Here is a 72089-nt window from a genome sequence, read left to right as displayed (position 1 = left end):
GAATAGTCAGATACGACATGTGTCCAAGTGGACCTTGAAAGGTCTTGGATGATGATGTCAGTGAGCCATACCGGGCAACTTGTGACCCCTTATGTGGAGCACAACAGATTGCGGAGGTGATAGGGGAGGGAGTGGAGCCCAATCCTGAAACTTAGACAGGTGCTTAACAATTTATATGCGGCATCATAGATTTTACAAATAATATCAGGGGAAAGAAAAATCAGGCAAATGCAATTTCAGCATTCTTATTTTCAGGAAAGATAAGCTGCTGCCCAAATAGTCAGGCTTTCTCTGCATTGAAAACACATGAACCCAAAATAAAGCTGAGCACCCATGTGTATAGTTAGTCGGGAAAGATAGTCCTCTGCTGAACAAACAACTGGCCGAGCTGTCAGTTATTTAATGTGTATGACCAATTTTGGATGCCAGGTTTGGAGAGCGCATTGTTCATAATGGACCAACAAGAACAATCAATGCAGCTACTTCAAGCTCGTACACCCCCCAAAAAATTTATATGTATATATATATATTCACACACACACACTGTGTACACTACAAAAAGGAAGATGGTCATAACCTATTCATAGGTCCACTGGTGCTCCATGAAATTGGTGAGAGGGGAGGATTACCCCCAGTCTTAGTCCTGGGATTTCCATAATTTATAATGTAGAGAACGGCTCATCATATTTTGCTATTCTTCATATAAAAAATGGCAGTAAACCCAAATAGTAACCACTAATGCAAGTAAGTATGAACAGAGCATGTGCATAGAGGACACAGACGCTATACACAGATTGTACAACTGCAGCCGTGAGAACATTTCCAGCCACCGCGGAGACATTTCCTTCTATTTCGAGGCACATAAGAATGAATTCTATTTTCCAGGAACCAGACTTGGGTGTTAATGTGTCACCTCTGCTGTCAGACACTGAGTTAAATCCTCCTTTCTCCTGTCCGCTCTCACAGATGGATAAGCAGTTTTTTTGTTGTTTTTTTTTGGGTCTTTGAGTCTTTTGTCAAAACACTGGAATAAAAACAGGCCTGGGAGAGGTGTATGACAGGTCACAATTTGTCTTCTGTGGATTATGTGCAGTGACATTAAAGAAGAGTATGGAGGAAATGATTTCCCCAAATCTGTCACTCCATAGATAGCCTCAGTCTGCAAAGAAGAGCGGATTTTAATTCAGTGTCATTGTAAGCATCTGTGTAATTCTGCATCCCCACTGCACCGACGCGCGCCTTCATCCACCTCTTAATATTTAACATATGAAACGGTGGTAAATAGAAAAATCTCCTGATTACAAAGCGTTAATTCACTAGGGGGCACTGCTAAATGCCAGCCAAGTGCCGCTCCGTAACCTCCTGCCCGCTGCGGGTGTACATTATATAAATAGCAAGATTATATTGTTTCTTGCTTTAATTACTAATATGGACGGGGAACAGACCCAGAGCGCAAAAATTAATCTCAATACAATGCGGCATAAGAGGCTGAAGCACAAGATTAAAGGCTCAGTACAATGCAATGTGACACAGTGAATGTGTGGATTAATTTCCAGGCACAATGCAGCGTGATAGACGGGGACAGGGGGTTAACACCCAGATGCAGCATAGTGTCAGGGAATGGATTACTGCAATGACGTGGCCATGGTGGAATCCAGGAACGCGCTGGATTAGCGGCACATACAAAGCAGTGTGGCAGAGAGACTCACCGGAGGAATCACAGAGTGCACAATGCAGTGTGACCAAAACCATCTGTGCTTTATTATCTGGCACAAAATGTCTCCGAAAGACTCATCTTAATAGACAATCGCTGTTATAAATAAAAATAAAAAAAACATTAAAAGGTGAACGATTGCAGAGCAAAGCGCTTTTGGTCAATTATTATTAACGACCCTCCAGAGCAGGGATGTCAAACTCAAATACACAGAGGCCAAAAATTAAAAACTTGGACAAAGTCGCGGGCCATTATTTATTTAAAAAAAAAATGTCTACAATTGAAGAAGTTTTTCTTTATTATCAAATATAACGATGAACATTTTCGTATGGAAACAAACTTAAAGAGAGTGTGCCACGAACGAAGTACATTGTAATAGATCTAAGAATAAAATGTAAAGCGCCATGGAATAAATGGCACTATGACAATAAATAATAATAATAATAATAATAAAATAAACACAATCACAAATGAGGAATACTGTAATAATGTCATGGTTTGTAAGAGTAGTAAAAAGCATATGGCCCAATGGCCTAATTTAAATATGTAATAAGAAAGGATAAAGACAGAAATCATATAAGGACCTAATAAATTAAAAATTATCACCTTTAATTAAACACTTTTTTTAATGCCCTGTATGGTATTGTGACCTGAATACACACCACGCGAAGATCATACGCAAAAGTTAGAACAATAACGAATGTGTATGTATAACCCTATGCTCCTCTTGTGCTTAATGCCTGCCTACTAGTGGAGGTTGGCACCCGAGGGGAAGCGCTGAGGCACCCCTGTTCACCGACGGCTGACCCCCAGAGACCCCAATATCCCCTACGACCGGTAAAGTGTCCCCATCTATGATCAAGGAACCACTAGCACTATACTAATCACAATCCTGCAGCACTGAGGGAGTCAAATTCATAAGAGAAAGGATAAAGAACCTTAAATTAATAAATAACACTGATTATAAAATATGATGCCAACAAACGTGCCCACCAAAGGCAGTATGATATCCCTGGAGTTAATTCTTTCATAGTACTCTCCACATGCACAGTATGATGACCCCAGCTGTACCTCTGTACCTCCCCAGCAAAGTATGCTGACCCCAACGCAGTATAATGCCAAAACTGTGATCACCACGGAGCCCTCCACACAGTATAATGGGTCCCAGATAGTCCTACCTACAGTAACTTGGGCCCCACATAGTAGTACATATAGTACAATGGGCACCACATAGTGCTCCACACAGTACAATGGGCCCCAGATAGTTCTCCATGCAGTATCATGGGCCACATATTGTGCTTCATATAATTTAATAGGCCCCACATAGCCCTCCACACAATATAATTTATTTTATTCCTAATGTATAGGTTTATATAATAATAATAATAATAATAATAATTTTATTTATATAGCGCCAACATATTCCGCAGCGCTTTACAAATTATAGAGGGGACTTGTACAGACAATAGACATTACAGCATAACAGAAATACAGTTCAAAACAGATACCAGGAGGAGTGAGGGCCCTGCTCGCAAGCTTACAAACTATGGGGAAAAGGGGAGACACGAGAGGTGGATGGTAACAATTGCTTTAGTTATTCGGACCGGCCATAGTGTAAGGCTCGGGTGTTCATGTAAAGCTGCATGAACCAGTTACCTGCCTAAGTATGTAGCAGTACAGACACAGAGGGCTAATACTGCATAAAGTGTATGAGAACATGATGCGACGAACCTTTTTTTTTTTTTTTTTTTTTTTATTATAAATAGGCCACACAGGGATCGTTAGGTTAATGCATTGAGGCGGTAGGCCAGTCTGAACAAATGAGTTTTTAGGGCACGCTTAAAACTGTGGGGATTGGGGATTAATCGTATTAACCTAGGTAGTGCATTCCAAAGAATCGGCGCAGCACGTGTAAAGTCTTGGAGACGGGAGTGGGAGGTTCTGATTATTGAGGATGCTAACCTGAGGTCATTAGCGGAGCGGAGGGCACGGGTAGGGTGGTAGACTGATACCAGGGAGGAGATGTAGGGTGGTGCTGAGCCATGGAGTGCTTTGTGGATGAGGGTAGTAGTTTTGTACTGGATTCTGGAGTGGATGGGTAGCCAGTGTAATGACTGGCACAGGGTAGAGGCATCGGTGTAACGGTTGGTGAGGAATATGATCCTGGCTGCAGCATTCAGGACAGATTGGAGCGGGGAGAGTTTTGCAAGAGGGAGACCGATTAGTAGAGAGTTACAATAGTCCAGACGAGAATGAATAAGTGAAACAGTCAGAGTTTTTGCAGAGTCAAAAGTAAGAAAAGGGCGAATTCTAGAAATGTTTTTGAGATGCAGGTAAGAAGAGCGAGCCAGTGATCGGATGTAGGGGGTGAATGAAAGGTCAGAATCAAGGATGACCCCAAGGCAGCGGGCATGTTGCTTTGGAGTAATGGTGGAACCGCACACGGAGATGGCAATGTCAGGCAAAGGTAGGTTAGTAGAGGGAGAGAACACGAGGAGTTCAGTTTTTGACAGGTTTAGTTTCAGATAGAGGGAGGACATGATGTTAGAGACAGCGGTAAGACAATCACTGGTGTTTTCTAAAAAGGTCGGTGTGATATCGGGAGCAGAAGTGTATAATTGGGTGTCGTCAGCATAGAGATGGTACTGGAAACCAAATCTACTGATTGTTTGTCCAATAGGGGCAGTATACAACGAGAAGAGTAGGGGGCCTAGGACTGATCCTTGAGGAACCCCAACAGTAAGGGGAAGGTGAGAGGAGGAGGAACCAGCAAAACATACAGTGAAGGATCGGTCAGAGAGATAGGAGGAGAACCAGGAGAGAACGGTGTCCTTGAGGCCGATGGAGCGGAGCATAGTGAGGAGGAGCTGATGATCCACAGTGTCGAATGCTGCAGAGAGATCCAAGAGAATTAGCATGGAGTAGTGACCATTAGATTTAGCTGTTAGTAGGTCATTAGAGACTTTAATGAGGGCAGTTTCAGTAGAGTGTAAAGAGCGGAAGCCAGATTGAAGAGGGTCGAGAAGAGAGTTATCTGAGAGATAGCGGGTAAGACGGGAGTGGACCAGGCGTTCGAGGAGTTTAGAGATGAAGGGAAGATTAGAGACAGGTCTATAATTAGCGGCACAGTTTTGATCGAGGGATGGTTTTTTAAGTAATGGATGTATGATGGCATGCTTAAATGAGGAGGGAAAAATACCGGAAGTGAGGGAAAGGTTGAATATTTTTGTTAGGTGAGAGGTGATAGCCGGGGAAAGGGACTGGAGGAGATGTGACGGAATGGGGTCACTGGTGCAAGTGGTCGGGCGAGAAGATGCAAGGAGCCTGCTTACTTCTTCTTCTGTAACTGCTTCAAAGTCAGAGAGTGAACTAGATGCAGTGGGGGAGGGAGGACAGTGCATGGTATGAAGAGATTGGGAGATGATTTCCTGTCGAATGTGGTCAATTTTTTCTTTGAAGTAATTGGCCAGATCGTCAGCACGGAGATCCGTGGTTGGGGCCTGCTCTCTTGGGTTGAGTAGGGACTGGAACGTGTCAAAGAGACGTTTAGGGTTATTGGACAGGGAGGTGATGAGGGTGTTGAAGTAGGTTTGTTTGGAGAGGTGAAGGGCAGAATTGTATGTCTTTAGCATGAACTTATAATGGATGAAATCTTCGGGTAGATTAGATTTTCTCCACAGACGTTCTGCGCACCTGGAGCACCGCTGCAGGAAACGTGTTTGCAGCGTGTGCCACGGTTGTTGCCGTCTGTGCCGAGTTGTTTTATGTATAGGAGGAGCAGCTTCATCCAGAGCACTTTGCAGGGTTTCATTGTAATGCTTCAATGCAGAATCAGGACATGAGATGGAGGAAATAGGGGCCAATGAGGACTGCAAGTTCTTCATAAGTTTCTGGGTGTTAATGGCCTGTATGTTTCTATAGGTGTGGAAAGTGGGGGTGACCTGAGCGGGATGGCAGTTCTTGATAGAGAATGAAAGAAGGTTGTGGTCAGAGAGCGGGAGAGGGGAGTTTGTGAAGTCATCCACTGAGCAAAGTCGGGAGAAGACCAAGTCAAGGGAGTTTCCATCTTCATGTGTTGGAGAGTTAGTATGCTGCGAGAGGCCAAAAGAGGAGGATAGAGATAAAAGGTGAGAAGCAGATGGGGAGAGGGGAGAGGCAATGGGGATGTTGAAATCACCCATGATAAGGGTGGGGGTGTCACAGGAGAGAAAGTGTGGAAGCCAGGTGGCAAAGTGATCCAGGAACTGATGAGAGGGGCCGGGAGGACGATACACCACCGCCACTCGCATGGAGAAGGGGACATAGAGTCTGACCACATGGACCTCAAAGGAAGGGAAGACAAGTGAGGGTACTTGGGGGATAACTTGGAAAGTACATTTGGGTGAAAGGAGCAGACCAACGCCTCCACCTGCTCTGTTGTCTGATCTTGGGGTATGAGAAAAGTGTAGTCCACCATATGAAAGAGCAGCAGCAGCGGTGGTGTCTGACTGCTGGATCCAGGTTTACTATTCTTTTAAAAGGAATATGCTAATAGCATGACCCCATTCCCAAACTATGTATATGGCCATACAGGTCAGTAAATGCTAAATCCGTCAACACCTTTATATCTTCTATCTGTTGCTGCATTCCTGAGAAATCAGCATTTTAATTTACATTCAAATGGAACCTGACATCACACAGACACTGAGCTATCAAGCAAGCTACATAGGCTTTTTGCTGAGCAAGGAAAAAACCTTTAGATGCTCTGTCACGCCTAGAGCACTTAGTGATTAATTTGCATATGAAAATAATGTTTTCTTGTGAATGCAACAACAAATAGAAGATAAAAAGGTGTCCATGGATTTTTATTTCATAAACCTCCATAACCACATATACAATTTGGAGGGATTCATCTCACTGACAGATTCATTTTAAAGGGATATTCCACAAGAAGCAGACTGTAAGGCTCACCTGGTGGATCCATTAAGCCTTTAATATGGGTGAGCACACAGTCCCTGACCAGTGGTGCAACTTACTCAATGACACATGGGCTGCGACAGCATGCAATCACAGTAGCAGTAGGACAAATGACGTGAAATCCAACAGAGATGAATGGAAGTTAAAGCACAATAAACACAGATGGTGGCGCGCACCAAACATAGGACTGTGGAGTCAATCCTAAAGCACAGGTGTGTGTCCTAGTGGGCCTTAAATAGCACTAGGGAGACGCCGGGAAACCTGCAAAACCTGATGTGGAGCACAACAGAGAGCAGCGGATCGAGGTGAAGGAAGCAGAGCTGGAATACCCGGGACAGGTGTGTAGCACAGATACAATCTAGTGGAATCGTGGATAAATGATAGATCACAGGATAAGTGATAAATTAAAGGATCGACATGGAGCCGTGTCGAATGCCACTTTTTTTAAAACTCCTACTAGCAATTGCCTTGATGCTGGGAGAAACTAGACACCCGATTTTACAATTATGGCAGCCAATAAGGGTCCCAGTCGTCAAAACTTCTCCAATTGTGAATATATATAGATTTTAACTAGTATAAGTCTTTAGTGTTAACTACACAGATTTTCCTTCATAGCGACAACATATGGCTCATATTTGTGCATCTCTGCAAACATCTGCACAACTTTTCTGCCTCGAAGTAACCAGCGACGCATGGAAATTGATGGGCTCCGCGGAGCTTGGCGTGATCTTGGTGAGGATTGTACCCTGGCTCTTCCATCACACCCTCAGCACTGCTCTCTCCCCCCTGGATTTGCCTCCATCCCTCCATCAATCTCTCCGTCACGTTCTCTCCGTCTCACGTCCCCTCTCTCCAAAAGCATCATTATTATAGAGATCAGCTCCACACAAGACATAAGTCATTCTCGGCTCCCACGGTTTACGTTGTCACACTAGTAAATTAAATTTTTGCTCTCTGGCCCGGCATAAACAGAGCAATGAATCTCTATATTATTTACAAGATGCAGCCTCTCATCTTCCATTCTCCAGGGACAATCGCAGGGACGCGTCTTCGCTTCCCCTAAATGCAGATATCTTACGTTCTGTAAAATCTATCGAGATCAAAGCAATGGAAACATTTCTATGCTGTCTGCAGCTGTTGTTGTGAAGCATATCTTGGGCTACTTTCACACTAGCGTTTTTTTTTCAATACGTCGCAATGCGTCGTTTAGGGGAAAAAACGCATCCTGCAAAGTTGTCTGCAGGATGCGTTTTTTGCCCCATAGACTAACATTAGCGACGCATTGCAACGCATTGACACACGTCGCAACCCTCGTGCGATGGTTGCGCCGTGTTGTGGCGGACCGCCGGGAGCAAAAAACGTTACATGTAACGTTTTTTGCTCCCCCACCTCCCTGCACCTCACAATGGGGCAGCGGATGCGCTGGAAAAATGCATCCGCTGCGAAAGTAGCCTTAAACCGTTAGCCACGGTGATGGCTGTATATACGGCACAGTAGATGATATAAGTCTCTGCCTATAGATTGCCCTATAGAAAGGCTGCCGAATGGGACAATTGTAGGTGAGCGGGCAACCTGCCTAATGCCATGCCTGGCCACCACTCCATTCATTTTCTATGGAAGCATTGGTCAATCATGCGCAATACCGCCCCAATACAAGCCATGGAAGCGAGTGTAACAGTGGTCATGTTTATGCACAACTGCTTCATTCACATGTATGATCCATTTTTCATGGGATAACCCTTTAAAGAATTATCGGAAGAGAAGAACATTCTTTACAATGTCTTATTCCAAGCCTGACGTTTGCAAGAAATCGCTATCAAAATCGACAGAACTTTTGCAACTAAATTTAGTCTAAAAGGTTTGATGAAAAATCAGCAATAGAGAAGATGTACTCATCTTAGCTAACAGAGGAGAAAATTTGGAGTTCCTAAAGGCTCGATACATCATTAACGTTGTATGTGTTTTAATTATATTTCTTTTCTTGCCTTCTATTCATTGATTTTTTTTTTGCACCAAATTCTTGAAAATGGAGCACGTGGTTCGTGAATTTTTTTGCAAAAATAAATATAAAACTGTCTATTTGTTGTTATCTTTTTACCTTTTTTGCTCCTTTACAGAGCTAAAAGTTGCAAAATTGGCATTAAAAATTCAGACGTATAAAATCATTCCATGGTGTGTGTGTGGGGGGGGGGTAGGTTACTGGAGAACATTTGTGCAAAAATGTTGTGATGTTTTAAAAAGTTGCAATTGATGAATAGTCCGCAAACATCTAAAAAGTAAAAAAAAAAATAAAATCTATCCTAAATGGAGAAAATAAAAAAAGGCAAACACGGATAAAATACACATCAATTAATAAACAAATTTGTCAAAAAACATAAAAAACTAGACAATAAAAGGTCCAAGTGCAATAGTGAGTTGGAACCCTAGTACAAGAAAAGAAAACCAAGATTTTGGACATTCGAATGGAAATTTCAACTTTATTTCCATATGGATCCATCTGGAAAAAAAACAAACATTTTTTCCGCCGGACGCATGCTATAAAGGGAATGCTTGAATTTTTCAGAAAATGCTAAGAAGAAGATGTACGGCCATGTGGAAGAAGAATACATCAAAAATGTGTTCACCTTTTGGCAAAGGAGGCCATAAAGTGAAAAATGACCTAGAACATTATACGAGAAAAGCAGTCAGTTTTTTCATGACCTCTCCAAAAAAAAAAAACGGCAGCCGAGAAGAACGGAAGAACAAGAAGGGGAGAAAAGAAAGAATGAAAGAAGAATTAACAGTACAAACTGATTCTCGCAAAGGTTAAAGTCGTCGAGAGATTTGCTGGAAGGATAAAGAAAAATGTTTCCAAGAAGTGATTGATGAATGTGAGATTACGATTTCAGAAGATCTTTTAAGATTTTTTTTTGTTGAAAAGTGTAAGATTCCAGAAGATTTGTATCAAAAAGACGCTCCGGTGTCTAGTAAGGACCTGATAGAAGCCTTGATTTATTGTACTGCAAAAAAAAGGGTTGAGTCTGTCATGAAATAGAGAAGAAGATAAGACAGAAAATGGAACTCAAAAGTTTAGTTTGTGAGTTTTTGTTCATCTTTATTTCGCCAGTGCAAAGTTTTACCCAAGATTTTGGTTACTCATCATTTTTGAGTTGTGCTGATCCAAGCCAATTAAACAAAAAAATCTTCTCAAAGCACTTTAATTCCTTCCATGCGTATGTTCATATAGGTCGTATACGGTGCACAGGAAGTTTTTGTAGCAGTATCCAAAAAATCAGCAAAATAAAATGATTTTGTGAATATTTTGCCGATTTTGATGCAGCTGGTATGTTATATATGGACGTAACCGAAGAAATGACCCTTCACTCTAAGGGGGCAAAGGCTGTAACTGTATAATGAATACTATTTCTGTACTCGATTGTATGTTTTTGAGCTTCACAAACTAGGTAAAACATACTATGGGACCTCGGGCGAGTTCATACACCTGTTGAAGCACCTTGACCTTGGTTGATAACAAAGTTGTAAAAAAAAATCTTCTGAGACAGCACGCCGCCCCCCCCCCCCCCAGTGTCATAGGTGACAAAAGGCTCATATTACCACTATGGTCAGAGATAGTGAGTGTGTTAGTGTTCTCTAACACCCTAAGAGTAAAAGTGTGCACTCTAATCAACATGTCCATTTCTCTATTCTTTCTACAGGTACATTACCCAGCTTTTCCACATTGACTTTCTCATACCTCAGCCTCTTGCAATCAATTTGTTACGTTACCCAGCTTTTCCACATTGACTTTTCTTACTTCTGCTGCTAACATTCACTTGGTATGTGCTTCAACTAACCCTTGCTTTACCCCAGTGTTAATTATTTATTGTTTACTTTAGATTGATCATATGCATCTGGTCCATTCTTAATTGTGTGACCAAGATGAGCACAGACCACTCCCCACTGCTTCACACCTGAATGCACTTTGTTGCACATATATTGTATAGCACAAGTCTGCCAAGGCGTCAGTCTGCCCCAAGTGTCACATAAGTGTATCATAGAAGTGTAATGCTCAGAATTAATTCCAGAATTGAACCAGAAGGGAACTGAAGGTAACTGGATACATAGTCACTGTAAACAATGTTTCTGTTTTCAAACTCACCCCTATAATCCTTCACTTTCTGCTGATCTGAAGAAATACCTGATGGGCGCCGTCATGTTGAGGCGGAGCCATCGGGTCGAGACCTCCCAGAGGGCTCAGCGACGGAGGAGACGCGACCGCGCATGCGCAAAGAGACCGGACGCCGTGAGCCAGCGAAGGAGGAGGCAGAGCGGCGAGGGACAGGATCGAGAGTGCGCCGAGGGATGGAAGAAGCCAGGTAAGTATGTGCGGACGAGACAGCGGACGTAACACCGTCTTTGACCACTTCACCACCTGACTACTTAATTTCCTGTCCGCTGACATCCCTACTATCACCACAATAGCTGCAGCTCTTGAATCGATCGCCCCTCTCGCACAAGCTCTCAAAATCAACAGACAACCCTGGCACACCAGCCTGACCAAATAACTGAGGTGGGTTTCCAGGGTTGCTGAGCGGAGATGGAAAAGATCACACTCCAACGAGAACTTCACAGCATTCAAACAGTCCCTCACTAATTTCAAGTCCTGCAGCAAAACAAACGTACTTCTCATCTCTCATATCCTCTATGTCTCACAATCCTAAACAGCTATTCAACACCTTCAACTCTCTCCTCCATCCCCCAGCACCTCCTTCCTCTCCACTCATCTTAGCTGAAGACTTTGCTTCATTCTTCAAACAGAAGATTAATAACATCAGGGAAAGCTTTGGCCTACAACCCCCCACAACCCCTATTTCTAATTACCCAGCCCTTCTCCTCCAAAACCAACTTCTCCACTATTATAGAAGACCAACTTTCCACACTACTCTCAAGATCACATCTCACCACCTGTGCACTTGACCCGATCCTATCCCACTTCATCCCAAACCTCACCACAGTCTTCATCCCAACTCTACCCCATGTCTTCAACCTATCAATAACAACTGGTGTTTTCCCCTCATGCTTCAAACATGCCTCAATCACACCTATCCTCAAAAAGTCCTCTCTTGACCCATCCTCTGCATCTAGCTATCGCTCAATATCACTTCTCTCCTTTGCCTTAAAACTACTGGAACAACATGTCCATTTTGAACTGTCCTCCCACCTCTCTTCCTGCTCCCTCTTCGACCGCTTACAATCTGGCTTTTGGCCGCATCACTCTACTGAAACTGCCCTAACTAAAGACACCAATGACCTGCTGACTGCCAAAGCAAAGCGACACTACTCTGTCCTCCTTCTCCTGGACCTGTCCTCTGCCTTTGACACAGTGGACCACTCCCTATTACTACAGACACTCTCATCTCTTGGCATCACAGACTTGGCCCTATCCTGGATTGCATCATACCTAAAGGATTGGATTTTCAGTGTCTCCCACTTACACACCACCTCCTCACCTCGCCCCCTATCTGTCGGAGTCCCGCAAGGTTCAGTCCTAGGGCCCCTGCTGTTCTCCATTTACACCTTCAGACTGGGACAGTTGCTAGAATCTCATGGCTTGCAGTATCACCTCTATGCCGATGACACACAAATCTACCTTTCTGGACCAGATATCACCTCCCTACTAACCAAAATCCCACAATGTCTGTCTGCTATTTCATCCTTCTTCTCTGCTAGATTTCTAAAACTTAACATGGACAAAACAGAATTCATCATCTTTCAGCGCATCTCACTTGACTTTCTCAACAAACCTATCCATTAAAGTAAATGGCTGCCCACTCTCCCCAGTCCCACAAGCTCGCTGCCTCGGTGTAATCCTTGACACTGATCTCTCCTTCAAACCACATATCTAGGCCCTTTCCACCTCCTGCCGATTTCAATTCAAAAACATCTCCTGGATCCGTACATTCCTCAACCTAGAATCTTCAAAAACTATAGTATATGCCCTCATCATCTCGCGTCTTGACTACTGCAACCTCTTGCTGTGTGGCCTCCCCTCTAACACTCTCGCGCCCCTCCAATTTATCTTAAACTCTGCTGCCCGACTAATCCCCATATCCCCTCTCTATTTCCTAGCCTCTCCTCTCTGTCAATCCCTTTACTGGCTCCCCATTACCCAGAGACTCCAGTTCAAAACCCTAACCATGACATACAAAGCCATCCACAACCTGTCTCCTCCTTACATCTGTGACCTCGTCTCCCGGTACTTACAGGACGCAACCTCCGATCCTCACAAGATCTCCTACTCTTCTCCCCTCTTATCTCCTCTTCCCACAATCGCATACAAGATTTCTCTCGTGCTTCCCCCCTACTCTGGAACCCTCTACCACACCACATCAGACTCTCGCCTACCATGGAAACCTTCAAAAGGAACCTGAAGACCTAACTCTTCCGACAAGCCTACAACTTGCACTAACCACCCATCCACCAAACTGCTACATGACCAGCTCTGCCCTCACCTACTCTATCCTCAGTTCTGACTTGTATTGATTAAGATTATTGTACCGGTATTTTATTATGTATACCCCTCCTCACATGTAAAGCGCTATGGAATAAATGCCGCTATAATAATAAATAATAATAATAAATAATAATAATAAAATGAAGGAAAAAAAATATTTTAGCACCCAAGAAATCTGTATTCTTAAAATTTGAACCCCTTCATGACCTATGATGTATAGGTGGGTCAAAGGTCATGTCCCTGCCTTTGAAGTGGGCTCCGCCACTGAGCCCATATCTTTCCCAGCCGAACCAAGCTCCACTCGTGGACAGCAGCATTTAACAGGCGCCCATTGGCGCCCCTGTCACATGATGGATTGTCATGAAAGGTGGGGGCCTGCAGAAGCCCCCTGTGCCTGTCATTGTAAATCTCCTATGACTGTGGCTGGCATTCATAGGAGATCATGATTTTGCTGCACATGATTTTTGCTGAAGCACTGCTACATATAGCGCACAAGATCAGTTGATTGCAGCTTCAAGTTTCCTACAGGGACTATTTGAAGTCAGTAAAAATAAAAAAATAAAAAATGAATAAAAAAACACAAGTTCAAATCACCTGCCTTTTGACCCATTGAAAATAATAATAATAAAAAAATACACATATTTGGTATCGCTGCGTTCAGAAATATCCGATCTATCAAAATATAAAGTAAATTAATCCAATCAGTAAACTGTGTAACGAGAGAAAAAAATTGAGAAGCCAGAATGACGTTATTTTGGCCACCGCAACATTGCAATAAAATGTAGTAACAAAATATCAAAACATCGTATCAACCCCAAAATTATATCATTAAAAGCATTAGCTCCGGGCGTAATAAGTAGGCGCTCACGCAGCCCCAGATCATAAAAAATGGAGACGCTACGGATCTCCGAAAATGGTGACATAAGAAAATATTGCTTTTTTTCTTACAAATTTGGGATTTTTTTTCACTGCTTAAATAAAAAAGGAGCTATACATGTTTGCTATGTGCGTACCTGTACTGACCTGGGGAACCATATTGTCAGTTTTAGCATTTGGCGAAAATGGTAAATAAAAAAACCCACATTAAACAATTGTGGAATTGTCCATTTTTTGCAATTTCACCCTACTTGGAACTTTTTTTTAACTGTTTTCCAGTACATGATGTGGTAAAATCAATGGTGTCATTCAAAAGTACAACTCATTCTGCAAAAAAAAAAAAAAAGACAAGACCTCACGTGGCTATATTGAGGGAAAATTTTTAAAAAGTAACAGCTCTGGCAAGAAGGGGAGGAGAAAACGAAAGCGCAAAAACAGAAAATCGCAAGGCTGTGAAGGGGTTAAACTCCCAGATAATCCCTTTAAAGAGTGATCCCCAAAATATTAAGTGGAATTGGAGACATCTTAGTGATCGCTGGGATTTGACTGCTGGGACCCCCTTGGATCCGAAGACCGGGGTTGTGGAACTTGGGAACGGTGCTTTGTAGCCCCCATCTTGAATGTAGTGGTGATGCGCATGCTCGGCCTCTGCTCCGTTCATTGTCTTTGGGTCTGCGGGAAATAACCGAGCACAGCGCTCCATGTACGTAGGTGTGCAAGGTACTATTCTCTAAAAACGCATACTCGTCCTACGGCTTTTTATTGAGCTGATTTCCAACGCTGCCTCGGTGTAATCCTTGACTCTGATCTCTCCGCATTTACTGTTGTGGTCACACATCAGTACCAGGCGAGCAACTCTCTGTCTTTTAATTTCTTTTGTGTCATTGGGCAAGACCCTATTTGTACTAACTGTTTTTCCAGCATTTTCTACCATGTCAGACACCACTAGAGGGAGCTCACTACAAATCTAATGCAGTAGGCTCCCCCTAGTGGTGGCAGCAGGCAGCCAGAATGTTAGCATTTACCTATCACTGTATGTGAAGCTGTGACCGATGTAAAAACATAGAATAAAATGAATCAGCGCAGACTTTTGGACTTTGCTATTAATAGGTAACGTCTGTAGTTTGCTCTTCTACCATCTGGATGATGTAAGTAGATTTTGTGAAGGTCATTACCCCAAGGCCTCTGAATGCCTATAATAAAGCGACTTTCTTTCATATTTTGCAATGTGACATTTGGAATGTATTGTGGAGCGCTCTATACAAGGCAGACCTTGTGTGAACTGCTGTCATTCTGCCAAGCTCTTATTTCTTTAGTTTTCCCTTCTTTTTTTTATACTTTGTTTCTGCACCAGGTACAAAGAGACGAGTTGTGTAATAGCTTTTTCTTTCAATTTCTCGTGCATTAGTCAGAACTGATGTGATGAAAGCAAGATTTTAGCTGTCACCCCTGGCTGACCGTTATATTGACTTGGTCTTATGTAAATCAAGCTTACATATTAATGTAAATGTCTAATTTCTTTGCAATTCTTCACCATGCCCAGGACCTCCTGACCATTTTTGGATTGCTGAAAAAGAAGCAACAAGGCACTCGTACTAATATTAAAGATAGGTGCTCAAGCGGTATCCAGCCCCAAAATCCAAAATCAGAAAAAAATTGGCACTAAAGAAGAACTTTGGCGTAAAGAAGGAAATTCATTAATGTGCATCCAAAAAGACATAAGGCTACGTTCACATTTGCGTTGCGTCGGGCGCAGGTTCGGCGACGCATAGCGACGCATGCGTCATGCGCCCCTATATTTAACATGGGGGCGCATGGACATGCGTTGTCTTGCGTTTTGTGACGCATGCGTCATTTTTGGCGCAAGTGTCAGGGCGCAGAGGACGCTGCATGTTGCATTTTTTTTGCGTCCAAAATCAAGCCAAAAATGGACGCATGCCTCACAAAACAATGCGTTTTTGCATGCGTTTTGCATGCGTTGTGTGTTGCGTCGCCGACGCAACGCCCAACAACGCAAATGTGAACGTAGCCTAAGTTTGAACATTTTCAGTCCTCATCCGGACCTTCATCAGAACACTTTTACTGGTATGAAAAAGAATTGAAAAGATATACATGAATGAATCAACATACAATAAAAACGAAAAATAAAAAATCATAACATTTATGCACATATCAGTTCATAAAAAGAAACATAAAAAATAATAATAAACAGATGAAACGTAGCATGTCTCATTTAAAGGGTAGAGAAAATAGTCGCGAAAAAGCTCCCAAAGGCCAGTCTCACACGTCCAGATAATTCCGGTACCGGAAAAATCGGTACTGGAATTATCCGTGTGCTGGTGCGTTTCTGTGGCACATCAGTGTGCCGCCCGTGTGCCCACTGGGTACCACACGCACCGTGCAAGAGACAGCGCTAAAGTTTAGCGCTGTCCCCTGCATCTGGTGCTGAAGCCGCGATTCATATCTTCCCTGCAGCAGCGTTTGCTGTAGAGAAGATATGAATAATTGTGTTTAAAATAAATATCCCTGTCCCCACCCCCTCCCATCCCCTGTGCGCCCCCCCGCTGTTATTAAAATACTCACCCGGCTCCCTCGCTGGCGCTGCTTCCTGTCCTGGCCGCACCTTGTACTGTATGAGCGGTCATGTGGGGCCGCTCATTTTCAGTATTGAATATGCGGCTCCACCCCTATGGGAGGTGGAGCCGCATATTCATGATTGTAATGGGCGGCCCCACGTGACCGCTCATACAGTAGAAGGTGCGGCCAGGACAGGAAGCAGGGCCAGCCAGCGAGGGAGCCGGGTGAGTATTTTAATAACAGCGGGGGGGCGCACAGGGGATGGGAGCCAGGTGAGTATTTTAATAACAGCGCACAGGGGGCGGGAGGGGGGGTAGGCACATGGATATGTATTTTAAACACGATTATTCATATATTCTCTACAGCAAACGCTGCTGCAGGGAAGATATGAATCGCGGCTTCAGCACCAGGGGGGGGGCAGCGCTTACAGTAGCGCTGTCTCCTGCACGGCACTTTAATGGGTCCGTGTAATATGTGCGCTCCCACGAACACTGACATGTCTCCGTGTTTGGCACACGGAGACACGGTCCACAAAAAATCAATGACATCTGCACAGATGCATTGATTTCACTGTGTCTACATGTGTCAGTGGCTCCGGTATGTGAGGAAACTGTCACCTCACATACCGGAGCCACTGACTTGTGAAACCGGCCAAAGGCAGTGAGGAACAAGCAGTACTCAGTGTGCTGGAGGCTAGAGCTGGATTACCATCAAGGAAACAAAAATGTATATAAATAGAGTTACAAAGACGGAAGCAAACAATTAGTGCTATCGTGAAAAAAGGATACAGGTGATACGATGAATATACAAGAAAAGTAGTCCATAGAGACCTGGCATAATAGGTAAAGCGTGTATAGGGTCAATGTTGGTTCCAACTGGATTATTCAAATGGCCTGGGAGATAGGAGGATTTTTGGATTGGTGTCAGATCCTCAAAAGTATTGTCAGGTCCCACTGATATTAATCCTTAGAATTTTCCATTTTTGCCATTTCATTTTTTTCTCTCTCTTTTTCCAAGAGACATAACTTTTTTTTTTTTACTTATCCATCCACAAAGCAGTATGAGGACTTGGGGGTTTTTTTTTGCAGTTTTCAATGACACCATTAACTTTGCCAAATAATGTATTGGAAAATAGGAAAAATTTCAAATGCAAGGAAACGGTGAAAAAATTAAAAAATTGCCATTGCTTTTCAGGTTTTGTGTTTTGGACTTTGGCTGTGCAGTAAAAATAGCCTAGAAATGTTATTCTCCAGATCAATACGATTATGGGGATGCCAAACTTGTGTAGTATTTTTTTATTATTTTAGCGGCTTAAAAAAAATCTGGGCGTTGTAAAAAAAATAGTTTTTGTGCTTTTTTAATTAGTTTTTATTTAATTATTATTTATGCATTTATTATTTAATTATATTTTATACTATATTATTTATATATTAGGGTATGTATTAATTTTATATATATATATATATATATATATATATATATATATATATATATATATATATATATATATATATGAATTAATATAATAGCGTTTCGCACTGAAATGCTTCGTCCAGGGGTTATTTCAGTGCGAAACGCATGTTGGGTGTGGTTGACGCCTGGACTCCTTCTACCCTTTCTGGTAATGAATGTCTTTTTTACTCCATTATATATGCATCTCAAAATGGCTGAGTAGAACAGGCTGGACCTCCCGTCGGCCTTATATTTGATTACTCTCTCATATGTGTGTGCTTAAATACTTTATAATGTACACTCAGGCTTATTTGTTGGGGATGCCATGTGTCACAATACATTTTTTCTGCTATGTGCATCATTGTGCTGGTTTTTACTGAATAAGCGGTGCCATTGTGTAATTTTATATGTGCTATATAGCATTCATTACCCGATATATACACTTGTATTTGAATTTTGTGCTTTTGAATTTTTCCAGGCTTTTCCGCCTCTTTTTTTTTCCTTGTATGTGTGGTTCTCACTTGTAATTTATATTGATTTTTATGACCTTTTTGGTCTTGTTTTATTGTGTCTTGAAAATAAACTAATTTTTATCATTATTTGCTCTTGTGTGGAGCCTTATTCTATCTGTCGGTGTTTATTCATTAATGGCTACAATATAGGATATATATATATATATATATATATATATATATATATATATATATAGGTGTCTTCTTCATTTTCCACATAGGAAATGGGTCTCCGCTTGATCACTTGCACTGTATCTTGCAAGTATCTGGCTTCCCAGGAGTTCCAGGATGGCAGTGACCGTCTACGGATGTCTGTACAGATCCATGAAATTGGGTTGGTGGGCTGTCTGAGAAATAAACAGACAGCACAGGGTCGTGTCACAAGGATGTGTGAATGTAGCCTTAGAGGCAGGTGCCACATGTATAAGGCCGGGATCACACATACACGAGATACGTCCAAGTCTCGCAGATGAAATCCCTCCTCAGGCGCCGGCACTCCGGAGCGGAGCGGGCAGCCGCACAGCAACACATGGAGCCGCACGCTCTGCTCCCAAGTGTCGGCACCAGAGGAGGGATTTCATCTGCGAGACTTGGACGTATCTCGCATATGTGTGATCCCGGCCTAACACAGCCAGCACCTGCCCTGCATGGACCAAATGTTTGGGACAGACAAAGCCATTTCTTTATCAAATTTACCTTAAAGAAATTGTACTTTTCCCTGTCTCACAGCGGGAAGCCTCAGCATAATCTCAACCAACGATCAGTAACTGAATGGCAGATTTCCAGTCCGAGTACAAAATGGCCGCACAAGGACAGCGCTCGGACCAATGTGAATCAATGCATCAGAGCCAAGATTGCAGCACTCGCTAGTCTCGTCCGTTTTTGGCGACACTCATATATACATTTTAATGGGAGCACAAAAAAATGTTTAAAACCAGATTCGAACCGGACACCATCCATACGACCTCTGTTTTTAAGGGCAGTCCCACACGTCCAGATAATTCCGGTACCGGAAAAAATCGGTACCGGAATTATCCGTGTCCGTGCGTTTCTGTGGCACATCAGTGTGCCACACGTGCGGCACATGTGTGCCACACGGAGCGTGCAGGAGACAGCGCTAAAGTTTAGCGCTGTCCCCTGTATCGTGGTGAAACCGCGATTCATATCTTCTGTGCAGCAGCGTTTGCTGCAGAGAGGATATGAATAATCAATTTTTTTAAGTTTATCGTGTATAAAATAAAGGTCCATGTCCCCACCCCATTTTTTTAAGTTTATCGTGTATAAAATAAAGGTCCATGTCCCCACCCCCTGTCCCCACCCATAGGGGTGGAGCCGCATATTCATGACTGTAAATGAGCGGCCCCACGTGACCGCATACAGTAGAAGGTACGGCCAGGACAGGAAGCAGCGACAGCCAACCAGGGAGCTGGGTGAGCATTTTCAGAACAGCGGGGGGGGGGGGGGGTAGGGACATGGACCGTTATTTTATACACAATAAACTTAACAAAAAAATGGATTATTCATATCTTCTCTGCAGCAGACGCTGCTGCACAGAAGATATGAATCGCGGTTTCAGCACCAGTGGGGGGGGACAGCGCTTACTGTAGCGCTGTCTCCTGCACGGCACACGGACTGCACACGGACAACGTCCGTGTGCGGTACGTGTTTTACACGGACCCATTGACTTTAATGGGTCCATGTAATACGTGCGCTCCCACGAACACTGACATGTCTCCGTGTTTGGCACACGGAGACACGGTCTGCAAAAAATCAATGACATCTGCACAGATGAATTGATTTCACTGTGTCTACGTGTGTCAGTGGCTCCGGTACGTGAGGAAACTGTCACCTCACGTACCGGAGACACTGACGTGCGAAACCGGCCTAACTGATCCAATGCAATTATTAGGCTGCCGTCACACTAGCAGTATTTGGTCAGTATTTTACCTCAGTATCTGTAAGCTAAAACCAGGAGTGGGTGATAAATATAGAAGTGGTGCATATGTTTCTATTATACTTTTCCTCTATTTGTTCCACTCCTGGTTTTGGCTACAAATACTGATGTAAAATACTGACCACATACTGATAGTGTGACGGCAGCCTTAAGGTGGGAAAATGTTGTAATTATTGATGTGTGAAAGAAAACGCATCACAGTACGAATGAAAAATCCTCCTTTTTTCTGATGATTTTCATAAACTCATGCGGACTTAGCCTAACACACACTTAGTCTGCAATTAGATTATTAAGAATGTAATAGTGAATGGGACTACAGGTTCGTTCTGTACCTTTTATTAATGTAAATGGAAAATTTTAAGCAAAAAAAATTCAGTAATAATAAAATATATATAGTGGATGTTTTCTTTAAAAAAAAACAGCGCCACTCCTGCTCCTAGGTTTATGCATGGTATTGCAGCTCAGACTTATTCACAATCTAAAACAGCGCCACTCCTGTCCCTAGGTTGTGCATGGTATTACAGCTCAGACTCATTGACAATCTAAAACAGCGCCACTCCTGTCCCTAGGTTGTGCATGGTATTACAGCTCAGACTCATTGACAATCTAAAACAGCGCCACTCCTGTCCCTAGGTTGTGCATGGTGTTACAGCTCAGACTCATTGACAATCTAAAACAGCACCACTCCTGTCCCTAGGTTGTGCATGGTATTACAGCTCAGACTTATTCACAATCTAAAACAGCGCCACTCCTGTCCTAGGTTGTGCATGATATTACAGCTCAGACTTATTCCCAATCTAAAACAGCGCCACTCCTGTCCTAGGTTGTGCATGGTATTACAGCTCAGACTCATTGACAATCTAAACCAGCGCCACTCCTGTCCCTAGGTTGTGCATGGTGTTACAGCTCAGACTCATTGACAATCTAAAATAGCACCACTCCTGTCCCTAGGTTGTGCATGGTATTACAGCTCAGACTTATTCACAATCTAAAACAGCGCCACTCCTGTCCTAGGTTGTGCATGATATTACAGCTCAGACTTATTCACAATCTAAAACAGCGCCACTCCTGTCCTAGGTTGTGCATGGTATTACAGCTCAGACTCATTGACAATCTAAACCAGCGCCACTCCTGTCCCTATTTTGTGCATGATATTACAGCTCAGACTTATTCACAATCTAAACCAGCGCCACTCCTGTCCCTAGGTTGTTCATGGCATTGCAGCTCAGGCTCATACACTTTAATGGAACTGCAATACAAGACACAACCTGTGGATACGTGTGTGGCTTTTTCTAGAAAAATAAAAGCAGACATATTTTTCTACTCCTGTACCAATAATTTTATTATTTGTTTTCACAGTGTAGTGTAATACGGTATTTTACGACTTACATTAGGCGGATGTTATTTTACCAGAAAAACAACGCTCAACAGAACACAAAATGCAGCAGAACGCCGAGGGCTATCCCTCTCTTCCTGCATTGGGTAGGTAGCAATATAACGAGTCATTAATTAATATGCTGAGAATAAAACGACAAGTCCTCGGGGATACGGTATTATATGCAGACACGCTCGACTCCATGGATGCGTCCGCAGCTTGCATCAGCATTTTGCAGATCACAGCACAAATAATTTTTCTTGGAAGAAATTGTCTCTGAAAATGACACAGATTCACCCCGGTGATTTATGTGCGCCGGCACAAAGTGAATATTACCCAGTCTGGGACATTATTTTATTACTGCGACTATTACCGCCTGTATATTACATAGCTGGTAATTATAAGGAGCCGAGACAGGACAAACAAACAGCAGAAATCCTCCATCCCCCTAAATCAATCGGAGACCCCTCGGAGTTGTGTATTTTCCGGATTGTTGCAATCAGTAGAACTGACTCATGTATTGACCCACAAGGACTCAAGCAGCGATTTTCCACCAATATCTGACATTCCTCTTCTGCCTTCAAGATCTGATCTATGCGGCTCTTCTTGTGTCACTCTAGCGCCCCCTCATGTCAGAAGTGTAAAAGGCGCAGGCATATCAAGTATTAGGGTGTGGTAAGAGTAACTATCATTTTAGTGTTTTGTTTTCATAAATAAATGCTATACATAAAAATAAGAAACGTTGTAATACATCTTATTAGAGAAACACGCTTCTTTCTTCTCCTGGCCTGAACTTTCATTCTCAAAGTTCTTCAGTGAATACAGAATTTCCCATTACTAAGATTGGAGATGACAGTTGGTGCTCATAGAGTTCTATGGAGACCTGTATGGGACATTCCATGAGAACTTGCTGCAGAATGTCTGTGTCTGGCCTCAGGCACCTCCCTCCTCCATACAATTTTAAAAGCACCAACTGTCACTTCCGTACACCTCGTACACACATGGCTTCGCTCCGTAAACCTCGTACACACACGGCTCCGCTCCGTACACCTCGTACACACACAGCTCCGCTCCATACACCTTGGACACACACGGCTCCGCTACATCCACGCTGTAAACCCCTTCTGACCCCACACATAAACTTCACCTCATCCAGCACCAAGACAACCAGCACAGCAGAGTCCTGCATACATGGAGGCACCTGATCATGTGACCCCTGACTCCTCCCCTCCTGTGACTTCAACACAGGTCCTGTGTGCACAGTACAGCTTTCTATGAACAGCCCAAACAGATGCAGGAGAGGAGCAACTTCTGCTTCAGGACCTGTGATGATGTCACGATCACGTGACCAGTCACCTGAGGCGGGGAGGGCTGGAAGGAAGGATTCAGGATGCAAATTCAGTTACTACAGCAGCAGAATCTGCCGCGCCCTCTCTTCATTGAAGGCAGTGCCGTTTGAGGCAAAGCACTCAACTTGCCACATGGTAGCAGCGCTCATTCTTTTGTGCATTATTTAGTATTTGAGGCATTTACCATGCAAAAAAATGGTGGAAAAACATGCAATGAAAACATTAGGCTATGTTCACATGTTGTGTTTTTGCTGTGTTTTCATGCAAATTAAAAGTTGATTTTTTACAGTACCAGCAAAAGCTATGAGATCTCAGAAATCTAATGCACAAGCTAAGTTTTTTCAATCACTGATTGAAAAATTGCTGCTTTTTTAAAGGGAACCTGTCACCTGAATTTGGCGGGACTGGTTTTGGGTCATATGGGCGGAGTTTTTGGGTGTTTGATTCACCCTTTCCTTACCCGCTGGCTGCATGCTGGCTGCAATATTGGATTGAAGTTCATTCTCTGTCCTCCATAGTACACGCCTGCACAAGGCAAGATTGCTTTGCACAGGCGTGTACTATGGAGGACAGAGAATGAACTTCAATTAAATATTGCAGCCAGCATGCAGCCAGCGGGTAAGGAAAGGGTGAATCAAACACCCGAAAACTCCGCCCATATGACCCAAAACCAGTCCCGCCAAATTCAGGTGACAGAGTCCCTTTAAAAATCTGCACCATGTCACTTCTTTTAGCATTGTTTCACTTGTAGAAAGCAATGAGCATGTGCAAAAGCACGGTAAAAACATTGCTATCAGTTTTTGAAGCATTTTTGGTGAAAAAAATGCAAACACAGCAGGATGTGAAACCCATTTCTATTTTTGTGATTTTCCCAAGTTTAAACCATAATTTCTCGGTGTCCTCACATGAGCCTAAACGTTAGAAATAGTACAGTTAGTCAAATTAGTGATATGTTAAAGTAAACAATGTCCTACCTACTTTGAAAGTAAAGAATGTCTGACCAATGCAATGCCCTACCAATGTGTGAAAGTAAAGAATGTCCTACCAATGTATGAAAGTAAAGAATGTCCTACCAAAGTATTAAAAGTAAACAATGTCCTACCAAGGTGTGAAAGTAAAGAATGTCCTACCAAGGTGTGAAAGTAAAGAATGTCCTACCAATGTGTGAAAGTAAACAATGTCCTACCAATGTGTGAAAGTAAACAATGTCCTACCAAAGTGTGAAAGTAAACAATGTCCTACCAAGGTGTGAAAGTAAAGAATGTCCTACCAAGGTGTAAAAGTAAACAATGTCCCACCAAGGTGTGAAAGTAAAGAATGTCCTACCAAGGTGTGAAATGAACAATTACTGATCAATGTAATGCCCTACCAATGTGCTAGGCAAACAAATGCCCTACCAGTTCTACTTTTTTCATGAATTCATGACCTTTTTTGTTCAGTGTAGTCACTACTTTTACAGACACAAAAAAACATTTTCCACTAAATAATTTGATTAAACTCCTCTTTAGTCCAAAAGTGTTTTATGGTGTCACATACATCTTGTATTGGTGGCCTAACACTTTGTATTGTTCGTGCTTGTATGGCGGAAGCAAAGCTGAACAGTGTAATCCTGAAAAACGCAGCAAATAAAAAAGCAAAAACACGCAGCAAGATAAGAGTTTTATCTGCAGCTTTTTTTTACTGCTGAAAGATCAGATTTTGGCTGCAGAAAAAAACATGTGAACAACATACCTTTAGGTTGTCAGATTGGGGTACTAATAATATATTCATTATGATCTAGGGGAGAAGCAGATGTGCTCCTGCCTATCGTCAAATAATCTGAATACGCCCCAATAATTTCAAACCAATGCCTCCATAATAGTAGTCACAATGCCTTTATAAGTCAGCTAAAAAACAGTCTAGGGGGACTTTCAGGAATTTGACTGTAGATGACGGTCCACGCAAGCAGAAGCAGTGTCCCCTGACACAGCCAACCAATACCTTGCTCTGCACTGATGAGAGGCAAGAACCCCGAAACAGCTGTCTACAGAGAAGACTGCAACCATGTGTTGTATTATTATGTGTCGTCAGAGTGCCAGGGTGCTTATGGGCATGTAGGAGTGTGCAGGAACCTGTATATTAGTGTTCCCCAGCTCCAGTAACACTGATAGAAATTGTACGAGAAAAACAGACATCTGACTGAGCCCTAGGGCACCATGCGATGTACACGCGGTCCTGGAGACCAGATAGGAGTTTTTCCTTATTTATCAGACGCAAGTCTGAAATTGCAAGAATAGATGCAGATGACAATGGAGGATCACCCTACCCTAAGTGACCCGCGCCGTCACTACAGAAGTGTCAGTATGATGACATACCGACTCAGGAAACTACTGGAGAAAATGACTGCTGCTACCCAACATTGGCGGCTCAGTGGCCTGTGGTCCGCACTAGACCCCGTCTTCCTATCCGAGGTTTTCTTAATGACCAGTGTCCTATTATCGCATTTTCTGCACCATAAAATGAGCTCTTATGCTAATTCAAGTTACTAACATCTATTTAACTTTTTTTTTTGCTGTTCACAGCAGCTTCTTCCCATCACGACCATATATATGATGAAAATAATGGACAATAAAATTAACTAAAGAAGAGGCAGGAAAAAAAAAGCTCCTGGCACAAGCACCATGCAGTTTAAAAGCACCAGGAGATTAAGGCAAGAGGAAAGTACTAAAAGAACGGCATTTGTTATTTAGATTGTGAGCCCCAACGGGGACAGTGATGATAATGTGTGCAACCTGTAAAGCGCTGCGGAATATGTTAGCGCTATATAAGAATAAAGATTATTATTAAGATTATTATTATGTGAGCGTTGGTGAAAACACACAACGTTTTGCAGTTTACTTGCAATTATGGCTCATTTTATACTAAGCCGCCATAATGAAGAGATTTCTGGAGTTATACTGCCATCTAGTGGTAATGGGAAGTTTGGCTGTATAATATTCCTGATAGAAGTTGGATTGTGAAATATTCTAAATTATCGGATTAGTACTGTCGAGCGTTCCTGTGTATCGGAGAATTGGGAGATAATTGTAGGCCGCCAGCTATCGAATGTGTATAAGGGGACTAAATCATTATTAGCTGTGTGGTTTTAATGTAACTTACATTATAGGAGATAGGCAAAGTTCTTAGGCCAGGCTTTACAGCTCTGACTTTGCAGTGAAATTGCCACATTTTGAGTTTTTATCTATTAGATAGATAGATAGAGATAATAAATATAAATGCCATATATATGTGCATATAGCATATATGGCTTTTTGCCAAGAAGAGTGGGCAGCTTTACCATCTGAGAAAATAAAGAACCTCATCCACAACTACCACAAAAGACTTCAAGCTGTCACTGATGTCAGAGGAGGCAATACACGGTCTTAAGAAATGAGGAATGTAAACTTTTCATCAGGGTTATTTGGATGTTTTGGGTTGTCATTATGATTTAAAAAGAGAAACACACTATTTGACAATAAATGGCTTCACCCAACCACTAACCATGAGTGGAAAAAAGTTTTGGTGTTATCATTCATATTCTCTGAAAAAAGGCCAAGAAAGCAAAAATTCTGCCGGGGTATGTAAACTTTTGAGCACAACTGTATATAAATTGTATATAAATTGCAGCTTGAGCAGCAAAAATCACAACCTTAATAGGGCTACAATACAAAACACCACCGATATACAAAACTGGCCCTTTTTCAGGGATTTAAAAAAAAAAAAAATTTTTGTCTAATGTTATACTGCTCCTTGAAAACTATTCATTCTTTGATAATTAAATATAACAATATCATGATACCAAATATGACACGACTCCCCCCTCCCCATTCTTGATAGTCAATCCAAAACACAACTACAAGTCGTGGTTGACGGATATTTATTCTGCCACCATCATCAGTCTGGCATTGCCCAAAAGTCACCTGGTACATTATGTGCATGTGCAGTAATAAGAAGAGATGGCATCATTCCAGTCCCCGAAAAGTCCATTAGCGTAGTCCTTCAGCTGGTAGACCACCCCAGAGTTAAAGGTGCGGTTGTTGCCCGACTTGCCGGTTGCACTCCACACTTTCAGGGTGCAGCGGTTTGCAACCACCAAGGATGAAATCTTGTTTCCCCATCCGATCGGCATGTATGGGAAGTCGTCACCATCCTTGGCATCTAGGAAGTCGCCTCCACAGGACTGGTCGAAGTAAACATTGCTGTGTTCAAACATACGGGTGCAGAGCTTCTCCCCCTGCGCATTTACTAGGTTAGCTGGTGAGGGGCACTCGGCCAGAAGCCCCACGAAGAAGAAAGGCACCAGGAGCGCAGAGCAGAGCAGCTTCATGGCAGTGACAGTCACCAATCTGACTGGCATCAATCACATTTATAAGTTTCACTGCTGTTTGAGGAGCCGACCAAGGTTGTGGTTAATATGGATGAAATGCTGACTCAGAGGTCATGCTAGAAGTAAATATTTGGAATTGAAAACATATGGCGTCTACAATGGGAGGGGATTCAGGTGCGTCCATTCCCACGTTGTGTTTACCCTAAGACTTCATATGCTGCCTCTTGTGTTTGGGGATCTCAGAACCAAGTCCTTGTCACACACATCACAGTGACACGTCTTGTGCAGAGAGATCACAGACGACCCATTGGATTCTGCATCTTCCAATTCTACAGGAAAAAATAAATCGATCAATTTTTATTACAATGTTCATTCTATTCTTTTAATTTCTTACAATGTATTTTAACCCCTTTACCCCCAAGGGTGGTTTGCACATTAATGACCGGGCCAATTTTTACAATTCTGACCACTGTCCCTTTATGAGGTTATAACTCTGGAACGCTTCAATGGATCCTGGTGATTCTGACATTGTTTTCTCATGACATATTGTACTTCATGACAATGGTAAAAATTATTTGATAGTACCTGCGTTTATTTGTGAAAAAAACGGAAATTTGGCGAAAATTATGAAAATTTCGCAATTTTCCAACTTTGAATTTTTATGCAATTAAATCACAGAGATATGTCACACAAAATACTTAATAAGTAACATTTCCCACATGTCTACTTTACATCAGCACAATTTTGGAACCAAAATTTTTTTTTGTTAGGGAGTTATAAGGGTTAAAAGTTGACCAGCAATTTCTCATTTCTACAACACCATTTTATTTTAGGGACCACATCTCATTTGAAGTCATTTTGAGGGGTCTATATGATAGAAAATACCCAAGTGTGACACCATTCTAAAAACTACACCCCTCAAGGTGCTCAAAACCATATTCAAGAAGTTTATTAACCCTTCTGGTGCTTCACAGGAATTTTTTGAATGTTTAAATAAAAATGAACATTTAACTTTTTTTCACAAAAAATTTAATTCAGCTCCAATTTGTTTTATTTTACCAAGGGTAACAGGAGAAAATGGACCCCAAACATTGTTGTACAATTTGTCCTGATTATGCCAATACCCCACATGTGGGGGTAAACCACTGTTTGGGCGCATGGCAGAGCTCGGAAGCGAAGGAGTGCCATTTGACTTTTCAATGCAAAATTGACTGGAATTGAGATGGGACGCCATGTTTCGTTTGGAGAGCCCCTGATGTGGCTAAACATTGAAACCCCCCACAAGTGACACCATTTTGGAAAGTAGACCCCCTAAGGAGCTTATCTAGAGGTGTGGTGAGCACTTTGACCCAACAAGTGCTTCACAGAAGTTTATAATGTAGAACCGTAAAAATAAAAAATCATATTTTTTCACAAAAATTATCTTTTCGCCCCCAATTTTTTATTTTCCCAAGGGTAAGAGAAGAAATTGGACCCCAAAAGTTGTTGTACAATTTGTCCTGAGTACGCTGATAGCCCATATGTGGGGGTAAACCACTGTTTGGGCGGATGGGAGAGCTCGGAAGGGAAGGAGCGCCGTTTGACTTTTCAATGCAAAATTGACAGGAATTGAGATGGGACGTCATGTTGCGTTTGAAGAGCCACTGATGTGCCTAAACATTGAAACCCCCCACAAGTGACACCATTTTGGAAAGTAGACCCCCTAAGGAACTTATCTAGAGGTGTGGTGAGCACTTTGACCCACCAAGTGCTTCACAGAAGTTTATAATGTAGAACCGTAAAAATAAAAAATCATATTTTTTCACAAAAATTATCTTTTTGCCCCCAATTTTTTATTTTCCCAAGGGTAAGAGAAGAAATTGGACCCCAAAAGTTGTTGTACAATTTGTCCTGAGTACGCTGATAGCCCATATGTGGGGGTAAACCACTGTTTGGGCGGATGGGAGAGCTCAGAAGGGAAGGAGCGCCGTTTGACTTTTCAATGCAAAATTGACAGGAATTGAGATGGGACGTCATGTTGCGTTTGAAGAGCCACTGATGTGCCTAATCATTGAAACCCCCCACAAGTGACACCATTTTGGAAAGTAGACCCCCTAAGGAACTTATCTAGAGGTGTGGTGAGCACTTTGACCCACCAAGTGCTTCACAGAAGTTTATAATGCAGAGCCGTAAAAATAAAACAAAATTTTTTTCCCACAAAAATTATTTTTTTAGCCCCCAGTTTTGTATTTTCCTGAGGGTAACAGGAGAAATTGGACCCCAAAATTTGTTGCCCAATTTGTCCTGAGTGCGATGATACACCATATGTGGGGGGAACCACTGTTTGGGCACATGGGAGGGCTCAGAAGGGAAGGAGTGCCATTTGAATGCAGACTTAGATGGAATGGTCTGCAGGTGTCACATTGCGTTTGCAGAGCCCCTAATGTACCTAAACAGTAGAAACCCCCCACAAGTGACACCATTTTGGAAAGTAGACCCCCTAAGGAACTTATCTAGATGTGTGCTGAGCGCTTTGACCCACCAAGGGCTTCACAGAAGTTTATAATGGAGAGCCGTAAAAATAAAACAAAAATTTTTTCCCACAAAAATTATTTTTTAGCCCCCAGTTTTGTATTTTCCCGAGGGTAACAGGAGAAATTCGACCCCACAATTTGTTGTCCAATTTGTCCTGAGTGCGCTGATACCCCATATGTGGGGGGGAACCACTGTTTGGGCGCATGGGAGGGCTCGGAAGGGAAGGAGCTCCATTTGGAATGAGGACTTAGATGGAATGGTCTGCAGGTGTCACATTGCATTTGCAGAGCCCCTAATGTACCTAAACAGTAGAAACCTCCCACAAGTGACACCACTTTGGAAAGTAGACCCCCTAAGGAACTCATCTAGATGTGTTGTGATAGCTTTGAACCCCCAAGTGTTTCACTACAGTTTGTAACGCAGAGCCGTGAAAATTAAAAAAAAAAATCTTTCCCCCCAAAATTATTTTTTAGCCCCCAGTTTTGTATTTTCCCGAGGGTAAGAGGAGAAATTCGACCCCAAAAGTTGTTGTCCAATTTGTCCTGAGTACGCTGATACCCCGTATGTTGGGGGAAACCACCGTTTGAGCGCATGGCAGAGCTCGGAAGGGAAGGAGCGCCATTTGGAATGCAGACTTAGATGGAATGGTCTGCAGACGTCACATTGCGTTTGCAGAACCCCTAATGTACCTAAACAGTAGAAACCCCCCACAAGTGACCCCATATTGGAAACTAGACCCCCCAGGGAACTAATCTAGATGTGTTGTGAGAACTTTGAACCCCCAAGTGTTTCACTACAGTTTATAACGCAGAGCCGTGAAAATAAAAAATCTTTTTTTTTCCCACAAAAAATATGTTTTAGCCCCGAGTTTTGTATTTTCCCAAGGGTAGCAGGAGAAATTGGACCCCAAAAGTTGTTGTCCTATTTGTCCTGAGTACGCTGATACCCCATATGTTGGGGTAAACCCCTGTTTCGGCACACGGGAGAGCTCGGAAGGGAAGAAGCACTGTTTTACTTTTTCAACGCAGAATTGGCTGGAATTGAGATCGGACTCCATGTCGCTTTGGAGAGCCCCTGATGTGCCTAAACAGTGGAAACCCCCCAATTATAACTGAAACCCTAATCCAAACACACCCCTAACCCTAATCCCAACAGTAACCCTAACCACACCTCTAACCCTGACACACCCCTAACCCTAATCCCAACCCTATTCCCAACCGTAAATGTAATCTAAACCCTAACTGTAACTTTAGCCCCAACCCAAACTGTAGCCCTAGCCCTAACCCTAGCCCTAACCCTAACCCTAGCCCTAACCCTAATCCTAGCCCTAACCCTAGCCCTAACCCTATCCCTAGGCCTAGCCCTAGCCCTAACCCTAGCCCTAACCCTAGCCCTAACCCTAGCCCTAACCCTAACCCTAGCCCTAACCCTAGCCCTAACCCTAGCCCTAACCCTAACCCTAGCCCTAACCCTAGCCCTAACCCTAGCCCTAACCCTAGCCCTAACTCTAACCCTAGCCCTAATGGGAAAATGGAAATAAATACATTTTTTTAATTTTTCCCTAACTAAGGGGGTGATGAAGGGGGGTTTGATTTACTTTTATAGCGGGTTTTTTAGCGGATTTTTATGATTGGCAGCCGTCACACACTGAAAGACGCTTTTTATTGCAAAAAAATATTTTTTGCGTTACCACATTTTGAGAGCTATAATTTTTCTATATTTTGGTCCACAGAGTCATGTGAGGTCTTGTTTTTTGCGGGACGAGTTGATGTTTTTATTGGTAACATTTTCGGGCACGTGACATTTTTTGATCGCTTTTCATTCCGATTTTTGTGAGGCAGAATGACCAAAAACCAGCTATTCATGAATTTCTTTTGGGGGAGGCGTTTATACCGTTCCGCGTTTGGTAAAATTGATGAAGCAGTTTTATTCTTCGGGTCAGTACGATTACAGCGACACCTCATTTATATCATTTTTTTATGTTTTGGCGCTTTTATACGATAAAAACTATTTTATAGAAAAAATAATTATTTTTGCATCGCTTTATTCTCAGGACTATAACTTTTTTATTTTTTTGCTGATGATGCTGTATGGCGGCTAGTTTTTTGCGGGACAATATGACGCTTTCAGCGGTACCATGGTTAGTTATATCTGTCTTTTTGATCGCGTGTTATTCCACTTTTTGTTCGGCGGTATGATAATAAAGCGTTGTTTTTTGCCTCGTTTATTTTTTTTTTTTCTTACGGTGTTTACTGAAGGGGTTAACTAGTGGGCCAGTTTTATAGGTCGGGCCGTTACGGACGCGGCGATACTAAATATGTGTACTTTTATTGTTTTTGTTTTTTTATTTAGATAAAGAAATGTATTTATGGGAATAATATTTTTTTTTTTTTTTCATTATTTTGGAATATTTTTTTTTATTTTTTTTTACACATTTGAAATTTTTTTTTTTTACTTTTTTACTTTGTCCCAGGGGGGGACATCACAGATCAGTGATCTGACAGTTTGCACAGCACTCTGTCAGATCACTGATCTGACATGCAGCGCTGCAGCCTTCACAGTGCCTGCTCTGAGCAGGCTCTGTGAAGCCACCTCCCTCCCTGCAGGACCCGGATCCGCGGCCATCTTGGATCCGGGGCTGGAGGGAGCAGGGAGGGAGGTGAGACCCTCGCAGCAACGCGATCACATCGCGTTGCTGCGGGGGGCTCAGGGAAGCCCGCAGGGAGCCCCCTCCCTGCGCGGTGCTTCCCTGTACCGCCGGCACATCGCGATCATCTTTGATCGCGGTGTGCCGGGGGTTAATGTGCCGGGGGCGGTCCGTGACCGCTCCTGGCACATAGTGCCGGATGTCAGCTGCGATAAACAGCTGACACCCGGCCGCGATCGGCGGCGCTCCCCCCGTGAGCGCTGCCGATCGCATATGACGTACTATTGCGTCCTTGGGAAGTAAAGCCCACCCCACATGGACGCAATAGTACGTCTAATGGCAGAAAGGGGTTAAAGAAATAACGTCACGTGAGAGCGCCTCACCAAGAAATGAAGGTAACTACAGGTCATTGACCTAGTTTCCATTCATTCACTGGGGTTTTACAGTCAGGAACACAGCTGCATTATAGCAGAGCTCCTGGCTGTAAAAAAAATTAACCCCTTCAGATGGATTTACAACGTGGGACGTTACAGATCCTCGGAAGCTATGTATATTGTTGGTTTATTATTTTTTCTTTGTCACAGAGTGAGGGTCTTCAGCCAGTGGATTGAGCGTACAATAAAATATTACAACAAACGGTGTGTTTATTTCATTAAAAGACTTTTTAATAATGTGTGTGTTTTTTTAACTCTTTCATAGAATTGGATTAATAATGGATGTGTCAGAATTGACACCTCTCCATTATTAATCTGGCTTAATGTCACCTTACAATAGCAAGGTGGCATTAACCCTTCATTACCCCATATCCCACCCCTACACGGGAATGGGAAGAGAGTGGCCAAGTGCCAGAATAGGCGCATCTTCCAGATGTGACTTTTCTGGGGTGGCTGGGGGCAGATGTTTTTAGCCAGGGGGGGCCAAAAACCGTGGACCCTCTCCAGGCTATTAATATCTGCCCTCAGTCACTGGCTTACTACTCTGGCGGAGAAAATTGCGCGGGAGCCCACGCCAATTTTTTCCGCCATTTAACCCTTTAATTTAATAGCTAGAACGGCCAAATTTTGCACATACACACTACTAACATTAGTAGTGTGGAATATGCAAAAAAAAGGGGGATATGACATGGTTTACTGTATGTAAACCATGTTTCAAATCATGTCGGGTTTAGGAAGGAGATAGCAAAAGCCGGCAATTGAATTACCGGCTTTTAAGCTATCTCGCGCTGGATGAAATATTAATATATATATATATATATATATATATATATATATATATATACATATATATATATATATATATGTCTCACTAACACATATATATATATATAGACAGTATATATGTTTTTATTATTTGTTGAGCACATGGATCCCTTGTATATCCGTATGTCGGTTTTGCAAGCCTGCGAGAAAATCTCGCAGTACGGATGCCATACGGATTACATACGGAGGATGCCATGCGCAAAATACGCTGACACACCCTTCCTACGGAGGAGATACGGACCACTATTTTGGGGACTTTTCAGCGTATTACGGCCGTAAATTACGGACTGTATTCTTATACGCTGAGTGTGACGCCGGCCTAAGGTCTTAGCTGGTGGGTGTGACTCACTCTAGAAGGTGGTCAGAAAAACCTCTAGATTGCAGGGTTACCTGCAGGATTCACCCAATTGGGAAATCTCAGCTGGAGGGTCTGTCCTACTCAGAATAGTGGAGTAGCATCTAGGTTGGAGGTTTCTCTGCGAGCTTTGTCCAGCTGTACGGCCTCAGTTGGAAGGTCTGGCTCACTCAAGTAGGTGGTGAACACACCAAGAACCGGAAAGAAATTGTTGGATCGGTCACTCACGACCATAAAGCAGGACAATCACACCCTTACAAACTCAACCCCAGCTGAGACCAGGCTATGGCCCATTTAGGAGTGGAGTACATGAACGACAACAAAGCTGCAGGCCGCGCCAGAATTGTAAATTACCATGGACTAAACCTATGAATATCTGCACTTACCTAAGGTTCACCAGGGCAGTCTGGTGAACACAATCTCTCCTTGGTTCAGATCAGATAGATGCAATAGAGCTGCCAGGACACCGCTAGTGTTGATCACTTGGCAGACCAACCATCTACTTGTTTCTAGAAGGCATTTTCACATAGCTGCAAGTGGAAAATGGTGGGGCAGCGGCATGAGGTGGAGCCGCAAGCTAATACTGGATGGCGGCCTGAAGAGGCTGAACCGAAGCAGGGCTGGTTATAACCTCTGTAGAGACCGGGCCTCAGGAGAGGGGGAAAAAGACTAACTGCATCACAGGAGGCACAGACAGAGACCTTGGCGATAAACTGGTCCAAGGCCACTTGGACAGCCTCCACAATTAGATGTGCAAATGCTGTCCAACTGATGGGTATGACACTGGGCAGCTGTCACAGTACAAAGGGTGCTAGAGGCTCTGGACAATAGTTCCACAATTGTACCCAGGGTTTAGGATACAGAAGAGCTAAAAGTCAGGGTCCATGCAGGTGGAATCCTCATACCCGGGCAGGGGGTCCCTGAACAGCAATTGGCAGAGAAGTGGGGAGGTACCAGTAGCTAAATATGCTATGGCTTGGTCAGAGGAAAATCTGACCTTGCACGAGATGCAAGCATACTAGGTAGCCAGGGAAGGCAGGATAGTCTAGAATGTGTGGCCTTCTCTGGACTCCGACCTTATGAGAGACAGAGAAGGCAATGGAAATTCTAGGAAAGCTAAATGATGATGAAAGTAAGGGGTAGTCGCTGGGACACTGCAAGTGTTAGGTCCTCCAACAATAAACAGCCCACCTGATCCAAGAGTCCTCTGAGAACATGGTGTGGCCTTGACAGGATGGTACGAAGAGTGCCTAGCCCGGCCGATGCAGGTGCATAGATTCGTTCTGGGACTAGCAGAGAAGCGATGCTAGGAGAACCTTCCTGGGGAATACCCAGGGAAAATGGCGCTGCCCATATCATAGCAGGTGGAGGGGTGGGGCCTGCAGCGGAAGGGGCTAAATCAGTCACTCTGATTGGCAAGCAGGCATAGCCCACCAACCATGCTGATTGGTCCTGGGTGTGAGAACACTGAACAAACGGACTGGTTGGGAGAGAGACGTAAAAATATAGTGTGAATAGCATATGGTCACATGAAATTCTGATATCGCCCATACTTCACATAGCTTGAGCACACACCACCACCACACAGGACCTCTACCAACACCAGAAACAGTCGCACGTACCCTGGACGGCAAGGAAAGTTGCCCCCACAGCACCTACCACTAGTGATGAGCGAGTGTACTCGTTGCTCAGGTTTTCCCGAGCATGCTCGTCTTCGAGTATTTATGACTGTTCAGAGATTTCGTTTTCATCACGGCTTTTGAATGATTTACAGCCATTAGCCAGCTTGATTACATGTGGGGATTCCCTAGCAACCAGACAGCCCCCACATGCACTCAGCCTGGCTAGAGCTGTAAATCATTCAGCTGCTGCGATGAAAACTAAATCTCTGAACACTAACAAATACTCGGAGACCACCCGAGCAAGGAGTATACTCGCTCATCACTACCTACCACACCCCCAACAAACATCTTCCTCCACCCCTGCCCCAGGGGCCGACACCAAAAAAAAATCAAAAAGGAGGAGGAGGGGAGCAGAGGATGTGGACACATAAAAAAAAGCCACAACTCCCATCCCGCGGGCCAAAAAGGGAGGGAACAAGGTACCTGGCCAAGGACTCTGACGTTGGGAGGCCACAAAAGTAGATACCATCACGACGAAAAACAACCACAGGGAGGTCAGCACCACACAGGGCCGCAAGTAGGGACCACCTCAACTGTTCTGAAGAAGTTTGATCATGTGGCTAGGAGTTGGGAAGTTTAGACGCCATCTTCCACTCCATGCAAATGTACAGCACTATAGAGGGCGGGAATCAAAAAAGGTAAAAGAACAACCCTAATGCCCGATCGCAGACTGCGTCAAGGTACGCGATCCTGTCATTCCGATGAGAGGATGCAGGGTGAACAGTACAGGCTGTATTCTTCGTTGCTACATGGCTTGAAACAGAGTGTACATTTACACTGTTACCCTTCCAAACGTTGCTCTGAATCTAAAACACAAGCGTGTTATCCGAGCATGCTTGGGTGCTTGAAAAATATGTTTGAGTCCCGTGCCTGCATGTCTCGCAGCTTTTCACCAACAGTCATAACACATGCAAGGATTGCCTAACAGGCAATCCTTGCATGTGTTGCGGATGTAGAACAGCCGCGAGAAATGCAGGTGGGGGGATTCTAATATATTTTTTGAAGTTACTCGGATAACAACTTATCCGATGTGAGGCAGTGAGGGGGATCATATGCGAGGGTTGATATGTGTCCCCCAGGATGCAAACGGAGTCTTATTAAACCTGCTGGAGTGCCTTGTGTTCACAGCAGGACGCCTGTGAATCACAAGGCAAAATAAGTGTGGAGTGGGTCCAAGTAGCTGACCCAGTCAGATTTGTAGGAAAACCGGTTAAGTGCTTTTATTTTTGGAGTGAACTACAGGATGGTAGTGGGGCGGTTCACTCTCTCCAGCCGGATCTAACAAGTGACCCATGGCCACAGATCCCACTTGAAACCCAGAAGCAAAGGGTTGGGGGTGTCAGTTTGGAGTTTGCAAGCTGCAGAGCAGGTGTCTTTTTGCAACCTAGGACTGTGTGAAACTAACACAGAGCCAGGGAATTCCAGGCGGCTGATGAACCCAAAAGACACGGCGGTGCCATTGTCCACGGCAACAGGTTTTGAGTTCTGGACTGGGCGATCCGGAGGACATCACTCCCATGTGTGAGTTTTGCAAATAAAGACATTGTTTATGTTGGACATTTCCTGCCTTCTGTCGCACTGCAGCAATCCCGCTACACTTCATCCCGAGCACATTCACTCATCTGATATTCATAAAAATAAAAAAAATCCAGCTGAAAATGGCGCCAGCAGCTATCGGTGTATATAGAGGTGATACAATAGCTGCTACTGAGCAGGCGCAGGCAGCACCATCTTGCAAGAGAAAAAAAATTTCCTCAGATGGCGCCGCCTGCGCATTAGCAGCTATCAGGGTCGCCTCTATATACACCGATTGATGCCGGCGCCAATTTCAAACAGGATTATTTTTTTTAATGAATATAAGGATAAGATCAACCAAAATAATTCTATGCACAATAGATATGTGATCATGCTGCCTGTAGAAGGGTTTTTTTTCAGTATGTATATATAATATTCATTAGATAAACTAAGGAGCAGGTCAGTGAGGGAAGTGACCTGTCAACAGTCTGCATTATGAATACTTAATCAGAGCACCAGATGAAGACCCCACCACAGGCCGCCCCGAGCATATCATTAACTACAAACTGAAAATAAAGATTAAAAAACAACCACAAGACGGATTTCATCACCAGATATCATTGTAATCAGTATAACGGCGCCAACCTGACACTGTCTGTAGGTTACTGTGCACAATCCTGCTGACAGAGGCACTTTATAAAGCTTGCTGAAGGTTTCAGCTAGTACAATCTTTAGTTCAGCTCAGGAGGTTGTTCCAAACATTTTGGAGAACTAATCACAGATCTCCTGTCTCTTTATGAAATCCCAGACAGACTTGATGTTGGGACCAGGGCTCTGTGGGAGCTGGATCATCACTTACAGGGCTCCTTGCTCTTCTTTAGACTGAAGATAGTTCTTGATGACAATGGCTGTATGTGTGGGGTCGTTGCCCTGCTGCACAATACAATTGGAGCCAATGTCATTAAGAACCAGCTTCAGTGTAAAGGAGTCCTGGAAGTGATGAAATGGCCCCCACAGAGCCCTGATCTCATCATCAAGTCTGTCTGAGATTACAGAAGAGACAGAAGGATCAGAAGGATATGCGTAAGCGCCATCCACAGAAGATCTGCGGTTATTTCTCCAAGATGTTTGGAACAATCTCCTGCCAAGTTGCTTCAAAAACTGTGTGCAAGTACAAGTGTACCTAGAGGAATTGATGAAGGCAAAAGGGCGGTCACCAACTATGGATTTGATTTAGATTTCTCTTTTGCTCATTTATTTTGCATGTTTGTTATTATTAACACTTTTTGAAAGCATTCTTACTTGGCAGCATTTTTTCATTTTTTTATATAAAAATGTAGGATAATTAATTGATTAATATGATACCAAACATGAGACAACTCCCCATACCCAAATAATTGTAGTTAATAAGAAAAAACACAACTATAAGCCGTGGTAGATGGATATTTATTCCGCAACCATCATCAGTATGGCATTGCCCAAAAGTCACCTGGCACACTATGTGCACGTGCAATAATAAGACTGGATGGCGTCATTCCAGTCTCCGAAAAGTCCATTAGCGTAGTCCGTCAGCTGGTAGACCACCCCAGAGTTAAATGAGCGGTTGTTGCCCGACTTTCCGGATTTACTCCACACTTTCAGGGTGCAGCGGTTTGCAACCACCAAGGATGAAATCTTCTTTGCCCATCCGGATGGCATGTATGGGAAGTCGTCACCATTCTGGGCATCTAAGAAGTTGCCTCCACAGGACTGGTCGAAGTAAATATTGCTGTGTTCAAACATACGGGTGCAGAGCTTCTCCCCCGCCTCATTTACGAGGTTAGCTGGTGAGGGGCACTCGGCCAGAAGCCCCACGAAGAAGAAAGGCACCAGGAGCACAAAGCAGAGCAGCTTCATGGTAGTGACAGTCACCAATCTGACGGCCTACATGAAAGCCATCACATTTATATACTTCACTTCTGTTTGAATAGTCGACCAAGGTTGTGGGTGATATGGATAACATGCTGACTCCGAGGTCATGCTATAAGTTAATATTTGGGAGCGAAAACATATTCAGGTGCGTCCATTCCCACATTGTATTTACCCTAAGAATTTATATGTTGCCTCTTGTGTTTTAAGATCTCAGTAGGTGTCAGAACCAAGTCCTTGTCACACACATCACAGTGATACGTCTTGTGCAGAGAAGTCACCGACGACACATTGGATTCTGCATCTTCCACTTCTATGGCAAAAAAACAATTATTATTACAATACTCACTCCATGCTATTAATACATTTCAAGAAATGTAACAAAATTAAAGCGTTTGACACGAATATTATTTTTTACTAGGCATAGATAAGATTTTAGAACAATAAATGGAGGCACAGTCACCGTCAAGCTCAAGCAGCTCTAGAAGTCTCCAGAAGTAATGTCTGCTTCTGTGCGGAAGTCAACAGGACCACTGTAGCCATTGACTAGAAGAGTGCATCGTCAGAAATACAACCAATGATGTGCCCATTAAAATCCCCTGACCACTGCAGCTAATCATAGACTGCAGCGGTCTGGTTTAATTCCGAACAGCGCAGACATTTCTTCCGAAGCCAGCAAAAACTCCTGAAGTGGTCTGTACTGGATCCACAGAAATGCTGTAAGAGGAGTGGGCCTCTGTTCCTTGTTTTTTTTAAATTAACACTTCTGTCTAAATGTTTTTTTTTTTTTTTTTTCAATTTTTAGCCCCTACCTTTTAAAGTTATAATTGATAAATCCTGCTTTGATTTTGTTGCATTTACTCCTCCTAGCAACATTTGAACATTGTCGAGAGTGACTAAAAAATGGCAAATGTTTGAATAAAATAGGGACTTTTGTGTACTCGCTGTAAAATCCTTTTCTCTGAGCTAATCATTGGGAGACACAGACCATGCGAGTTTTTCGGAGGAAAGGTGTCAGAAGGACAGAGCGGCCAGCTCCGAAAAATAGGGATTTTTGTGTACTCACCATAAAATCCTTTTCTCCGAGCCAATCATTGGGGGACACAAGACCATGAGTTCTCGCTTAGTGTCTGTAGGAGGCACTTGGGTCTCGTTTTACAGGACCCCAACGTTTTTTTTGTTTTTTTTCTGTAGATTTTTGGGGGACACAGGACCATTGGACATCCTAAAGCGGTCCCTGGGTAGGGAACAATCAACTGTTATTACCCCATGTCCCAACGAGTTACAGATGTGGTACTGCTGCCTGCAGAATTCATCTGCCGAGGGCCGCATCTGCAGAGGCTTGAGAATGAATACTGTAATGTTTTGTGAAAGTATGCAAGCTGGACCAAGTCGCAGCCCTGCAGACCTGTTCTGCTGACGCCTGGTGCCGAATGGCCCAAGAGGCGCCCACTTACAGAGTGGAGTGTGCTGTAATCCCTGCTGGAACAGGTTCACCCCTGACACGGTATGACTCTGGAATGGCCGAGTGAATCCACTTGGCTATTGTGACCCTGGAAGCGCCTTGACCCTTCCTATGGCCCTCCGGTAGCACGAACAGAGCATCTAACTTGCGAAAAGACGCCGTCTGCAAGACATATCTCTTCAGGGCTCTCACAAGATCCAGAGTGTAAAGGGCCTTCTCGATGCAATGTACTGGTGCTGGACACAGTAAGGGCAAAACAATATCCTCGATGAGATGAAAAGAAGAGCCAACTTTCGGTAGAAAAGACGAGGACGTCCTCAGAACCACCTTATCTTGATGAAAATTCAGGAACAGGACTCGACAGGACAAGGCCGCTAACTCCGAGACTCGTCTGATTGACGTGATCGCAACCAGGAAAGGTACTTTCCAGGAAAGAAAAGGTAGAGACACTTCCTGCAGCGGTTCGAAAGGGGCCTCTTGTAAAACTCCGAGGACCAAATTAAGATCCCATGGTTCCAACGGCACCTCATAGGGAGGCGCCACCTGAGAGACTCCCTGAATGAAGGTCTTCACCTGTAATCTGTTGGCATTCTTGCGTTGGAACAAAATCGATAAGGCTGAAATCTGCCCTTTAAGCGAGCTAAGCGCGAGACCTGATTCCAATCCGGTCTGCAAGAATTCCAAAATGGAAGGAATGGAAAAGTCAAGAGGAGAACGTCCACGGTCTTTGCACTATGAGAAGAAAGTCTTCCAGGTGCGATGATAAATGTGCATACACGTGGGTTTCCTAGCACTAAGCATGGTAGAGGTCACCTGATGAGAAAAACCTGCCTGAGCTAGAACCCAGGATTCAACAGCCACGCCGTCAAACACAGGGCCTCGGAGTTCGGATGGTAAATAGGGCCATGGGACAGCAGATCGTGCAATCCAGGAGTCGCCAGGGAACGTCGGCGACGAGTTGAACTAATTCTGCATATCACGCCCGGCGCGGCCAATCAGGCGCAATTAGGATTACTGGAACCCCTTCCACTCTGATTTTCTTGATAACCTTCGGAAGTAAGGGGAGCGGTGGGAATATATATGGGAGCCGAAATTGATGCCACGGGAGGACTAGTGCGTCTGCTCCGATTGCTACTGGGTCGTGGGACCGAGCTATGAAGTCGGGAACCTTGGCGTTTAACCTTGAGGTCATCAGATCCACATCCGGAGTCCCCCAGCGACAGCAGATCTGCTGGAAAAGACCACTCTCCCGAGGCGAGGCTCTGGCGACTGAGGAAGTCTACTGCCCAATTCTCTATGCTCGAGATGTGGACTGCTGAGATCACTGAGCGGTTCCTCTCAACCCAATGGAGAATGTGACCTACTTTGATCATGGCCAAATTGCTGCGGGTACCCCCCTGACGGTTGATGTACCCCACAGCTGTGGCGTTGTGGGACTGAATCTTGATGGGTCGACCTGCCAGGAGATGATGAAACTGCAGAAGGGCTAACCTGACTGCCCGTATCTCCAAAATGTTGATTGGCAGACGCGACTCTTGAGGAGACCAGCATCCCTGAGCTGTGTGATGACGGCACACTGGCCCCCAGCCAACAAGGCTGGCGTCTCTGGTCACCACTAGCCAATGAACTGGAAGGAAGGACTTCCACTGATTCAGTGAGGACTTCAACGTCCACCACCTGAGGGTCTATCTGACCCGTTGAGAGAGTTGGAAACGACGGTCGAGAGAGAACAGATTCCTGTCCCAAGCCGCCAGGAGCGCATGTTGCAATGGGCGGAGGTGTAGCTGAGCAAATGGAACCACCTCTATAGCTGCTACCATCTTGCAGACAACTCTCATGCGGAAACGTAGAGAGTGCGGAAAAGAGCGGGAGAGCATCTGAGTGCCCCACTGTAGGGCTAAGACCTTTTCCGGGGTAGGATCACCAACCCCTGGGAAGAGTCCAGGATCATTCCCAGAAAAGAAATCCGTTGAGCTGGTACTGGCGAGGATTTTTTGAAGTTTATCTTCCAGCCCAGGTGAGAAAGCGTATTTATTGTGATGCTGACACACTCCTTCCAGGAGTGAAAAGAAGGTCCCTTTATTAGGATATCGTCTACAGTAGCACTACCACCCCCCGAGCGTGGAGGATGGCCATGGCAGCCGCTATGACCTTGGTGAAGACTCTGGGGGCGGTGGCGAGGCCAAAGGGCAAGGCAGCGATTTGAAAATGTTCATCTTGAACTGCGAATCTTAGAAATCTTTGATGATGGGGAAAAATCGGAATGTGAAGGTCTATGGACGCTAAGAACTCTCCTCTTTCCATTGAGGCGATGACAGAACAGAGCGATTCCATTCTGAAACGTTGCACTCTGACGAAGTTGTTTAACAGTTTTAGGTCCATTATGGGCAGCACTGTTCTGTCTTTCTTGGGGACTACAAAAAGGTTCGAGTAAAAACCCTTAAACCTTTCGTTTTGCGGAATCGGGATAATGACCCCGTCTCTTCTGAGGGCACTTAAGGCTGGGAAGAACGCTTCTGCCTTTGACTTGGGAGGAGAAGACAGGAAGAAACGCATTGGTTGGAGAGACAAAACTCTATTTTGTATCCGGAGGACACTAGATCTCCGACCCATTCGTCGTGAACAACCGAGAGCTAGGCCTGACAGAACAAAAGCAGACGACCGCCTACTTTGTTGGTGTCCCCCGGATACCCCACTGAGTCATTGTGTAGAGGATCTGCGTGATCTGGGTCCTTTGGGTCCAGATTGTCTGGGTCTGCTTTTCCAGGCATGGGAGGGTCTATATGAGACCTGGGAACCTCTATCCATGCGTTGGGCCCATCCTGGTCCCGAAGAGGTGGATGTAGAGGACCAGTTAGGATTGTAACGAAAAAAAAATCGAGTCCGAGCTTGTTGTTGCTGGTTCCGAAAGGGTCGAACGGGCCTTTGCTGGGGAAGAAACGTACTCTTCCCTCCTGTGGCGTCGGAGATTAGTTGATCAAGATTTTCTCCGAATAAGCAACCGCTCTGATAGGGCAAAGAGGTTAAAGACTTTTTGGAAGCAGAATCTGCATGCCAGTCCAATCTCTGAGCCATAAGGCCCGCCTAATGGTGATGGTGTTCGCTACTGTTTGGGAAGCGAAGTTAGCTGCGTCTAAAGAAGCGAACCCCACGAAATCCCCAGCCTGAGCTATCTGGTTAGCGAGGCATGCCACCTCAGGTGGAAGGTCAATATCCTGAATGGCTGCAGACAAGATCTCAGCCCAGTGGGCCATAGCTTTAGCCGCCCAGGTCGTGGCAAAGGATGGAAAAAGTGCCGCTCCAGAAGCCTCAAAGACTGAACGAGCAAGATTGTCAATTTGACGGTCGGTAGGATTTTTGACTGTGGCGCCGTCGGAAAAGGAAAGAAGGGTTCTCGAAGCAAGCTACGATACGGGAGGATCCACTAGGGGGTGTTGTGAATTCTGCTCTTGGGCTCCCTCCGGTGGTTATGAGTGGTAGTGCTGCTGTCTTTGGATCGCAGCAGTTATCAGGTGTGTTCACTTACTGCAATTTGGACTGGGCTATTTAGTCTTGCTTGATTCTTTAGTCAGTGCCAGTTGTCCATTGTTTTTGGAGGATTCACATCCATACCTGGTCTCTCCTGTTTTGCTGTTCATTTCAACAAAGATAAGTTCTGGCTTTGTTTTTGCTGTCCACATGCTGTGGGCCTTATAGTTCAGTGCATTTTCATGTTTTGTCTTGTCCAGCTTGGTCTGTGTAAGGATTTTTTGCAGCAAAGCTGTATCTCTGGAGATGCAGATATACCCTCCATGTCTTTAGTCAGATGTGGAGATTTGTATTTTCTGTGGTGGATATTTTCTAGTGTTTTAATACTGACCGCATAGTACTCTGTCCTATTCTTTCTTTTTAGCTAGAATGGCCTCCTTCGCTAAATCCTGATTTCAGTCTGCGTATGTCATTTCCCTCTCCTCTCACAGTCAATATTTGTGGGGGGCTGTCTATCCTTTGGGGATTTTCTCTGAGGCAAGATAGTTTTCCCGTTTCTATCTTTAGGGGAAGTTAGTCCTTAGGCTGTGTCGAGGTGTCTAGGGAGTGTTAGGCACATCCCACGGCTACTTCTAGTTGCTAAGTTCAGGGTCTGCGGTCAGTACAGGTACCACCTTCTCCAGAGTACGTCTCATGCTGCTCCTAGGCCACCAGATCATAACAGGGGGGACTGTAACCAATTCTTTCTTAAGTCAGGAGCAAATGGATATTTAGACTCCATGGGCTTCTGCCCTGTGAAGCGTTTATCCTGTCAGTCCCTATGTCTCTCGACAATGTCCTTAAACTTGGGGTGGTTGGCGAACACCCTGTGAGGGCGTTTAGTCCTCTTAAAGGACACGGCGTGATCTCAGATTCCTTGTCCACCCTCAGAGCCTTGTTGACTGACTCAATAAGGGAATCAAGAGTCTCCTGATAATTTTGAGAGCCCTGATCTAAAGACGCATCAGATTCGTATTCTGAATCATGTTTGCTACCAGCCCCTGGAGAAGGGGAGCGAGAAGCCGAACTCCCAGAGGCAGAAGCATGAGGAGGTTCGGGGGATATGCCGTGCGTCACTTTTTGATAAAGTACGACCCATAGTAAAGAGATTTGTCCGTAGGAAGGCTTTTCCATAACTAACAGACTAACGCCCTGACTAGAGGAAGGGTCCCGGAGAGAGAAAAGTGGCCCACTCAGGGGGACTAGGCTCACTGGGGTCGGTTTCAGTGACGGGTGGCTCCTAGGTAGTTACCGGGTCACAGGCTGTGCAGAACGCAATATTGTGGCCCCGGGGCAAAGAAGCCTTGCAAGTGGTACATGAAGTAAAAAACACGGTGTGTGTCTTGTTAGTCTTTTTGGAAGTCGCAGGAGAGGGTACGGGGAGGTATACTCCACGTTCTCGCCATGTAGTCGCCTGATGATTCGGGGGAGATCGGTACCTTGAAAGGATCCGTCGCCCCCTTCACTCCATTAATTAAAAGGTAAAAACCTACAGAAAATAAAAAAATAAATTAATAAAAACCGTTGGGGTCTGGAAAAGGAGACCCAAGTGCCTCCTACAGACACTAAGCAAGAACTCATGGTCCTGTGTCCCCCAATGAGGCGAAGAAGAAATTATATATTACAAAACGTGCAACTTTTTTACACTAAAATCCTGGATCAAAATATTTAAGAAATTCCCCAGATGTTTTTTGTAGGATTCAGTTCTGGGTTACATGACGGCTGATCGCAATTTAACTTTGTAAAACACACAATAAAGAAAAGAAAGAAAGACATCTTATATAGGGTCGGGTGCCTGACATCGCTGACAAATGTCATGTACATCCTTCTATATTTCTGACAGTGGCGTGTAAAGTACCCTGAGCCTTCTCTTCTTCTGCACAGCTGTTCTGATGGGCCATACGCTCCAAGGGGGTGAATGGCATGTAGAGACCGCAGCGAGGACAGGTCCAGAACGAGCGCAGGCAGTCACTGTAGAAATCTGTGTCGCTCTAAAATAAAAAAAACCCACAACATTATCAGTTACATTAACATATAGATATAAAAAAGAAACACCAACCACGTCCATCACTTTATTTTTACGTTATGAATATTTGCGTTAAACTTTTGTTGAGTTGCACAGTATGGCTGAACGGCCATCAGGGGACTTCTGTGTACCCACTACCCAAATAATGACCAAACAGGGACACATTTCAAAAACCTGACCGGCACATCCAAACATAGACTAAGTGTGAACAGGTGCTGAACCCAGAGTCGCCAACTCGTATATAGCCAAGTAAATAAGGCAGCACACTGCAGCGCTAGTAAGAGGTTTTCACATGTACCCATTCAGATGGAGACGTTTATTCTCAGCGAGGTAAGGCAAGCGTAGGACCTGGTATAAGAGAGATGCCGTAAAGAGGCTACCAGGTGCACATAAAATTGGCCATTTTTATGCGCTAAAAGCTCTCATTTTTCATATTTCTAGTGCAGTAATGCAGTTCAAATTTCGTGTTTCAAGTTTGCATGTTTCAGCGCTGCAGTGTGCTGCCTTATTTACTTGGCTACAAACAGGGACACAACTAGAAAATGCTGGGCTCCATTGTGCTCTTTGGAATCGTCTCTTAAAGGGGTTGTACGGTGAAAACATGGTATCACCTATCACATCCTATAGATAATAACTTATAAATTGGCAGGGGTCCGACTGCTGGGACTGGCACCGTTTGGCAGAACAGTTCATTTTTTAGACTAATACTTGATCGCCGCTAGTTTTGAGCAAACGTGCTCGGATACGGTATCATCTGAGCTTGCTCGGGTGTTATCAGAGTCTCTACAGCATGCTCGAATACTATGTTCGAGTCCCCGCGGCTGCACGTTTCGCGGCTGATAGACAGCCACAACACATGCAGGAATTCCTGTTGGTTAGACAATCCCTGCATGTGTTGTGGCTGTTAAAACAGCCGCGAGACATGCAGCTGCGGGGACTTGAACATATTATGCGAGCACGCCGAAGTCACTCGGTTAGCACCTGAGCATGCTCAGATAACACCTTATCCGCACATGTTCGCTCATCAGTAATCGCTACTACATTGAGCTGCACTCCACTTTTTCTGGATGCCCCATAGTGAATGAATAGAGCAGTGGTCAGCATTTGTGATGAGCGAATATACTTGTTACTCGAGATTTCCCGAGCACGCTCGGGTGTCCTCCGAGTATTTTTTAGTGCTCGGAGATTTAGTTTTTCTTGCCGCAGCTGAATGATTTACATCTGTTAGCCAGCATAAGTACATGTGGGGATTCCTTAGCAACCAGGCAACCCCCACATGTACTTATGCTGGCTAACAGATGTAAATCATTCAGCTGCGGCAATGAAAACTAAATCTCCGAGCACTAAAAAAATACTCGGAGGACCCCCGAGCGTGCTCGAGAAATCTCGAGTAACGAGTATATTCGCTCATCACTAGTCAGCATCCATATTCCCAATTTTGCAGATGGGTGCAGGTCCAAGTGGTCAAACACCTACCAAGCTATCACCTATTCTCTTTTATCTGCACGACCCCTTTGATAAGCTGGAGATTATAACATTAACTGTGCACTTACACAAAGCTGTTCCCATGAGTGACTAGGAGCCTGTGGCCCTTGGCATTAGAGGTTTGCACGTACATCCTACACCCAGGAAAGACTTATCTACTTTGGACCCCACCATGTGAATAGAGAACCCCTCTTATATGTTTCTCCCGCTTACCCGCAGACAATTATATGTCAGGAAGCTCGTTACGCCGTATCCTCCTTTCTCAGGATCTGGCTTCATCTCCTCGGTGCTGAACAAGCCCTTTAAGTTGTGACTGTCGGTAATTGTCTGGGGCCCAACATAAAGGTTCTGGGCCTCTAAAACTGCAAGTCGTCTCATGCTGTACATGATCTGAGGAGGAAACCGAAAGGAGCTGAAACAAAAGGAAAATTGGGCAAAAAAAACATGCAAAAAGTAATGCAAGCGATTCCACTCAGCGGTACTTTTATCTACAGATGTAGTGGAGCGGAGTATGTCATTTTCCAGTAACGGCTTTTCCCCTCTGTTGCATGGAAAGATGCTAAATGAAATGGTGGTGGCTTATGGCAACAACTTCTTATGGGTTCACTTAAAGGCAATTTCTACTTTAATTGCCTCTTATTCCTATTTAATTCTCCATTTTTATGTTTTAGTTTTCTTCCCATAAACATAGCATACAGCTGTATGCCACTTACAAGCTTTTTTTTTTTTTTTTTGAAACAGGTATAAAGGTATATCTCTTAATAATGTGATTTGTGAAAAGTTTTAAGACTTTCCCTGCAGGGCAAAATTATATAGAAAAAAATAATAATGAAAGTTTAGTTCCTATTTAATGTTTTATTTTCTTAAAATTGGATAAATACAAAGATACTAAAGATAGTGTAAATTTTGTGGGTTTATTTCATCTTGGCAATCTGAGGGATGAAGGACCTGACTGGTTGTACAAATACCGGAGTTCATCCATGACCTCTGCAGGAAATGTCTACTGTACTCACACGGCACAATAGAGGATATCCTCAGAACCTCCTCACCTCTTTACGCACAAAATCCACGAGCCGTCGGCCTAAATCATCGATCTCTCGTCTCCTCCTCCGACTCTCGTCCTCCTCGGCGGCGTCTCGCCTACTAGATGTTTTCTCCAGCCGGGAGCGCAGCACTTTTTCCCAAGCCAGTCGGACACGGACAGCCTCGGAGATGAGATGCAGGGCTCCTTCGGGGTCTTCCAGGTTCACCTCTATCCAGCCGTCACACACAACGCGGCAACAGTCAGCATTCGTGTCCAAGGAGCGGGCCAAGAGCAGAAGACCCTGAGTCCATAAAAGAAAGACCACCACTTCTTAGAAGCGACCTTGCTAATGGCGCGATTTAGAAATCGCTTACCGCTTTGTGCCTACGGCTTCTATGCAGACGTCGTCATCAGGAGGACTGACCTGCAGAGCTGGCAATCTCACACAGTTCACCAAATACGCCTTGTTTGTCTCCAGAAGTGAGACAAAACCTACAATTTGGTGCTTGCTGCTGCGTCCCTTGTTTCTCGAGTCTATGGGAAGGAAACAAATGAGTGCGTTATAATTCACACCCCCTAGTACTTTAAAGGGGTATTCCGGTTTTGGAAAACCCACGTCTACCGGCTGCAGTTTATTTAAAAAAAAAAAAAGAAAATTGTGCTTTACTTACCCACCCCAGGTCCAGTCTCCCCGCCGCTCCTGGTGTCTGGTATTGTCAACAACATTAAAGGCAATCATTGAGCTCATGTTGGTGGCAGGAACTGCTCAGAGTTGCTGAGCTTACCGATTGGCTGCAGCGTCGTCAGCGCTGCAGACAATAACAAACACCGGCAGCAGCCGTGGACACTAAGCGCTGTACCCGGGGATTGTGAAAGAAATAGTTTTTTCTAAATAATCTGCAAAACCAGAAAACCCTGTTAAGTTTTATTGCATCCCTTAGAATTGGTGCCAAGAAGACAGAGCATCTGGGCTCCAGAAGGATTTATAAGACACAACCTTTCCGCTAGAGGGGAAGATCCGTGTTTGGGGGGAGCATTGAAATCTGTTACTTTTCTTATACAGCTCCTCGGTCATTTTCATCTTCATCTGAATTTTCTTTATTTCTGCACACAAGACTTGTCTTTCTTCCCAACACTTTTCTGTCACTCACTCTGCGTCTATCATACTCACGCGGTGCATTAAATATATGAAAATGTATGGAAACTGGAATATGACCTGTTGGAGCGGCCTCGTCTCGCTCACTCTCTACTTGAAGAAGCTCGGGATTACTAGAGAAGACTGAGGTTGGGTGTAGAACAATACCCTGCTTAGTCCTTGTGTGAAACACCTGCAACAAAGTAAGAAAAAAATTATATATTGGTTGCACTCGATGGACTCATGTCTACTTTCAACCTTAAAATCTATGAAAAAGAATAGTGAATAACAATCATTACAACTATAATTTCCATATTACAAACTGAGGTTACCGCATCTATATTCATTTTGTAATGAATAAATACTCATCACTGCAGCGCCATCCCTGTGCTTGTGGCTATATGTGGTATTGCAGCCTAGCCCTATACATGTAAATGGGTCTCATATGTGTCACTCAGCTTGAATTATTCGGTGGATGTAATGAAGGTCAGACATCTAGCAATAATGCTCCACTCCAAGACTGGTAGTTACGACGTCCCACCACCAGTCACCAGAGAGCGCAGCCGATCATTGACCTCAGCAATCAAGTGACTGGTGGTCAAGACAGCGTGACTTCCGGTCCTGACGGAAACCATGGAAGAGGCGGGGGGGATTCAAGGAGTGCTTATTGCTTTCTTTCTTTTTTTATGGATCCATACTTTCTGTAAAGTTTGAAAAGTAGCAGAAACCCCTTTTAACAGAAGTAGGGTCTCGCGGCTTGTTTATGTGTCAGTCACAAGCAATCAGAGATCTGGAAACAGCCAAGTGGGTTGTGCTACGCTGTGTCCGCGACTCCCATAAAAATCAATAGGATTAATGTAGACAGGGTAGCACAGCGCGCTTATGGATGCTGCTTATGGATGATGCGGAGACACCAACATTCCCTAATACACCCTACAACGCAGAAATTCATTTTGGAGCTTCTGTCACTTCTAGAAGTACAAGAACCAACCTGATCAGAATCTTTGCGGCAGCTGTTGAAGCTGTCTGGCAGTGCCACCTGCGGGTACAGGCCGTGGCAGACAATGAGTTTCAGCAGGGACAGCCGTTTTGTGGACAACTCCTCACCCGCACCAGATAAGTCTCGTAGTTCATCAACATTGTGACGGAGTTTGAACTTAACGTCCTGCAAAATACATGATGACAAGAAATGCAGATGTTACTGGTCATTATCATTAATAACGATCAACTACAAGATGGGCACGTATGGCCCAAGGACCACCGGGTCAACCTCGGCTAAACTCAGGCAGTGATAAGACCGGTCCTACACCTGGATGTCCACGCTGTCCTTCTTGTCTTTATTAGATCTTTCATCATCGTCGCTCGAAGAGCCCACATCTTGGTCATGGAGCTTCAACACTTTCCGTTTGCGTTTTTCCGATCGTTCGTGTTCCCTCTTTAGCTGATGAAGCTCTTTGCGCTCCTTGTGCTGCCGTTGGCGGCTGTACCGGTCACCTACTCTGGTCTCCATCTCATTCAATATCCCGTGGTCCTTCAGTAGACCCTGGAATGGAAACAAAAATCAACAATTAATCAGCTGACTTATGAAAACATTTTAAAATGTCGCTGAAATGGGGAGAAGGTCAGAGACATCAGGATTACCCCATACAAAAAGGCAGAGATGGTTTATTACCACCACTGTCTTCCCGATCACTCTATACACAGAGCTGAAGGAGATCTGTGTCTATAGTATGGGAAGTGCTGACAGACAGGTCGATGGGTGGGAGCAGGAGCTGCAGGGGTCTAGGATGCATTTGCCCTGTAATTGGGGCTAAAATGCCAGCCCAAGTTAACAGAGAAATCAACAACATTAAAAATGTATGTTAAATGTTGAAATGCCTGCCAAAGATCATGTATGACTTTACTGGTGGCACAATAAGTAAAATAAATAAAAAAATAAAAGCGCTAAAAAGAAGGTAAAAAAATAAATAAAACAAAGTTAAAAGAAGCCATTATTAATTTTATCCCGAACATAAAAAACACTAAGTTTAAAATGGAAAATGATTTTTAAAAAAAATAAATAAATATATATATATTTTTTTTTTTTTATATGTGTGTGTGTGTGTGTGTGTATATACACACACACACACACACACACACACACACACACACACACACACACACACATATACATATATATATACATACACAGCCAAGAGACATGTAGCCGCAGGGAATCAAATATAGTATCTGAACATGCCAAAGACACTCGGTTAGCACCTGAGCATGCTCAGATAACACCTTATCCGAGCACCTTCGCTCATCACTTAATATTACCATACACACCAGTAGTCACGTGACAGTCAATATCTGCGGGACGGGATGATATAACACTGATGGGATAAGTTCTTCCCCAGACTCACTTTGAATTGCCGCCGCAGATTCGTCATCTCATACAACCGCTGTTCTTCCAGTCCCCGCCGACGACACCACTTCCTAGAGTTACTGGAGCGACTGGATTTGATCTGGACGGAAATAATATTAGTATTCACAGCGTATAGCGTAAAGCTCATACATACAACACAATGGCCGCCTCGGCATTTATTCAGCGTAACGCACCCACGGGCCGTACATAGTGTGATGTCTCACCGACACCGCAGAACGTGCAGTAGAATGTGTCGGCCTCTAGCTCCTCCCTCTGCATAGAACTTTATGAGCACTAACTGTCATTTCCATTCCCAGTAATTTAAAAATCTGTCCGCACGGAATACAAATTCTTAGATTCCTCCCATAAATTGAGAGTGAAGGAGAAGACAGAAGCAGATTTCTCAGATAAGATATAGTTCAAAGTCGCTTTTTCTCATGTGAACCATAGATTTATAAAATAAAAATAAAAATGCTGGTTACCCTTAAGTAACTGGTGCAGCCATCCCCCATATACAATAGTGGCCAAGACAATTTTTCCATTACACAAGATTTCTCAGATATTAAATCCAGATGGCCGATATCTGATAGAACATAAATCTCGTCTTGCCTGACCAGAAGCGATAAGCACGTTTTCATGTAATCTGCACTTGTTTCCTGTGTGAGAATGTCGTTATGGCACTTGTAGTTTCCTGATCACGTGTATCAGAAAACATAACCGTGGCCGGACTTGTAACGTTCGATAAGTGATGTGCTGAATTATTGGACATGACCGTATGAGGCTTGTTTATTGCAGGGCGAGTTGTAGTTTTAAATGACGCCATTCACTTTACTATATGATGTACTGAAAAATATGAAATGTGGAGAAAACAACGAAATTCCGACATTGATTTTTGGGCTTCATTTTCACGGTGTTCATTGTACAGTAGAAAGTGACCTGGAATAATGAATATTCATGTCTGGTAGAGTATAGCGATACCAAACACATATAACATAGTAACATAGTTAGTAAGGCCGAAAAAAGACATTTGTCCATCCAGTTCAGCCTATATTCCATCATAATAAATCCCCAGATCTACGTCCTTCTACAGAACCTAATAATTGTATGATACAATATTGTTCTGCTCCAGGAAGACATCCAGGCCTCTCTTGAACCCCTCGACTGAGTTCGCCATCACCACCTCCTCAGGCAAGCAATTCCAGATTCTCACTGCCCTAACAGTAAAGAATCCTCTTCTATGTTGGTGGAAAAACCTTCTCTCCTCCAGACGCAAAAAATGCCCCCTTGTGCCCGTCACCTTCCTTGGTATAAACAGATCCTCAGCGAGATATTTGTATTGTCCCCTTATATACTTATACATGGTTATTAGATCGCCCCTCAGTCGTCTTTTTTCTAGACTAAATAATCCTAATTTCGCTAATCTATCTGGGTATTGTAGTTCTCCCATCCCCTTTATTAATTTTGTTGCCCTCCTTTGTACTCTCTCTAGTTCCATTATATCCTTCCTGAGCACCGGTGCCCAAAACTGGACACAGTACTCCATGTGCGGTCTAACTAGGGATTTGTACAGAGGCAGTATAATGCTCTCATCATGTGTATCCAGACCTCTTTTAATGCACCCCATGATCCTGTTTGCCTTGGCAGCTGCTGCCTGGCACTGGCTGCTCCAGGTAAGTTTATCATTAACTAGGATCCCCAAGTCCTTCTCCCTGTCAGATTTACCCAGTGGTTTCCCGTTCAGTGTGTAATGGTGACATTGATTCCTTCTTCCCATGTGTATAACCTTACATTTATCATTGTTAAACCTCATCTGCCACCTTTCAGCCCAAGTTTCCAACTTATCCAGATCCATCTGTAGCAGAATACTATCTTCTCTTGTATTAACTGCTTTACATAGTTTTGTATCATCTGCAAATATCGATATTTTACTGTGTAAACCTTCTACCAGATCATTAATGAATATGTTGAAGAGAACAGGTCCCAATACCGACCCCTGCGGTACACCACTATACTATATATCGACCAGTGCTAAGAAAAACAATTTCAGAAGTTTAAATAAAAATATTGAAAATAAATTAAATTTGGGTATCGCCATTTTCAAATACCCATAACTTTTTAGATTTCTTTTGACAGAGTTGTGTGATGGCTTGTTTTTTCATGTGGCGAGCTGATGCTTTTATTGATACAATTTTGGGATGCACACAATCATTTTGATCACTTTTGATTGCATTGTTTTTGTTTTTAGGGAGAGAGAAGTGCAGAAACCAAACAATTAATTCTAGAGTTTCATTTTTTTTCTCCCTCGTGGTGTTTATGGTATGGTAACCCTTTACACGCCATGGTCGTTGTTATCCTTTCTAAGGCCACGTTCACACGTTCAGTATTTGGCGAGTATTTTACATCAGTTATTTGTAAGCCAAAACCAGGAATGGAACAGTATAACAGAAACCCGTCACCACTTCTGTATTTATCACCCACTCCTGGGTTTGGCTCACAAATACTGATATAAAATACTGACCAAATACTGAACGTGGTCGAAAAGTAGTAAGATGTCTTGCGATCTTCCATGGCTAGCTTAACCCATTCCTGACATCTGCTGTGCATGTACAGCACCAGTCGGGAGCAGGTGTGGAGGGTGGGTTCAGATGCTGAGCCCACACCGTACACGACAGATGCTGGCTCTGTTATACAGCCGACACCTGCCCTTCTCAAAGCAGCAAACACGCCTCGCTCCAATCACTACAATTTAACCTCCTAAATGCCACTCTCTTACGGTGGCATTTAAGTGGCACAATCCCAGTAGGATCTTGATTTCAGCACCAATTGCTTATTCCTCCCGTTGCGACGCAATTGAAGATGGCGGCCGAGGACTCGCTGAAGCCAGTACCCTTTATAATCCTATGAAACACCCCCTGGAGGGAATTAGATTACACAGGCATCTTTTGTAACATGCAAAAACTTATTTCCCAACATTAAAAATTTCATAACTTTGTTAATAATCAGTGTGAACAATCTGTTAATTTTTTATAAACAATGTATCAGGTGTGAATTTAGTCATTAAGATTTCCCTTTTTCGGGACCACCTACAGGTTACCTCCAGCCCTCTCACCTGGATCCACTCATTGAAGACATTGAGCAAAGTGAAGGGGTCTCCATGGTCGCTCTCTAAAGGTTTCCTCGCGGTGGAGCACTCTGGGTTGCTAGTGGCGCTCCGGACAAATGGCGACTGCACACTGAGGGCCGCTGCAACAGTCAACATTGGCTCCACCAGGCTGAATAACGACCCTAATATCAGCATCTTTCCTACGTGGGAAAACATGAATCAATTAAAGCTTTGTGCCAAGAATAAATCAAAATCGTTACAGTTTAGTATAAAAATAAAAAACGTAAAAGGGTTGTCCGGGATCAGAAAAACGGGTCTGCTCTTTTTCCAAAAACAGCAAATCTCTTGTACACGAGTTGTGTCAGATATTGCAGCTCAGTCCCATTGATTTAAATTAAGATGAGCTGCGATACCAGTCACTGCCTATAAACAGGTGTGGCGCTGTTTCTGGAAAGAAATAAACTTGGGCAAATGACTTTAATTGGATTCCTTACCAATAACAACATCCACTGGTAGCTGTGCCAGCAGATTTCCAATAGGTGTGACTTCTTCACTGCCATCAAGCGCGCCCTGGTCTCGCAAGTAAAAAATGGCCGTCTCGATGCTCGACATCGGGGGCTGCTCTATGAAAGGGAAGGTGCGCGGATCTCCTAAACCCATACTCTTCATCTGTCAGTGGCACAAATACGCAGTCCTGAGTCATGTTATAATGAGACTAGATACAAATCATTTCTGCACAAATCACAAGATAACACACGTACCTGCAAGACTAATGCATCCAAAGCCACACGCTGAATCTCCGGCACTGGGTACGGTGCAAAAGCATCATAGTCGGATTCTGCATAGAGGCGATAACAGACCCCGGGGCCCGTCCTACCGGCACGACCTTTCCGCTGCTCAGCACTCGCACGACTAATCCAAAATTCCTGCAGCCGCTGCATCTTTGCTTTGGGATCAAAACTCATCTCTTTGACTTTTCCTGCAGTGATGGCACAGAACATTAGTTTAGTGCTGAAGGGGAAATGCAAAGTGCAGGACATAGCTCGTAACATCACTGATCCTTCCTAGTAGTGATGAGTGAACGTACTTGGATAAGGTGTTATCTGAGCATGCTCGGGTGCTAACCGAGTGTCTTCGGCATGCTCGAATAATATCAGCGAGTCCCTGCCGCTGCATGTCTTGTGGCTGTTCGAAAGCTGCAACACATGCATGGATTACCTGTTTGTTAGACAATCCCTACATGTGCTGCAGCTGTAGATCAGCCGTGAGACATGCAGCTGCGGGGGACTTGAACATATTTTTCGAGCGCGCCACAGACACTCGTTAAGCACTCGAGCATGATCAGATAACACCTTATCCGAGCATGTGCACTCATCACTATTTTCTTGTATTGTAGAGCAAACTCCTTACCGGAATCGAGCACGAATCTGACGCCATCAATAGTCACGGAGGTTTCGGCAATGTTGGTGGAGATTATACATTTCCGGACACCTGGTGGAGCCAAGTCAAATACCTGCATTATGGGTATAAATGGAGGGTAATCAAAGAAAGTTTGTCATAAATGGGCACAAATGTTTAATTAACAAGATTTTTTTCAGCCATTTTTAAATTTGGGTTGACAGAAACAACGCGATTGCAAAGGTGGCCTAGCCATAAAGCCCCACATATGTTCAATCCATTTTAGGGGAGGGGTTGCAGATAATAGACAAACAGGTGATAGACTGTGAGCCTTTCCATGTGACCATTTTTTTTTTGTGGTGGACCCACAGTTTGCAAAATAATATTAATACGATCAAAATCACTTATACCGTCCCATGGATCGTAAAAACGGACACGGATGAAAATCAGGACTGGAGAAAATTGATCTCCATTTTTTTTTTTTGCATACAAGAAAACTGCTGCGTGAATGAGGTCTAAGAGCATGTCCACATAGAGCATAAAAAAATCATTAAAGGGGTTGTCCACTACTTGGACAACCCCTTCTCAATCACTATACTTCCCTCTTGTAAAATAACAAACACCTACACTCACCTCTGGTGTCGACATTGTTCCAGCAGTGTCGACAAAGGCTCTCCCGGAGATTGCGTGACATCGTTATGTCACACAATCCCAGGGGCTGCTCTCAGATCCTCTGGATGTATGTGATTTGTATGAATGCGGGGTAAATTAAGCAGCCGCTGATTGGCCACAGGGATAGCGTGACATTGTTATCCCCAAGAGAACCAGCGCCGACACGAGTGGAACGGCGCCGGCACCAGAGGCGAGTATAGATGTTATTTTGCAAGAGGGAAGCAAAGGGACAGAGAAGTGGTTGTCTAAGTAGTGAACATATCCTTTAACAGGTTCTGTTGTGGATTTTACCCTTTCAATGCATAAATGAAAAATTGCACCAAACAAATAGAAGCACTGACAATTAAAAATCCGCATCTCATAAAAATGCACGAGTGAATATTTTCCCATAGGAAAATCTCATCCACTTTGTTGTCGTCAATTCCATATGGGAAATCTGCAGCGTTTCCGCTATGTGTGAACATACCCTTAAAGTCTGCCCAGATTTAACCTGCAGCGCAGTCTTAGGATCTTTATATAAGAGAATCATATCACATATTTATAGAGACAGCTGAGATGCTCCATGGAATACTACAAGAAACCCTTCTTAGAAGGCTCACCTTATCTTGTTCGGCGATGGACAGGGTGCTGTGTAGTGGGAGTACAATCCAGCGCTGGGTATGGGTGGCGTATACCTGTACTGCTTCCTGCACGCTGCTGATTTCTGTCACCCCACTGAGAAAGATGAGCAAATCCCCGCGCTCATCCACTGGATACTTGTGATCAATGGCTTGTAGTACACGGAGGTACGGTCTGGGGTCCAGCTTCTCGGACTTTGATGCTTTTTCCTCCTGGGGGATAGGCTGGTAGATTACCTAGGACATGAAATTTAGTAAGACCACCAGGTATCTGGTATTTTGCATAACATACATTTGTATTAAAGGGCTTTCCAATCTTAGACATGTACAGTTGTGGCCAAAAGTATTGACACCCCTGCAATTCTGTCAGATAATACTCATTTTCTTCCTGAAAATGATTGCAAACACAAATTATTTGGTATTATTATCTTATTATTATTTCTAACACCTTTAACTTCTTTTTTTCTATCAATAGCTGTCTAGAGGGCTTGTTTTTTGCAAGCTGAATTTTCATTTTAAAAGTCCCATTTTGAGGTACCGACAACATTTTAATCACCATTTATTGCACTTTTTGTTGCAACTGACAAATGGCAATTCTGGGGTTTTTATTACCACGTTTAACGCGATCATTGCTTATAGGCAGCTGCTGGTTGTATATCTTGTCTGTGGCGCTCTCCATTCACTTCTATGTAAGATGCATGGCTGTTTACATGACTTCCTTAATAGTGAATTCACTTCCATTCATTCATTGAATAGATGTAGCAGCCACCTCACCTGACAGGACGAGGGTCAGGGTACGGGTTTTAAGAGGTGGGACCTACATCTATCACATATATATGGCACATATGAGGATATGTCATGCATGTCTATGATTACAATATCGCTTTAAGTCTTCTACCTGTATAGGAAAAAGTCTCCCTGGGACTTGTAGGACTGGAGCCTGGTCAAAGTATCCAGAGAAGAGCTTGATGTTTATGGTGGCCGACATGAGAATGACCTTCAAATCTGACCGTAAAGCGAGAAGCTGACGCAAGACTCCCAGCAGGAAGTCGCTGTGAAGATGTCGTTCGTGCACTTCATCCACTATAAGGACCTGGTACTGAGGAACCTCTGGGTCTCTCTGAATCTGGCGGAGTAACAGACCTTCTGTCAGAAACACAATTTTTGTGGCTGGTGAACGGCTGCTCTCGAAGCGGATCTGGTACCCAACCTAATGGACGATAGCAATGAAAATATCAGCATTACGTTCTACATTGCTTTGCTATTGTTGTCTATGTCTAAAAATTAGATCTTACCTTAGATCCATACTGGTTGAGGCTCTCAAACCCAACTCTCTTAGCTAAAGAAATACAAGCAATTCTACGTGGCTGAGTACAAGCTATATGCCCAAAACCTGCTGCCAACAGGTACTGGGGAACCTGTGTAGACTTTCCACACCCGGTGTCTCCTGCAACCACCACAACCTGATGAGCTCTCACCATCTGGACTATTTTTTGTCTGTACTGGAAGATGGGCAAGCTTGACCTCTCCTTCCGGAGCTTGGCCAACTTCCCGAAACTCTGCCTCTGGCTGAAGTCCAGGTAGTGAAGAACGGCTTTCTTAAATTCATGTAGCTTCTCTTTGGGCACACCACTGACATCTCTAGATTTACGTCCCTTGTCCCGATGTCCCTGCAGAACTTTTTCAATGTCTCTGCTCAGAACAATGGTCTGGTTGATTCGATACCTTGCATCATACTCCTTGGGAAGGTCCACGAGCTCATGTCTTTGTCCTTCACGATGGCTCGGTTCATTTGTTTTAGGGTTTTGTTTTTGCAGACTTTGAAATCTTTGGAAACGTTCGAAAAATGACCAAAATTCTTTACTTTCTTCTGAATTAGCTTTGATGTAGCCACGAGGATCAAAGAATAGCTCTTCTAAACGAGTACGATTCTGGGGGTTAGTCCAGTCCCATTGGTCACTTCTTTGGTCCCTCTCCATGCCGCCAAATCATCTCTTCCAGACTAGGAAATTGTTAGGCTATGCCCTAAAAAATGAATAATAAAACACATTTGTCAGTGTTTTAAAAGGATACACACAAAGAAGGATGCTAAATGTTCCATATACAGACACTAGGATGCAAGTTTATGTCCCAGTTTCCAACTTTCACGTTCCAAGTGCAGATCGCCATGCACTAAGCAGCCTTGGTTCTCCTGATCTGAGCTCGACAGACTCATGGATGCCTATGACGCTGCTGAGTTCAGGAGAGGAGACCTGCATATAATATGAAAATAATGTTCCATACTCGAACCGTGAATGTCGGATGTGAGAAGCCAGTCTAACTTATACATAAATATCAAGAGAACCCATCGTCTCTCTTTTCATTTATTTTCTCTCTGCATTTTTACGACAGCTAGACCTTTCCAGAGCGTGCAACTTTTTTTGTAGAAATTATAAATCTTAAATATGTCATAATTCATGCCATAATTTTAACCACGCACCCTCGTCTCCTTATTTTTTAAAGGAATCTGTGAATAGATTCATGCTGCCCAAAACCAGAGCTTGGCTGCATGAATTACAGCTGGTTATTAGTGATGATTGAGAATACTCGGGTGCTAAACTGAATATCTTGGGCATGCTCGAATAATATGTTAGAGCCTCGTGGCTGTTAAGACAGGCGCAACACATGCGGGGATCGTCTAACAAACAGCCAATTCCTGCATGTGTTTTGGCTGTCTAACAGCTGTAAAACATGCAGCCATAGGGATTCGAGCACATTAATCGAACACACTGATGACCTCTGAATAGCACCAGAGCATGCTCAGATAACACCTTATCAGAGCACTTGGCTCATCACTACTAGTTATGTTTGAAAAGCCGATCGGGAACTTTAGGGAGAGACATGGCTAAACCTGAGGAGCTCCTTGCTGGCTCCTCTCCACCCCACTCCTGTTGATTGACAGGAGTGTATACATAGGAAGAGATATAAAGGCACAGATGATTGGCCTCGGGGAGACCAAAACATCCAACACCGCGGAGACACCATCACGTGTTTCTCAACGCAGTGATTCCAGAACACATAGGAAGAGAGCGGGGGCTACACAGGACCAGTCTCTTTGATCTCTATAGTTTCCTGGTGGATATTGTACCTTTATCTTCGCTGAAATGTTTCAGAAAAATACACCGATGGCTGCCAGGCTCTCACTCATGCTGCCCGAACCACAGACAGCATGAATCCAGCGACAGGTTCTCTTTAAATGTAGCCATAGGTACTACAAACTGGTAATAAATGGCATAAAACATGGATAGATTTGGCTTAGGCATTTGCAACAATAAAATTTGGGTGCAAAACGCGATGATAAAGGTCCCCCAGTGAAGTGTGTATCCACTAGCCTGTGCCGTTATTTTATGATCAGTGGGGGGTCCGCACCTGTGCCCATTCCCTTGGATAGATCGGAGCTGCAGCCCCGAGTGCCTGGTGTGCGTCTGCAAAAATTATAACAAGGGGACGCAACAAAACACCAGCTGTGCAGCCCCCTCATTCTCGAGAGCCACGTACCCCCTTAAAGAGACAGCGCTCATAGATGGTGAATGTTGCACTAACTGCAGCACAGCACTGCAATTTGGTGCACAATATGGTTGCACTGCAGGTAGATGTGGAAATAGATACAGGCAGGTCACTAAGAGGTTAATCAGCTACATGTCACTACTACTGAAAGGACCTTCTTGGTTATATCATAAAATTCACTCCGATTAGACCAGATTATCATCTGCACAGAGACCAGCATCTGCCAGAAAGTCGTGCAAACACTACACTCCGCTTCCTGCATTATTTACCTGCGAACATGCAATCTTCCAAGATCTCACATACTTCCGGGTTTGCGTTCCAAGGCTTAGTCCTCCAAAGCGAGGCTTGGATAGTCAGGTCATTTGCTCATTGCGCTCTGGGTGCGTTTACAATCACTAACGACCAGAAACAAGTTACCGATCTTTGGTTCCGGATACTTTCTTGGACGTGTCTTCTAACTGATAATGGAGAAAAGGTATCAAAATGTTTTAGTTCTTTTTGGGGGGGCGTATTGTGCTACAATCTAAGCGATTTTCCCAAGTAAAGCATGTTTTATTATTGGCATTGCTCAACAGGAAACGGGACGGACTAAACTGCATATTGGGATTATGGGATGATGGGATGATGGGCTGCAATACTAGACTCCACCACTAGATGGAAGCACATTTTACAAATGCAGCCCAGGAAATGACTTCTTGTAATATAGGAAGAAGGGAATTCAATGGAAATACGTAAATGAATCAGAACATCCACAGGGCTGGATTAAAGTTTAATAATAGAACCAGGGAAAAAAGATTGTAACTATATGGGATTATGTGTAGAATATCGGGTTACACACGCCTGGTGATATATCTCATCAACATCTCATAGGAATATGGGTATAACTATTGTTCTGTATGGGGATTATGGGTGAAATATCACAAATACACATGCCCAGGAACATACTTCATCTACTTCTGATAGGAATATGGGTATAACTATTGTTCTGTATGGGGATTATGGGTGAAATATCACAAATACACATGCCCAGGAACATATTTCATCTACTTCTGATAGGAATATGGGTATATCTATTGTTCTGTATGGGGATTATGGGTGAAATATCACAAATACACATGCCCAGGAACATATTTCATCTACTTCTGATAGGAATATGGGTATAATTATTGTTCTGTATGGGGATTATGGGTGAAATATCACAAATACACATGCCCAGGAACATATTTCATCTACTTCTGATAGGAATATGGGTATATCTATTGTTCTGTATGGGGATTATGGGTGAAATATCACAAATACACATGCCCAGGAACATATTTCATCTACTTCTGATAGGAATATGGGTATAATTATTGTTCTGTATGGGGATTATGGGTGAAATATCACAAATACACATGCCCAGGAACATATTTCATCTACTTCTGATAGGAATATGGGTATATCTATTGATCTGTATGGGGATTATGGGTGAAATATCACAAATACACATGCCCAGGAACATACTTCATCTACTTCTGACAGGAATATGGGTATAATTATTGTTCTGTATGGGGATTATGGGTGAAATATCACAAATACACATGCTCCGGAACATATTTCATCTACTTCTGATAGGAATATGGGTATAATTATTGTTCTGTATGGGGATTATGGGTGAAATATCACAAATACACATGCCCAGGAACATATTTCATCTATTTCTGATAGGAATATGGGTATATCTATTGATCTGTATGGGGATTATGGGTGAAATATCACAAATACACATGCCCAGGAACATATTTCATCTACTTCTGATAGGAATATGGGTATATCTATTGATCTGTATGGGGATTATGGGTGAAATATCACAAATACACATGCCCAGGAGCATACTTCATCTACTTCTGATAGGAATATGGGTATAACTATTGTTCTGTATGGGGATAATGGGTGAAATATCACAAATACACATGCTCAGGAACATACTTCATCTACTTCTGATAGGAATATGGGTATAACTATTGTTCTGTATGGGGATTATGGGTGAAATATCACAAATACACATGCTCCGGAACATACTTCATCTACTTCTGATAGGAATATGGGTATAATTATTGTTCTGTATGGGGATTATGGGTGAAATATCACAAATACACATGCTCAGGAACATACTTCATCTACTTCTGATAGGAATATGGGTATAACTATTGTTCTGTATGGGGATTATGGGTGAAATATCACAAATACACATGCCCAGGAGCATACTTCATCTACTTCTGATAGGAATATGGGTATAACTATTGTTCTGTATGGGGATTATGGGTGAAATATCACAAATACACATGCTCAGGAACATACTTCATCTACTTCTGATAGGAATATGGGTATAACTATTGTTCTGTATGGGGATTATGGGTGAAATATCACAAATACACATGCTCCGGAACATATTTCATCTACTTCTGATAGGAATATGGGTATAATTATTGTTCTGTATGGGGATTATGGGTGAAATATCACAAATACACATGCTCAGGAACATACTTCATCTACTTCTGATAGGAATATGGGTATAACTATTGTTCTGTATGGGGATTATGGGTGAAATATCACAAATACACATGCCCAGGAACATACTTCATCTACTTCTGACAGGAATATGGGTATAATTATTGTTCTGTATGGGGATTATGGGTGAAATATCACAAATACACATGCTCCGGAACATATTTCATCTACTTCTGATAGGAATATGGGTATAATTATTGTTCTGTATGGGGATTATGGGTGAAATATCACAAATACACATGCCCAGGAACATATTTCATCTACTTCTGATAGGAATATGGGTATATCTATTGATCTGTATGGGGATTATGGGTGAAATATCACAAATACACATGCCCAGGAACATACTTCATCTACTTCTGACAGGAATATGGGTATAATTATTGTTCTGTATGGGGATTATGGGTGAAATATCACAAATACACATGCTCCGGAACATATTTCATCTACTTCTGATAGGAATATGGGTATAATTATTGTTCTGTATGGGGATTATGGGTGAAATATCACAAATACACATGCCCAGGAACATATTTCATCTACTTCTGATAGGAATATGGGTATATCTATTGATCTGTATGGGGATTATGGGTGAAATATCACAAATACACATGCCCAGGAACATATTTCATCTACTTCTGATAGGAATATGGGTATATCTATTGATCTGTATGGGGATTATGGGTGAAATATCACAAATACACATGCCCAGGAACATATTTCATCTACTTCTGATAGGAATATGGGTATAATTATTGTTCTGTATGGGGATTATGGGTGAAATATCACAAATACACATGCCCAGGAACATATTTCATCTACTTCTGATAGGAATATGGGTATATCTATTGATCTGTATGGGGATTATGGGTGAAATATCACAAATACACATGCCCAGGAACATACTTCATCTACTTCTGACAGGAATATGGGTATAATTATTGTTCTGTATGGGGATTATGGGTGAAATATCACAAATACACATGCTCCGGAACATATTTCATCTACTTCTGATAGGAATATGGGTATAATTATTGTTCTGTATGGGGATTATGGGTGAAATATCACAAATACACATGCCCAGGAACATATTTCATCTACTTCTGATAGGAATATGGGTATAATTATTGATCTGTATGGGGATTATGGGTGAAATATCACAAATACACATGCCCAGGAACATACTTCATCAACTTCTGATAGGAATATGGGTATAACTATTGTTCTGTATGGGGATTATGGGTGAAATATCACAAATACACATGCCCAGGAACATACTTCATCTACTTCTGATAGGAATATGGGTATATCTATTGTTCTGTATGGGGATTATGGGTGAAATATCACAAATACACATGCCCAGGAACATACTTCATCTACTTCTGATAGGAATATGGGTATATCTATTGTTCTGTATGGGGATTATGGGTGAAATATCACAAATACACATGCTCAGGAGCATACTTCATCTACTTCTGATAGGAATATGAGTATAATTATTGTTCTGTATGGGGATTATGGGTGAAATATCACAAATACACATGCCCAGGAACATACTTCATCTACTTCTGATAGGAATATGGGTATAACTATTGTTCTGTATGGGGATTATGGGTGAAATATCACAAATACACATGCCCAGGAACATACTTCATCTACTTCTGATAGGAATATGGGTATATCTATTGTTCTGTATGGGGATTATGGGTGAAATATCACAAATACACATGCTCAGGAACATACTTCATCTACTTCTGATAGGAATATGGGTATAATTATTGTTCTGTATGGGGATTATGGGTGAAATATCACAAATACACATGCTCAGGAACATACTTCATCTACTTCTGATAGGAATATGGGTATATCTATTGTTCTGTATGGGGAGTATGGGTGAAATATCACAAATACACATGCCCAGGAACATACTTCATCTACTTCTGATAGGAATATGGGTATAACTATTGTTCTGTATGGGGATTATGGGTGAAATATCACAAATACACATGCCCAGGAACATACTTCATCTACTTCTGATAGGAATATGGGTATATCTATTGTTCTGTATGGGGATTATGGGTGAAATATCACAAATACACATGCCCAGGAACATACTTCATCTACTTCTGATTGGAATATGGGTATAATTATTGTTCTGTATGGGGATTATGGGTGAAATATCACAAATACACATGCCCAGGAACATATTTCATCTACTTCTGATAGGAATATGGGTATAATTGTTCTGTATGGGGATTATGGGTGAAATATCACAAATACACATGCTCAGGAACATACTTCATCTACTTCTGATAGGAATATGGGTATATCTATTGTTCTGTATGGGGATTATGGGTGAAATATCACAAATACACATGCTCAGGAACATACTTCATCTACTTCTGATAGGAATATGGGTATAACTATTGTTCTGTATGGGGATTATGGGTGAAATATCACAAATACACATGCCCAGGAACATACTTCATCTACTTCTGATTGGAATATGGGTATATCTATTGTTCTGTATGGGGATTATGGGTGAAATATCACAAATACACATGCTCAGGAACATATTTCATCTACTTCTGATAGGAATATGGGTATAACTATTGTTCTGTATGGGGATTATGGGTGAAATATCACAAATACACATGCCCAGGAACATATTTCATCTACTTCTGATAGGAATATGGGTATAATTGTTCTGTATGGGGATTATGGGTGAAATATCACAAATACACATGCTCAGGAACATACTTCATCTACTTCTGATTGGAATATGGGTATATCTATTGTTCTGTATGGGGATTATGGGTGAAATATCACAAATACACATGCTCAGGAACATATTTCATCTACTTCTGATAGGAATATGGGTATAACTATTGTTCTGTATGGGGATTATGGGTGAAATATCACAAATACACATGCCCAGGAACATACTTCATCTACTTCTGATAGGAATATGGGTATAACTATTGTTCTGTATGGGGATTATGGGTGAAATATCACAAATACACATGCCCAGGAACATATTTCATCTACTTCTGATAGGAATATGGGTATAATTGTTCTGTATGGGGATTATGGGTGAAATATCACAAATACACATGCTCAGGAACATACTTCATCTACTTCTGATAGGAATATGGGTATAACTATTGTTCTGTATGGGGATTATGGGTGAAATATCACAAATACACATGCTCAGGAACATACTTCATCTACTTCTGATAGGAATATGGGTATAACTATTGATCTGTATGGGGATTATGGGTGAAATATCACAAATACACATGCCCAGGAACATATTTCATCTACTTCTGATAGGAATATGGGTATAATTATTGTTCTGTATGGGGATTATGGGAGAAATATCACAAATACACATGCCCAGGAACATACTTCATCTACTTCTGATAGGAATATGGGTATAATTATTGTTCTGTATGGGGATTATGGGTGAAATATCACAAATACACATGCTCAGGAACATACTTCATCTACTTCTGATAGGAATATGGGTATAATTATTGTTCTGTATGGGGATTATGGGTGAAATATCACAAATACACATGCCCAGGAACATACTTCATCTACTTCTGATAGGAATATGGGTATAATTATTGTTCTGTATGGGGATTATGGGTGAAATATCACAAATACACATGCCCAGGAACATACTTCATCTACTTCTGATAGGAATATGGGTATAATTATTGTTCTGTATGGGGATTATGGGTGAAATATCACAAATACACATGCTCAGGAACATACTTCATCTACTTCTGATAGGAATATGGGTATATCTATTGTTCTGTATGGGGATTATGGGTGAAATATCACAAATACACATGCCCAGGAACATACTTCATCTACTTCTGATAGGAATATGGGTATAACTATTGTTCTGTATGGGGATTATGGGTGAAATATCACAAATACACATGCCCAGGAACATACTTCATCTACTTCTGATAGGAATATGGGTATATCTATTGTTCTGTATGGGGATTATGGGTGAAATATCACAAATACACATGCCCAGGAACATACTTCATCTACTTCTGATTGGAATATGGGTATAATTATTGTTCTGTATGGGGATTATGGGTGAAATATCACAAATACACATGCCCAGGAACATACTTCATCTACTTCTGATAGGAATATGGGTATATCTATTGTTCTGTATGGGGATTATGGGTGAAATATCACAAATACACATGCCCAGGAACATACTTCATCTACTTCTGATTGGAATATGGGTATAATTATTGTTCTGTATGGGGATTATGGGTGAAATATCACAAATACACATGCCCAGGAACATATTTCATCTACTTCTGATAGGAATATGGGTATAATTGTTCTGTATGGGGATTATGGGTGAAATATCACAAATACACATGCTCAGGAACATACTTCATCTACTTCTGATAGGAATATGGGTATAACTATTGTTCTGTATGGGGATTATGGGTGAAATATCACAAATACACATGCCCAGGATCATATTTCATCTACTTCTGATAGGAATATGGGTATAATTGTTCTGTATGGGGATTATGGGTGAAATATCACAAATACACATGCTCAGGAACATACTTCATCTACTTCTGATAGGAATATGGGTATATCTATTCTTCTGTATGGGGATTATGGGTGAAATATCACAAATACACATGGCCAGGAACATATTTCATCTACTTCTGATAGGAATATGGGTATATCTATTGTTCTGTATGGGGATTATGGGTGAAATATCACAAATACACATGCTCAGGAACATACTTCATCTACTTCTGATAGGAATATGGGTATATCTATTGTTCTGTATGGGGATTATGGGTGAAATATCACAAATACACATGCCCAGGAACATATTTCATCTACTTCTGATAGGAATATGGGTATAATTGTTCTGTATGGGGATTATGGGTGAAATATCACAAATACACATGCTCAGGAACATACTTCATCTACTTCTGATAGGAATATGGGTATATCTATTGTTCTGTATGGGGATTATGGGTGAAATATCACAAATACACATGCCCAGGAACATACTTCATCTACTTCTGATAGGAATATGGGTATAATTGTTCTGTATGGGGATTATGGGTGAAATATCACAAATACACATGCTCAGGAACATACTTCATCTACTTCTGATAGGAATATGGGTATAACTATTGTTCTGTATGGGGATTATGGGTGAAATATCACAAATACACATGCCCAGGAACATACTTCATCTACTTCTGATAGGAATATGGGTATAATTATTGTTCTGTATGGGGATTATGGGTGAAATATCACAAATACACATGCTCAGGAACATACTTCATCTACTTCTGATTGGAATATGGGTATAATTATTGTTCTGTATGGGGATTATGGGTGAAATATCACAAATACACATGCCCAGGAACATATTTCATCTACTTCTGATAGGAATATGGGTATAATTGTTCTGTATGGGGATTATGGGTGAAATATCACAAATACACATGCTCAGGAACATACTTCATCTACTTCTGATAGGAATATGGGTATATCTATTGTTCTGTATGGGGATTATGGGTGAAATATCACAAATACACATGCTCAGGAACATACTTCATCTACTTCTGATAGGAATATGGGTATAACTATTGTTCTGTATGGGGATTATGGGTGAAATATCACAAATACACATGCCCAGGAACATACTTCATCTACTTCTGATAGGAATATGGGTATATCTATTGTTCTGTATGGGGATTATGGGTGAAATATCACAAATACACATGCTCAGGAACATACTTCATCTACTTCTGATAGGAATATGGGTATAATTATTGTTCTGTATGGGGATTATGGGTGAAATATCACAAATACACATGCTCAGGAACATACTTCATCTACTTCTGATAGGAATATGGGTATATCTATTGTTCTGTATGGGGAGTATGGGTGAAATATCACAAATACACATGCCCAGGAACATACTTCATCTACTTCTGATAGGAATATGGGTATAACTATTGTTCTGTATGGGGATTATGGGTGAAATATCACAAATACACATGCCCAGGAACATACTTCATCTACTTCTGATAGGAATATGGGTATATCTATTGTTCTGTATGGGGATTATGGGTGAAATATCACAAATACACATGCCCAGGAACATACTTCATCTACTTCTGATTGGAATATGGGTATAATTATTGTTCTGTATGGGGATTATGGGTGAAATATCACAAATACACATGCCCAGGAACATATTTCATCTACTTCTAATAGGAATATGGGTATAATTGTTCTGTATGGGGATTATGGGTGAAATATCACAAATACACATGCTCAGGAACATACTTCATCTACTTCTGATAGGAATATGGGTATATCTATTGTTCTGTATGGGGATTATGGGTGAAATATCACAAATACACATGCTCAGGAACATACTTCATCTACTTCTGATAGGAATATGGGTATAACTATTGTTCTGTATGGGGATTATGGGTGAAATATCACAAATACACATGCCCAGGAACATACTTCATCTACTTCTGATTGGAATATGGGTATATCTATTGTTCTGTATGGGGATTATGGGTGAAATATCACAAATACACATGCTCAGGAACATATTTCATCTACTTCTGATAGGAATATGGGTATAACTATTGTTCTGTATGGGGATTATGGGTGAAATATCACAAATACACATGCCCAGGAACATATTTCATCTACTTCTGATAGGAATATGGGTATAATTGTTCTGTATGGGGATTATGGGTGAAATATCACAAATACACATGCTCAGGAACATACTTCATCTACTTCTGATTGGAATATGGGTATATCTATTGTTCTGTATGGGGATTATGGGTGAAATATCACAAATACACATGCTCAGGAACATATTTCATCTACTTCTGATAGGAATATGGGTATAACTATTGTTCTGTATGGGGATTATGGGTGAAATATCACAAATACACATGCCCAGGAACATATTTCATCTACTTCTGATAGGAATATGGGTATAATTGTTCTGTATGGGGATTATGGGTGAAATATCACAAATACACATGCTCAGGAACATACTTCATCTACTTCTGATAGGAATATGGGTATAACTATTGTTCTGTATGGGGATTATGGGTGAAATATCACAAATACACATGCTCAGGAACATACTTCATCTACTTCTGATAGGAATATGGGTATAACTATTGATCTGTATGGGGATTATGGGTGAAATATCACAAATACACATGCTCAGGAACATATTTCATCTACTTCTGATAGGAATATGGATATAATTATTGTTCTGTATGGGGATTATGGGAGAAATATCACAAATACACATGCCCAGGAACATACTTCATCTACTTCTGATAGGAATATGGGTATAATTATTGTTCTGTATGGGGATTATGGGTGAAATATCACAAATACACATGCTCAGGAACATACTTCATCTACTTCTGATAGGAATATGGGTATAATTATTGTTCTGTATGGGGATTATGGGTGAAATATCACAAATACACATGCCCAGGAACATACTTCATCTACTTCTGATAGGAATATGGGTATAATTATTGTTCTGTATGGGGATTATGGGTGAAATATCACAAATACACATGCCCAGGAACATACTTCATCTACTTC

General features: G+C 42.7%; 1 protein-coding gene and 2 pseudogenes across 2 annotated transcripts; all 3 read right to left on the bottom strand.

Annotated features, from left to right (window-relative positions):
* Nucleotides 1-27204: 27204 nt before the first annotated feature.
* On the bottom strand, nucleotides 27205-27603 carry LOC138666246 (syncollin pseudogene; annotated as a pseudogene).
* An 11402-nt stretch (nucleotides 27604-39005) lies between these two features.
* On the bottom strand, nucleotides 39006-62233 carry DHX34 (DExH-box helicase 34). 2 transcript variants are annotated; one of them, XM_069746800.1, is made up of 17 exons: nucleotides 62135-62233; nucleotides 59615-60344; nucleotides 59218-59529; nucleotides 58302-58556; nucleotides 57043-57145; nucleotides 56394-56611; nucleotides 56127-56301; nucleotides 55639-55832; nucleotides 52528-52629; nucleotides 51435-51668; nucleotides 51117-51290; nucleotides 50207-50318; nucleotides 49415-49524; nucleotides 49016-49291; nucleotides 48180-48356; nucleotides 46314-46446; nucleotides 39006-39796 (listed from the first exon to the last, which is right to left on the bottom strand). In XM_069746800.1, exons 2-17 carry the CDS (start codon nucleotides 60296-60298, stop codon nucleotides 39660-39662), a joined length of 3396 nt encoding a protein of 1131 aa, XP_069602901.1. In that variant the 5' UTR covers nucleotides 60299-60344; nucleotides 62135-62233; the 3' UTR covers nucleotides 39006-39659. The 2 variants fall into 2 exon arrangements, with proteins under 2 accessions (XP_069602901.1, XP_069602902.1); XM_069746801.1 differs by having other exon boundaries at nucleotides 59218-59445.
* LOC138666245 (syncollin pseudogene) lies at nucleotides 39073-39471 on the bottom strand (annotated as a pseudogene).
* Nucleotides 62234-72089: the final 9856 nt, after the last annotated feature.

The sequence above is a fragment of the Ranitomeya imitator genome, chromosome 2 (genome assembly GCF_032444005.1).
Source record: "Ranitomeya imitator isolate aRanImi1 chromosome 2, aRanImi1.pri, whole genome shotgun sequence".
Lineage (NCBI taxonomy): Eukaryota > Metazoa > Chordata > Amphibia > Anura > Dendrobatidae > Ranitomeya > Ranitomeya imitator.
The sequence above is the reverse complement of the archived record's forward strand: the minus strand, read 5'-3'. Positions and strand labels throughout refer to the sequence as shown.

Excerpts from the sequence above, each read along its gene's own strand:
- DHX34 (XM_069746800.1), bottom strand. The coding sequence starts at position 60,298 with ATGGAGAGGGACCAAAGAAGTGACCAATGGGACTGGACTAACCCCCAG. Across the intron at positions 58,557-59,217 it reads GGAGACTTTTTCCTATACAG|GTAATCTACCAGCCTATCCC; the intron begins GTAGAAGACTTA and ends TTCATGTCCTAG. Across the intron at positions 50,319-51,116 it reads GCCGCAAAGATTCTGATCAG|GTGTTTCACACAAGGACTAA; the intron begins GTTGGTTCTTGT and ends ACTTTGTTGCAG.